The 72,089-nt window shown below is 40.5% G+C and overlaps 4 protein-coding genes across 4 annotated transcripts; all 4 read left to right on the top strand.

The window, feature by feature from the left end:
* The first annotated feature begins 4,153 nt into the window (after positions 1 to 4,153).
* On the top strand, positions 4,154 to 6,188 carry LOC127786131 (uncharacterized). The gene is made up of 2 exons (XM_052313458.1): positions 4,154 to 5,405; positions 6,163 to 6,188. The coding sequence occupies exons 1-2, from the start codon at positions 4,154 to 4,156 to the stop codon at positions 6,186 to 6,188; spliced, it is 1,278 nt and encodes a 425-aa protein (XP_052169418.1).
* An 11,904-nt stretch (positions 6,189 to 18,092) lies between these two features.
* LOC127752644 (uncharacterized) lies at positions 18,093 to 27,738 on the top strand. Its single transcript, XM_052278049.1, has 2 exons — positions 18,093 to 18,723; positions 27,605 to 27,738. The coding sequence occupies exons 1-2, from the start codon at positions 18,093 to 18,095 to the stop codon at positions 27,736 to 27,738; spliced, it is 765 nt and encodes a 254-aa protein (XP_052134009.1).
* Positions 27,739 to 56,879: 29,141 nt separating this feature from the next.
* LOC127752954 (acyl transferase 1-like) lies at positions 56,880 to 61,299 on the top strand. Its single transcript, XM_052278403.1, has 2 exons — positions 56,880 to 57,457; positions 59,738 to 61,299. The coding sequence occupies exons 1-2, from the start codon at positions 56,963 to 56,965 to the stop codon at positions 60,689 to 60,691; spliced, it is 1,449 nt and encodes a 482-aa protein (XP_052134363.1). The 5' UTR covers positions 56,880 to 56,962; the 3' UTR covers positions 60,692 to 61,299.
* Positions 61,300 to 66,810: 5,511 nt separating this feature from the next.
* LOC127786258 (acyl transferase 1-like) lies at positions 66,811 to 70,645 on the top strand. Its single transcript, XM_052313595.1, has 2 exons — positions 66,811 to 67,397; positions 69,397 to 70,645. The coding sequence occupies exons 1-2, from the start codon at positions 66,915 to 66,917 to the stop codon at positions 70,342 to 70,344; spliced, it is 1,431 nt and encodes a 476-aa protein (XP_052169555.1). The 5' UTR covers positions 66,811 to 66,914; the 3' UTR covers positions 70,345 to 70,645.
* Positions 70,646 to 72,089: the final 1,444 nt, after the last annotated feature.

Genomic DNA, 72,089 nt, shown 5'->3' with positions numbered 1-72,089 from the left:
CGTGGTCCCTCAACAGGGACGCCGCCGCGGCGTCCGTGGCGTCGAGCGCAGCCTGGAGGCGGTTCACCACGGCATCGAACGACCGTAGCAGCGCCTGGGCGAAGGAGGACGCGCAAAGGAGTTTGTGGGGAGGAGGGCGAAGGACGCTGGCAGCGTCGCTGAGGAGGAGGAGGAGGCGGCTTCGGTGCGGCTAGGGTTTTTGGAACGCAGAGCGCAATGGACGGCGGAAAACGCCCGACGGGTCTGATGAACGAGCAAGCGGTGAAACGGCGAACCTGCCAGCGCGCCGTCCCTTGGTTAGGCCCCACCTTGACAGCCCATTTAGAGATACCCAAGCCCGCAGCAGCTTCAGCACAAGCGCCGGAGGCGCTCCCCTAGCGCGGGAAACGGCAGGAACCGGGCCCACAGCCGCATCAGCCTCGCGCGCGCGGAGGGAGCAGGACGATGTGGATATCAGCAGAAGCGAGCACGTCGCCCCGAAAAGGTCCGGAGCGCTGTGGGGAGGCGAACTCGCCCTCATCTTTAATTTACACCGATAAATAGTACTCCACTATATTGTGTTCTCCAATCTCCAATTTCTTACTAGTTATTTCCAAACAGGTAAAACTACCCTCATAATTAATTATCAAAGTCATACAGAAAAACTCATTTAGTTTTATTTTTGTTTGGTGTATGTGCTCTTTATATGATACTTCAAATTTCACTTAATGCCATGCTTCAGACCAATATTAGAGGTCTGCAGATGCGTCAAATTAAGGTGAACAGACATAAGTTTGCATTTTGCAATACCATATCATGAAATTCATTTCTAAAATTCACATGTAATATCTCCCAAAGATCCTTCTTTTGTTCATTAACTTGAAACCGATCATGAGAGGAAAGAGGTTTTCCTGACTTAGTAATTGTTGCTATGAAATTGGTGAGTGCAACAGCTTTACTCCTGCAATCAGCTGAATTTTCCCATTGCATTCAACATGAATTCTTGGTTCATTAGACTTGCTCTTCCAACTATGAGTTCTTGGTTCATTAGACTTGCTCTTCCAACTATGAATTCTTGGTTAATGTTCCACTTCCAGATCTTGCTTCAAAATGTGGTCCCTTCATCTAATCCATTCATGTTGGCTCTACAACCACAATCTGTGTAATTCGATAATGTTAACAACCAATTTTAAGTGCCCATCACCAGAAATACAGTATTACTGAATTTATGTCAGTTGATCTGCATGCAATGTATATTGTCTAGATTATTATGCATCCATATGTATACTCACAATGTACATCTCATTGAATGACAGTGCTAATACGACTTGTCGAATCACCCTTCATCATCTCAGAATCGTCACCAGGAGATCCATTGTATGATCGTATCATTGTTTCTACGGGTGTGATCATATATAGTTGAGGGGATTCTTTACAGGCATTTAATGATGCTTACATCCTTACGCTAGCTGCGCCATATATAGTCTGCATTCAGATGCGTGTCATTAAGATAACTACAAAGTAGTATACAAAGAAAGTCATATATTCCTGACAATAAACTTTTTGAAGTTACTAATTTTCCAAAAGGATTTCATTTACGACCTATTTAGTTATTACATGAACTTTCGCATGTAATAGGGATTTGAAGGATATATAGTACTGTTCATGTCTTTGTAGGCAAGGGACTTGGCATGGTAAAGGAAAGAAACTTGCTGACATATGTTAAGACAGCAGTTCACAGGTACATAAGCAAATTGTCATATTTGAATATAGTGCAGTTGGAACTCTTGGACAAAATTTTAGCTTTCTCGATCAGAGTACAATCTGAATGGCTCGATTGCACTAGAAGTAGTAGCAGGATCTGCATTAGCGTCTGAATCTAGCTTCTTCTGCTATATGGACTACTGTTTGGACCATAAAACACTTTTCCAGTCATGCATCTTGATTGTTACAGGAACCGGAGAATCAATATGATACAGTAATTTGTTCAGGAATTGGTGTAATGTACTGAACCAACACCATCCTACCCCAATACAATCTCCTTAATCTGTTTCACAGGCCTGTATTCTTCTGGTCTTATCTCTTATTTTTTCCCCTTTTGTGCATTGCTTATTTTACTGCTAAAACCTATGTACTCACACATAATTCTGGATTACCTTTCAGATGGCATTTTTAGATGGATAACAGGGATATTAAAATTAGTATACAGGACACTTTTTTTTTTGGAAACAGTGATCATGTTTTTGGTTAATTTTGTGTTGTAGGCGTGCTGTAACTCCGCAACTAATTCGAATGTTTTAGTCTTTTGCAAAACACGCGCCCGTTGCACTGAACACTATGTTGATTCATATTGTCAATGATATTCAATCTGCAACCAGTTATTAGGAGGCATGGTGAACTCGATGCAGTGATTTAGCACCTTGTTAGCATCTATTTTTTGTTCAGAAGTCTGTAATTAACACTAATATTCCCAAAAAGAGTTTGTAATGATCACTTATGAAATTTTGTTAAGCCTGTACATCTTGCAATGCATAAAATTTGTTCCTTAACGTCTGTTTCATGGGAAGGGTAGTATACTCTAAAAGTTGATCTAATTAATTAATTAAACTCCGAATTGCCTCTTGATCAAGACAGTAACATACTATTAATTCTTACCTGCTTTCTGCCTTTGAATGCAGAAGCTCTGAACACATAATTTGTGCTGTTAATTTTATATTTGAAACGAATTCACATGAATTGCTGGTTTCTGTCTATTAGAGCATGTGTTGGACGACGCATTTGCGGGGACGTGAAGTGTGATGTTACGTATGTAGTGGTGTATGATATATATGTGTCTGCCTTGTGATAAAAAAAAAGAAATGCCCATGAATATATGAAGCTGCATGTACATATATATACATCCTACTAGAAAGAAAAAAAAATACCATAGTAAAAAAAATACCATAGTCTTTTCTTTGATATATATGAAAGCATTTACTTGTGTTTCTTGTTAATATTGTTCCCTCGCTACATTTACTTGTGTTTCTTGTTCAAGCTAGGAGAAAACCAAGCCATCAGTGCACGCATAAGTAATATATCGATCAGGCAGAGTCAGGAACATATATGCATATCTTCTTCGCTTAATTGCATCGAGACAAACATTGTCATACTTCTTGGGCTGTTGTAGTAGCAAGAACAGTGCTGTCGATCACCAGGATAGCTGCAGCTTCGCATGGCTGCTTTAAGCAAAAACAAAAGGTGCTTTTACCTGGCGTGTTTGGAGATTTGGCGCTAGCAAAAGATGCTCATGTTCTTCTTACATGCATATATCTTGGTCAATTTGTGTCTGCCATAGTCTTAAAAAAAGTTTATATTTTTCAGTGCACGCAATCAATTAATTAAGCAGGCATTTTCTAATGCAAAATAAAGGTTTGTGCTTTTTTTCTTCAACAGGAGGGCTCGGCTAATTAGGAAATTAAAACCGTCGATCCCTGTTTTTATAAGATGCCACATAGGTTAAACCGATCACATGACAATAAAATATATGAAGAGATAAAGGTTACAATAGGTTTTATACCGGTATACACACTTACCTATGTCTTGGACAAAATTAAAACTCACAATTTAGCAACACTATAGCTAGTATATGAAACCCAATGCTCTAGAGCGTACATTGTTTAATTCATCAACTCAAACCTCTACACTCTTTAAAACTATGGAATCAAACTCCCCATCAGAAACGACCTTATGTTCAACTCACCCCGAAATTATTAATAGGCTTATTTCGAAATGAGAGTATTACACTTTGAATTCCCAAAGCCATTAAAATTTTCAAGCTATGCAAAAGCTTTATAATAAGCCAAAAGAAATTTCAGAAAAAAAACATTTATTTCGCAAGCTGTCATTGTCATCATGCACTAGCTTGCACCATATGAGAGACCTACCAACAATCTTGGCCGTAAGTAACCGGGCTCTGATCACGAGAAGACAGCGTCTCCAGTGGCGTCACTCCATCTCCAGTGAGTCAGCAGCAGCCAGGGGCAAATCGGGAAACACACGTGCAGCCAGGGGCATTTTCGGAAACTCCCGAGCATTTTAAGGCAGCAAAGAGAGCATTGCATGCATAGTGTGAGCAGCAGCTTCATCACACCGAGCTCGCAAAAAACACAATCAATCGATCCCCAATTCGATCCCCATGGGCGCCGCGATCAGCTGCTGTGGCTGTCCTCCTCGCCGCCGTGCAGGCGCGGCCAACGACGCGGCGGCGGGACTCACCGACGACATCCTCGCCGAGATCTTCCTCCGGCTGCCGCCGCACCCGGCCTGCCTCCGCCGCGTCTCCCTCGTCAGCCGCCGGTTCCGCCGCGTGGTCACCAGCCGCCGCTTCCTCCGCCGGTTCAGCGACCTCCACGGCGGCGCGCCGGGGGCTCCCCTCGTCGGCTTCTTCAGCAACCACAACCATGGCCCCTGGGCGGACACCCGCTTCATCCCTGTCGGCGTCGACGGCACCGGGGACTGCCGTCGGAGCCGCTGCCGCAGCCGCCGCGCCACCGCGGCGCGTAATCCCGGCGGGGTGCTCGCCCTGGGCGACGACGCCGAGTGGCACGTCATCGGCTGCCGCGGCGGGCGCGTCCTCCTCCTCAGCCCCACGCGGCTCCGCCTCCTGGTGCTGGAGCCCATGCTCGGCCGCCGCCAGTACATCCCGGCGCCGCCGGCGCCGGAGTACAGGCCGGCATACTTCAGCAACGCCGCCGTGGTCTCCGCCGCGGGGGGCCACGACGAGCTCCGCCTCCGGCCGCACCTGTTCCGCGTGGTGTTCGTCTCGAGCAACGCCGCCACCAAGCGCTCCACCGCCTTCGTCTACAACTCGGCGACGTTCCGGTGGACCAAGGCGGCGGCGACCGAGATGTCGTCGGTGATCGACGGCCGGCCGAGCGTCCTGATCGGCCAGACCCTCTACTGGCACCTCATCTCGCACGGCCTCGTCGCGTTCAACCTGGAGACGCACGAGCTGCACGAGATCCTGGTGCCGGCCGACGCGTTCGACGACGTGCACGATGCCAACCTGAGCATCGTCGTCCCCAGGAGCGGCGGCGGCGTCGTCGGCCTCGCCGCGGTGTCCGGGTACATCCTCCAGCTCTGGACGCTGCGCGACTACACCCACGGCGCGTCCACCTGGGACCTGCGCAACATCGTGGTGCTGGACGCGTTGCTCCCCCTGCGCAACGCTCGGCTGCCGCCGCCGCCGCAGCTGCCGGCGTCGGCGAAGCCGATGCCTCTGGTGTGGTTGATGGCGCTGGACGAGGACGAGAACGTGGGGTACGTGTGGACCGCGGCTGGGGTGTTTGCTGTTCAGCTTGACACCATGAATTACCACAAGGTGCTTGGACCTGTTTGTAGGGGGATGCAATTTGTTTTCCCCTACAAAAGCTTCTTTCTCCCTCAAGGTACATAACATATTTACTCCTGATCATAGCTTTGCTTAATTTTGGGCACTAAATTTTGAAAAGTTCAAATGAACCTAAATTATGCTCTTGTTGATTGAAAATAATTGTTGTTTTGAACTTGGCTGATATATACCAAACTTTTAAAAATTTGACTATAAATCAGTCAAGGGTTTATTATATATGAGTTACGACACTCTGATAATTCACTCACTCAGTATATGGTTAATTGACTGGTCAGAATTAATGATCAACCCGTACTACGTATAAACAGGACATACATTGTAACAATTGTTTGTTTTTTAAAAAAATCTTCTCCTGTTGTAATTGTTAGTTACATATGTGCAAATCTTGGTCATATGTACTTAGTTGGAATTTGACATGAAAAATTCTGTCTGGTAAACTCAATGAACCTAAACTGTGTTCTTATTTGTACCTTATTAAATAGGGGATGGCGCTGCAAAGTATTCTTGCAAATGCTTATCGTTTTAATTGTTATTGGAAACGGTAACATTCAATATTAATTCTCACGCATGTGCTTACACTGTTTTGTTTTTAAGTTCTGTTTACAGACTATATATTGATGAAAAGTTTAATTAACTGTGTGTTTTGTGCTTTTTCACATTTACTTGTAGTCTATTATCACTTTCTTAACTCTAACTGCAAGTTTTTGTTTTGGTTTGTTATCATGGTTTTCCATTATTATAGGTCTAAATATAGATCTTGAAACATATTTCAGAGCATATCTGTTATTTTTCAGGTGGAAGTGCAGCCATGATTATGTAATCTACTCCTTCCTGGGAAAAGTAAGTTGATATATCCAACTGCATGAACATAAGAGATAACTAATTACTGTTTAAGAATATTTTGACAGAAAATGACTATATATATGCATTTGTACATCTTGCTTGAAAAATAAGTTTATAATATTCTAACTTAGTTTCTTTTTCAACTGCATTTAGAAAGAACAGTAGGATATAGCACAATATGCATTTCGCGAAATAGTATATGGTTGTCCATACTCCATGCATACATCATCTTTCTTTTTATGACTGAAGGCAGTAGCAAGTTTTCACCATGCTCTTTGGACAGATATAATTAATTCAAACAGATAAGTACAATATAATTGAAGGCTGTACGTTGAGTTTACATTTTACAAATTTCTGTAATCCATAGTGCCTCTGTTGGATTTATAAAAGGTGAATCACACCTGAATCCTGAAGCAATATGTTTTGCAAGTAGTAGGTTTTCATGGTTGAAAATCAGGCTCTTGATGCAGTCCTAAAATACAATTGTGTTTATGAAAACAAATGTAAGATCGACTTAAATGAAATATATATAGTTGTACTTTTAAATCTGTATCTATGCAAAATTGCGTTGGAAAATCTGCTATACCTAGCTAGTTTGTTACTATATGATATAAAAGTTATACTACTGCATACATATGATCGATATTTATGGTACTCCATACATTAACCCATTTATATACACGCCATTGTGTTTGATTATTTTTTTTCCTGTTTATGTTTTATTCTTGATGTCACTGTAATGGAGTTGTAAGCATATAGTAATGTGTTTATCGTAGCTATCCGTCCATGTAATCTAAAACAAATTAAGCTGTATTCTGAGTAACAGTAATGCAGGTGCTATATATGAAGTGGCCTTAAAAGTTTCATAACAACATTAATTCTTGTTGTTCTAAAGATCAACTGATATAGTTGTGTCCAAGTGATATACATACGGCTTATTTGAAATGCCATGTTTTATTCTTGGCGTTATGATATGATCCACAAACGTATGTCTTGCCATTTTGAATATCGTTAATATTATATATTTTTCACGTAGATGAGTAGAGTTTATTATATTGTCTTACGGATGTGACATATATATATAGTTGATCAATGCAAGACATTAGTTGTCCCCTCCATTAAATAAATTGCACTGGATGTTCGAGATCTTTTTCTTTCTCTGAATAATGATGAGTTAATAGTTTCATCTTTTCTTTCGCAACTCATGATTTCTATACTCCATTTACTCGATGATATATAAAGTATGTATATTCTTTAGCATATAATCAATCGGAAATGGCAACACAATAACCAAATCCTAGCTATTTCCTTCCTGCTGTGGATAAGTTTGTGACAATCATGTTGGAAGGAAGTAATTAGAATCACATATAGAAAAAATAATACTTCTCTAGTAAATATTGTCAGAAATATATCGCCTTTTGTTTTTCCTATAACATTTTGTTTTTGATCCTTAATTATGCATTGATGAAGCTTTTGGATCAGCTAATTATGATATTAATTACCACCACTCTTAAAACCTAAAAACCAGCAGTATACAGTTATAACTAGAACAACAAGGTGGTGACTTTTAGATATTTTTATTTTAGTCATTTTTTCTCAGTTGTGGTTATGCATTCGCACACATTTGGATTTGTATAAAGTGCGATAACTCTGTGAACTTACACATTTTAAATATTCTTCTTTCTATAATTTCTTAAATGTTATTGATTTTATTATTATACATACAACTTATGCATATTATTATTGTTTATTAGCTCTAATTGTTGGCTTAGCTATTATGTTGGTGGAATGATAGTTTTTATTATTTTCTCCAAATAATGAGTATGTTACTACTAAGGGTTGACATAACCTCATTGCATGTAGCAACATTGTTCGCTCTATACTATATCCTTATGATTTTGAAAATATGCATCCATGGCTTAATTATGATGAATTCTATGTAATAAGTGAACATAAGAGTCATATGTTACATGCATGCTTTCATGATCATAAATACTAATTAATCAAGCCCTTAATCTCTTCATGTCCTGTTAATGGCAGGTGGCAATGGTGGCAAGGTGATGACGTGAGAATAACCGAGATTTTGCTCATTAAGCTAATAATAGGCTGGCTGAAAACTCTCGGAATTAGATTTAAAGTAATATGTTGTTGTTGGATGAGACCTGAATTAATTACATAGTAAGATGCACTTTTCTGTAATTAATATGTGTGCTTCAGTATTTGCTTCTCCAATTATGTATTTTGTTCCACTTCATTGCTTCTTACATATTTCAACCATCAAATTATCCTCTTTTATATAATATCATGTGTGCATACTCTTGATCACACACACACACACACACACACCCACACACACACACCCCACACACACACACTCACACATACACACACACACACACACATATATGATTTGTTAACTCTATGAAAAACTATTTGAGTTGCATGCCCCTCTCTATTTCATACATCTTTTGACCTTGTATAAACTTTAGACAGAAAAGGGCACCTGACCCGGCTTGCATCAATTGAAAGCAACAGTCTTACAGAGGTAAGGAAATTATAAGCTCTTTTGAAATTCTTTTGTTTCTAGTATATATCTCAACATCAGGGATATGAAATATAGAAAAAAAATATTATCACCTATCTATGTAGTCATGACATCTTGATTAGATCATTTTTATCTTCGGTGCAATAATCGTCTCATTCTCATGTCATTACTGTTACATATGTTCCTTATGTAACTTATATCTAAGTTACTTAGGATATATATTTCTAAGAATTGCCTCTGTAGGGGTTGTTAAAATGCCTCTAGAAAATGCTTTTGCATATGATTCAAATTTTAAAGTTACGAAAGATGCCCGTACAATATAAAAGTCAACAAAAATATACTAAAAATATCTCTAAAGCGTCTAAAGAGTAAAAGTGTTCTACGCAATTTTAAAATGTCTCTACACTTTAGAATTACTGATTTTTAGAGGGGACCTCTATGTACATGAGGTTATTGTGTTAGTGATAAGCTAGTCTCAGTGTAAAATTATCACTTTAAGTTACTAGAAAAGCTGCAGACAATACTTAGCCTAAAGTTTCAGTTACTACCTTTTTGTTTATTCTGTATTTGGGGAGATTAACCAAGTTCTAGTTTAATAGTTTTGTTATATGTTAGAATTCATAGGTTCTTTAAGTATCAATGACGCATGCATCCACTGCTATGCCACACTGTACCATGCTGTCTTAATTAATGATTGTTCATCCACTCACCTCACCTGTTCGACACCTTGGCCTAGCTATATGTACAGTTTTAGGACTAATACCTTGGCCTCATGGCCACTATGGACGCTGTCATGGCCTTCGATTTTAGGCGTACACGATTGATGTCGAGACCAAACACGTCAAATAGTAGTTTGCTTGTGCTAACTACAACCATGATTTTTCCTACACTAGCTTATACACCACAGGTATACCATACACATAAGCTAGCGAACATGTTTTTTAGGGTTTGGAACCATACATTTTAAATATTCCTCTTTCTATAATATCTTAAATGTTGTTGATTTTGTTATTATAGATACAACTTATGCATATTATTATTGTTTATTAGCTCTAAATGTTGTCTCAGCTATTATGTTGGTGGAATAATAGTTTTTATCTTTTTCTCCAAATAATGAGTATGTTACTACTAAGGGTTGACATAACCTCATTGCATGTAGCAACATTGTTCGCTCTATACTATATCCTTATGATTTTGAAAATATACATCCATGGCTTAATTATGATGAATTCTATGTAATAAGTGAACATAAGAGTCATATGTTACATGCATGCTTTCATGATCATAAATACTAATTAATCAAGCCCTTAATCTCTTCATGTCCTGTTAATGGCAGGTGGCAATGGTGGCAAGGTGATGACGTGAGAATAACCGAGATTTTGCTCATTAAGCTAATAATAGGCTGGCTGAAAACTCTCGGAATTAGATGATTTAAAGTAATATGTTGTTGTTGGATGAGACCTGAATTAATTACATAGTAAGATGCACTTTTCTGTAATTGATATGTGTGCTTCAGTATTTGCTTCTCCAATTATGTGTTTTGTTCCACTTCATTGCTTCTTACATATTTCAACCATCAAATTATCCTCTTTTATATAATATCATGTGTGCATACTCTTGATCACACACACACACACACACACACACACACCCACACACACACACCCCACACACACACACTCACACATACACACACACATATATGATTTGTTAACTCTATGAAAAACTATTTGAGTTGCATGCCCCTCTCTATTTCATACATCTTTTGACCTTGTATAAACTTTAGATAGAAAAGGGCACCTGACCCTGCTTGCATCAATTGAAAGCAACAGTCTTACAGAGGTAAGGAAATTATAAGCTCTTTTGAAATTCTTTTGTTTCTAGTATATATCTCAACATCAGGGATATAAAATATAGAAAAAAAATATTATCACCTATCTATGTAGTCAAGACATCTTGATTAGATCATTTTTATCCTCGGTGCAATAATCATCTCATTATCATGTACATTACTGTTACATATGTTATTTATGTAACTTATATCTAAGTTACTTAGGATATATATTTCTAAGAATTGCCTCTATAGGGGTTAAAATGCCTCCATAAAATGCTTTTACATATGATTCAAATTTTAAAGTGATGAAAAGATGCCCCTACAATATAAAAGTAAACAAAATATACTAAAAAAATCTCTAAAGTGTCTATAGAGTAAATGTGTTCTAGGCAATTTTAAAATGTCCCTACTCTTTAGAATAACTGATTTCAGAGGGGACGTCTACGTACATGAGGTTTTTGTGTTAGTGATAAGCTAGTCTCAGTGTAAAATTATCACCTTAAGTTTCTAGAAAAGCTGCAGACAATACTTAGCCTAAAGTTTCAGTTAATATCTTTTTGTTTATTCTGTATTTGGGGAGATTAACCAAGTTCTAGTTTAATAGTTTTGTTGTATGCTACGCATGCATCCACTGCCATGCCACACTGTACCATGCCGTCTTAATGATTGTTCATCCACACACCTCACCTGTTCGACACCTTGGCCTATATGTACAGTTTTAGGACTAATACCTTGGCTTCATGGCCACTAAGGACGCTGTCATGGCCTTCGATTTCAAGCTAGGCGTGGTGCTTGACGATGTTGTCTTTTAGTTGGTTGAGAGTAGCACCAAAATCACAGAATTTGAGTGGGAGACAAATAGCTTGGCACTGATTAGAACCCTGCTGGTGGATCTCCTGGACTTTGTCGTCTTCCCCATGGTTGGCAGTTGGCTTGGCTATGCCTACATTCGCGTGGAGCAAGGGGGGGGGGGGTGGCATAGGGCAACTTCCAAAATATTTCAGAAATTAGCGAGGAAAAATCGATTCAAATTTGCCTTGACTCAGACCCCATTGGACATCTCAGAATTTATGCTATTCCCAGCCAAGGATGGGATACTAGGCTTCACCAGTGTACTGGGCTCGCACATCATCTTCTTCCACTTGGACATTGCAAGTGATGCCCTTGCCGCCATCAGGACATGGAAGATCTAGAACGTTACTCCGGTGGACCACTTCTTTCTATCCCACGTGAACATTCTTGGGACTCTGGTTCTTTAGCTTCTCCATGGGTGGTGGAGTATTATGTCTCCGACTCTGATGAAGGAGGAGAAGAAGAACAAGGTGATGATGATGATAATGATTATGATGAGCTTAGGGCAATGCTGCCAACATTGCAATGAGGTAAGTGGTAGTCATTTGCCACAGTGGAGTGAGTCATGGTCTGATGAAGATTTTGACCAAGAGAAGGATGCATTGATCCTAGTAATCAGCACAAACTTAAATGTTATTGCGTTCATCACTGAAGCAAATGCAGTTTTACTGCATGTAGCTGGTGACGTCGAGACCAAACACGTCAAATAGTAGTTTGCTTGTGCCAACTACAACCATGTTTTTTCCTACACTATAGCTTATACACCGCAGGTATACCATACACATAAGCTAGCGAACATGTTTTTTAGGGTTTGGAACCATACATAACTTTTCTTATTTTTTTTAGCTAGGAAGCAAAATATTTTTACTCTTAGTAATTAAAAAAAAGCACACAGTACTTAGCCTATCCTCAAGTTATAGTTTCTATCATATTTGTTTTTTCTTTTTACATGGGGAGATTTACCAGGGGCCATATGTTGTGCATACAACATTTCTTTGTATGTAAACCAACTAATAAATATCACTGAAAATTCTAGAACAACTGTACATATTCTTCCAATAATATTACATATATTTCTAAAGCCCTCACCTCAAATTCATTATATTTTAGCCCTAAAGAAATATAATAGTTTAAAGAGTATAAAATTGTCGGAATTTTTTCTTTCTTGCTCCCTATGTACGATGAATTTGAACATGAGATTTTCACATAGATGGGCGTAATCGTCAGGGTTTTGGTCATCGAATACATCTATGAAGATGGTTACAACGCAAGGACACAAGTTATAATCCTCCACCTTGACGCTATGCGCACATATGATTCCTATCACCAAGTTCCTGATTGGGACATGGACTCCGACTCAGGTCATGAGATGAAGGCTGTTTTTTTTCCTGGAGTGCAAGTCTTGTGTGGAGAAGAAGGATAAGACTGATAACGATCAGTATAAACATGTCGTGGTTAGACCACAAGTGACTGGGTTTGTAGAGCATCCTAACTCAATTTTGCTTCAAGCCGAGCTGGGTGTTTTCATAATAAACACAAAATCGAAAGAATACAAGCAGCTATCTTAGAGGACCAACTTCACCACTATATATCCCTACACGAGCTTCTATTTGCTTCCCTAAGCTAACGAGCTAGTTAAGTATTTATTTGTTTTTGTGTGTGCGCTCTGTGGTGTGTGCCGTATAGCCGAGAAAACAAAAAAAAGTGTGTTCCGCCACCGTAAAAGATAAAATGGGTGTTCTAAAATTTCCCCAAAAAGTAAATCAAACAAAACAAACCTTTTTTAGTTCATTCCATAATTTTCCACATAATATATTATTACGATGAAATTTTTGTATTTAGTGAACATAACAGTGATATATGTATGCATGTTTGCATGATGATAGATACTAATTAGCACTACTAAAAAAAGGAATTTTCCAACTGGCCAAAACAAATTTTTGCATATGGGCCTTTGGCCCGTTTGTACCCAGGCATATGCGAATATCGCCATTTTTCCATGCGGGTAGCGCAACTGCATGCGAAAATAGGATTCTCGCATGCTGTCACCTAAGCCAACCGCATGCAAAAATAGTTTCGGAAAAAAATAAAAATCTAAAAAAGAAAACAGCCCGAAACCCTAGACGTCCCCACCACGCACCGGCCGCATCTACGTCTGATTATGGAGCTTGGAGACTAAGGAGTAAAGCAAGGTATACTCTATGAGAGGCAGCCGCAACTTCGATTTCATGCCGCGAGTGCCACCGGGCCAGCGCTGTGCCCTGGCTAGCGGGGGACACTAGACAAATATACATTGATTTGTTATATAAGGTACTTCACCATCTTCTGAATTTTTTTTCAGTTTTCACCACTTTCACACAATGCCGAAAAGATTCCTCTACGAGAAAGAATTTTAAAAAATATGCTAAAAATGTCTCAAAAGTTTCTTTAGAGTAAAAGTGTTCTAGGCATTTTTAAAATGTCTCTAAAATGTGTCTCTACTTTTCAAAACTCTTGATTTTAGAGGGACCTCTACAAAAGTGCCTCTACATGAGTTTCTTTTGGAAGTGATAAGCTTGGGAGTATGTTCTTTACTACTAATAAGGAACCATATTAGTTTTTCTGTAGAAAATTATCACTTTGCGTTATTATCACCTTGATGGTTGGGCCCATCATGCGTTTGTAAAGATCGTCATCCGGAGTACGGGCCATCATACTTCAGCAACACCGCTGTGGTCTCCGCCGCGGGGGGCCACGACGAGCTCCACCCACACCTGTTCCGCGTGGTGTTCGTCTCGAGCAACGCCACCACCAAGCGCTCCACCGCCTTCATCTACAACTCAGCGACGTTCCAGAGGATCAAGGTGGCAACGACCGAGATGTCATCGGTGATCGACGGCCGGCAGAACGTCCTCATTGGCCAAATCCTCTACTGGCACCTCATCTCGCACGGCATCGTCGCGTTCAACCTGGACACGCACGAGCTGCACGAGATCCTGGTGCCGGCCGACGCGCTCGACAACGTGCACGAGGCCAACCTGAGCATCGTCGTCCCCAAAAACGGCGGCGCCAGCCTCATTGCGGTGTCCGGGTACATTCTCCAGCTCTGGACGCTGCACAACTACACCCTTGGCGCTTCCACCTAGGACCCGCGCAAGATGATGATGCTCGACCTATGTGTTGTATAGCGGGGAAAAGAAAAAATGTGTGTTCCTCCACTATAAAAGATAAAATGGGGGTTGTCTAAATTTTCCTAAGAATGTAAATCACACAAAACAAAACCTTTTTCAATGGATTCCATAGTTTTCTACAGGAATAATTATTATGATGAATTTTGAGTTTTAAGTGAACATAAAGGTGATATGTATCTATGCTTGCAAGTTGAAATAAACTAATCGGGCTATTATCCTCTACATGTACTGCTAGGTGGCAATGGTTGTGTGTGCTTTTGCATTTTGCATATTATGCACTTTACAGAGTAAGAAGCTCTATGTGCTAGGCGATTCATGGAAGCTTGTCCTTATTATTCAAAGGGTTTCAGACTTAGAAGAAGACCTATCCGATTATATTAGTTCTCTCTTATATAATACTATATATACATACTCTTGATTTTATATATGGTCTGATAACAGCATCAAATATAATTTGAGCTATATACCATGTCTACTTCACACATGTCACCTCGTGACCTCAAGCAACCCGCTGTGCTCGACTACGCCATCTACTGGCTGGTAGAGGGGAGGACCCAAATCATTGAATTTGAATCAGATACCAACACCCTAGCGCTATTAGAACACCGATGGACCTCCCGGACTTCCTCGTGTTCCCCATGGAAGACGGGTGGCTTGGCTACGCATGCAAGATGGGCCCAATCATCAGGGTTTTCGCCATCGAAGATATCTACGAAGACGGTGATGCCACCTGGACAAAGTTACTGCTCTCCATCTCGATGCTATGCCGCCAAATCAATCATATCACCAAGTTCTTGATTCGGATCAGACTTCGACTCTGATGATGAGATGGAGGTTGTATTAATGCTGGCACAGAAGTTTGGTCCCAAGGAGAAGAAGGATAGCAACATCATTCCCTCGCACCCAGCAGCGATTAAAAGTGATAATGATGAGTATAACCATATCGTGATTAGGCCAAGAGTTATCGGGTTCATAGACTATCCCAACTCAATCTTAGTTCGAACTGAGCTAGGTGTATTCATGGTTGACATTGAATCGAATGAATACGAACAATTGAATCAGAGGATCAACTTCGCCACTGTATATCCCTACGTGAGCTTCTACACCACATGTATAAATCTGAGATATCTTTTTTCTTTTTCTTTTTTGCAGCAAGCTGTAGTTAACGGGGCCTTGATGCATTAAGTGTATTGTGTTTTGTTGAATAAATTTGCCTGTTCTAATTATTTGAGGTGTGAGGCAGCATATGATATATTATTTTCTGTTATATAATATTATATGTACGTACTCTTGTGTTCATATATGATTTGTTAACTCCATGGAAAACTAGTTGAGCTGCATGCCATGTCTATTTCACATGTGTCCCCTCACCCACCCTTGCACCAACACAATACAAGTTAGTACCATATCATAGTTACGTTCGCAACATACCTTGCTTCTACTTGGACGAGTGCAACTTATACCGCATCAGCATGTGAGTCTGGAGCTCGGTGATGAAGGAGTGGTGGGAGATAAAGTACATGAAATGCAGCTGCGACTTTGGTTTCATGCTGAGCACCATCGTCGCTTGAGCCGTCCACTGAGTGGGTGGTAGGGAAGAGGACACAAATGGTTTCAGCATCAAGACACAAATTAATATGCATTGATTTGACATATATGTGACTTCAGCTTCTTCTGTAAAAGAAATCTCAAGTTTTCACTTAATGTGTAAAGGCATTTTATTGACCTGTCGATGCAAACCATTAATTGGTTGGGAAGGGAGGACTCTCTCACCCAGCACCACGACGTGAACCCCATACCTAGATGCTACTTCACCAATGACGATAGCTGCGGCACCGCCATGATCTGCAGCTGCAATAGATCAGAACATGCCGGTTTTAGTGATTGTGACTGTCAATCAACAACGTACCACATCACTGTTGTGTTCACGACTTACCCTACTTCTATCTGGATGACTGCAACATAGACCACATCTGCGTGCGAGTCTAGAGCTCGTAGAAGAAAGCAAGGTATACTCCATTAGAGGGCACAATTGCGACTTCAATTTCATACCGAGTGCCACCGTTGCCGGCGCCATCCATTGCCTGGTGGGGGACACTAGTGGTTTCGACATGAAGGGACAAATATACATTGTCTTGAGATATACGGTACTTCATCATCTTCAAAAAAAAATTCTCTAGTTTTCACCATTTTCACATTATGCCAGAAATATGCCTCTATGATAAAGAATTAACAAAGTTAGCTAAAAATGTCTCTAAAGTGTCTCTGGAGTAAAAATGTTCAATGCAATTTTTAAAATGCCTCTAAAATGTGTCTCTACACTTTGAAACTCCTCATTTTAGAGGGCACCTCTACAAAAGTGCCTCTACATGAGTTTTTTTGGAAGTGATAAGCTTGGGAGTTTGTTCTTTACTACTAATAAGGAACCATATTAGTTTTTCAGCAGAAAATTATCACTTTGCGTTATTAGAGAAAGTGCACACACTACTTACCCTAAAAGTTCCCGTTAGTGTCATATTTTATCATTTTTGTTTATTCTGTATTTGGGGAGATTCACCATGTTAATAAGAAAACTGCTCACAGTACTTAGCTTAAATCCTCTACTGGCACCTCATCTCCCATGGCATCATCACCTTCAACGTCAAGACACACGAGCTGCACGAGATCTTGGTGCCCGCTGACGCCTTTGACAACGTTCACGAGCAACCTGAGCATCGTCGTCCCCAAGAACGGCAGCGTCAGCCTCACCGCCGTGTCCGGGTACACCCTCCAGCTCTGGACGCTGCGGAACTACACCCATGGCGCTTCCACCTGGGACCTGCGCAAGATCGTGATGCTCGACCTGCGTGTAGTATAGCGGGGAAAAGAAACAATGTGTGTTCCTCCACTATAAAAGATAAAATGGGTGCTGTCTAAATTTTCCTACGAAAATGTAAATCACACAAAACAAACCTTTTTCAATGGATTCCATAAGTTTCTACAGGAATAATGATTATGATGAATTTTGAGTTTTAAGTGAACATAAAGGTGATATATATCTATGTATGCAAGTTGAAATAACCTAATCGGGCTATTTATCCTCTACATGTTCTGCTAGGTGGCAATGGTTGCAGAGGTGTGATGAAGCGAATAACCGAGATTTGGCTAAGCAAATAAGCTGGCTGGCTTTAAAAATTCCTTGAACTGGATGAGTTATCTGATGTTGTTGATGGATGCTACCTGAATTACAAAGTAAGAAGCACTTTACTCTAATTAATATGTGTGCTTTTGCACTTTACAAATTAAGCACTTTTACAAAGTAAGAAGCTCTAAGTGCTAGGCGATTCATGGAAGCTGGCCGGTCCTTATTATGCAAGGGGTTTCAGACTATGAAGAATGCCTATCCGATTATATCAGTATATATATGTCCTCTTGATTTTAGATACGATCTGTTAACACCATCAAATATAATTTGAGCTATATACCGTGTCTACTTCACATATGTCACCTCATGACCTCAAGCAATCCACTGTGCTCAACTATGCCATCTACTGGCTGGTAGAGGGGAGGACCCAAATCATTGAATTTGAGTTGGATACCAACACCCTAGCGCTACTTAGAACACCGATGGATCTCCCAGACTTCCTCATCTTCCCCATGGAAGACGGGCGGCTTGGCTACGCAGGCATGATGGGCCCAATCATCAAGGTATTCTCCATCAAAGACATTTATGAAGATGGTTATGCCACCTGGATAAAAGTTACTGCTCTCCATCACGATGCTATGCAGCCAAATCAATCATTTCACCAAGTTCTTGATTCGGATTCAGACTCCGACTCCGATGATGAGATGGCGGTTGTATTAATGCTGGCACGAAAGTTTGGTCCCAAGGAGAAGAAGGATAGCAACATCATTCCCTCGCTCCCACCAGCGATTAAAAGTGATAACGATGCGTATAACCATGTCATGATTAGGCTAAGAGTTATCGGGTTCATAGACGACCCCAACTCAATCTTAGTTCAAACTGAGCTGGGTGTATTCATGTTTGACATTGAATCGAATGAATACGAACAATTGTCTCAGAGGATGAACTTTGCCACTGTCTATCCCTACGTGAGCTTCTACACCACATGTATAAATCTGAGATATCTTTTTTTTTTGCAGCAAGTACAAACACTATATGTTTTTCACATGGATAATAGTTAACGGGCCCAGATGCATTAAGTGTATTGTGCTCTATTGATTTTATTTTGTTGAATAAATTTGCTTGTTCTAATTATTTGAGGTGTGAGGCAGTATATGATATATTATTCTCTGTTATATAATATTATATGTACGTACTCTTGTGTTCATATATGATCTGTTAACACCATGGAAAACTAGTTGAGCTGCATGCCATGTCTATTTCACACGTGTCCCCTCACCCGCCCTTGCACCAACACAGTACAAGTTAGTACCATATCGTAGTTACGTTCACAACTTACCTTGGTTCTATCCGGACGAGTGCAACTTATACCGCATCAGCACGTGAGTCTGTAGCTCGGAGATGAAGCAGTGGTGGGAGATAAAGTACATGAAATGCAGCTGCGACTTTGGTTTCACGCCGAGCACCATCGTCGCTAGAGCCGTCCACTGGGTGTGGGTGGTATGGAAGGGGACACAAATGGTTTCAGCATCAAGACACAAATTAATATGCATTGATTTGACATATATGTGACTTCAGTTTTTTCTGTAAAAGAAATGGTTTTTCCATGCATTAGCAACACAACATCATTTCACTATGTCATATTTTTTTAAACAAAATATTTACATCAAGTAGATGGAAAAAATATTTTCTGGAACAACAGTAAATGTGTGGACTGACTTTAGGATTAATTTTTATAATTGATAACTGATGATAGTTATTTATATCTTATTACACAGGAATCAAGATTGGGCCTACATTCAAGATTTCTCCGCATGGCTAGCTATTAACCAGGCTATTGCACATTCAGTAGTTAAACTGTCAGAAATGTTGTAAACTCGTTTAATTAATAAACCTATATTGTCATGTGTTTTTTACCTGCATTAACTTTCATATGTGTACTTTGACATGCAATCAGCCTATGGTATACTAGCAGCATTTCAATATCTCATATTTTTTAAAAAAATATTTACATCAAAGTAGATGGAGAAATTATTTTGTGCCACAAACAGTAAATGTGTGAACTTTGGGATCAATTGTTATAACTGATATACATGATGTTAGTTATATATCTTATTTCACAGGCATCAAGATTGAGCGTGGCTGTCTTCTCATCAGGCCATCTAATTGAAGCAAAATAAATTGATCGATTTTCCTTAGCAGTGTGATCGAGTTACGCATCTGTCCAGCGCGCGTGTACGTCGGGCATATATCTAGCCAGTGTGATTGTTCGGGAGTCTGATGATGTTTACCTGCATTTAATTATGTATATATACAATGAGATGTGATCAGCTTATGGCATACTGGCAACTGTGTTTACCTCTGCAGTAACTACGATAATGCTGGACTGTTTATATCTTCAGCTAGTAAAACAGCCGTATAGATCATAAAATGCATTTTTGTGGAGTATATTGTATATATATATAGAGATCTTGTCCTTTATATACGGCTGGTACAAGATAACGTACACAGTTTTATATCTTGCGACCACTTAGCTTATCACCTAACAATACTAATAAGCATCAAAACATATATCCTTTTCCAGCTGTCCGTCGTTCAATTACTCGATCTCATACCGTTATTATATAGCAAATGTTATTACAGGATATAATTTGCTGGTGGGTATCGAAAAAGGTGCCACGGCTGCAGGATATCTTCAGAAAACTGTTACTTTTATTGGAGGATATCGTAACCATTATTTTATTATTCCTGAACCATCTAAAGAGAGAAACTACGTTGAAAAGATGAATTTGCCCTCGAGGAAGCACAGGTTACTCAGCTTGGTTTGTTTGAATATACCATGCCATCTCTACTCGATCCGATCCCGTCCAAAACCTTAGGTTGGCGGCCACGAGTATATTTCGTAACTTTTTCAAATTTTCACAAAAAAATTAAAATGTTTATTTTGCAACTCTCAATCTGCCTTAAACCAAGTACATTACTACCATATACTGTATTTCTTCTTTACTCAGTCCTAGGTTACAAACCTGTGGCCGGAGAGGCATTCTTGTTTTTTTTAAAAAAATATCTCTCCAATTGGACTAGAAATAATAAAATAATGGTTGTAGTATCTTCCAACAAATTACAAGTATTTGCGATGTACACTAGCAAATTACAAAAAATTCGAGTGTCCTATAGAAAATTTTGCCTAATTATGCCCATACAAAATGGCAGGATATTACCACTGTATATATCTAGCTGAAACTAAAATCACCTCGGGCACGTAGATTAGCAGAAACTAAAATTTTCTAGAACATTCTTCTACCGGTTGATAGAACCACGCACATCTCCGTATCTCCAATTCTCCATATACAGCCAAGTCAGTCACATGTACTGTAAGAACACTTTAGCAGTTGAGAAAAGGATTGAAAAAAAGTGAAATAGATAGATAAACGCAGCATTGCTGCGTCATCACATGGCATGGCGCTAGCAGCCTTGCCGTCGTCGTCATCCTCGGCCAGGACGAATGCTAGTGCTTTCGGCGTCAGACTGAGCTCCCACCGCGTGTGTCTTTGTGCACGCATGCGTCTCGCGTCTCTCTCGCCATGGCGTCACGGCACCCCTCACTCCCATCCTCTCTATATCCATCTCTCTGCTCTTCACTTCACCCCTCACCAAAATCGATCGCTTTCCAGCAAACTATCACTCATCGGATCGAGTTCGTTCTCATCTGAGCTAGCCCCTGATCACCATGGCCGAGATCAGTGTTGTCCCTGTCGATGTTGTCGACGGCGAGCAGCAGCAGCAACAGAAGGAGCTGCAGCTGGCTGACCTGCCCGACTACGCCTTGCGGAGCATCCTGCTCTGACTCCTGTCAGAAAAAAATGTCTCTAAAGTTTCTCTAGAGGAAAGGTGTTCTAGGCATTTTTAAAATATCTCTAAAATGTGTCTGTACACTTTGAAAATCCTGATTTTAGAGGGGACCTCTACAAAAGTGCCTCCACATGAGTTTCTTTTGGAAATAATAATCTTGGGAGTATGTTCTTTACTACTAATAAGGATCCATATTAGTTTTTCAGCCAAAAATTATCACTTTGCATTTAAAAAAAAAAAAACTGCACACGGTACTTACCCTAAAAATTCCCGTTAGTGTCAAATTTTATCATATTTGTTTTTTCTGTATTTGGGGAAGTTCACCCATGTTAATAAGAAAAACAGCCCACAGTACTTAGCTTAAATCCTCTATTAGCAACTCATCTCCCACAGCATCATTGCCTTCAAACTCAAGACACATGAGCTGCACTAGATCCTGGTGCCCGCTCACGCCTTCGACGACGTTCACGAGCAACCTGAGCATCGTCGTCCCCAAGAACAGCGGCATCGGCCTTACCGCCGTGTCCGAGTACATCCTCCAGCTCTGGACGCTACGCAACTACACCCATAGCGCATCCATTTGGGACCTGCGCAAGATCGTGATGCTTGACCTGTGTGTTGTATAGCGGGGAAAAGAAAAAAATGTGTGTTCCTCCACTGTAAAAGATAACATGGGTGATGTCTAAATTTTCCTAAGAAAATGTAAATCACACAAGATAACCTTTTTCAATGGATTCCATAATTTTCTACACGAATAATTATTATGATGAATTTTGAGTATTAAGTGAACATAAAGGTCATATGCATCTATGCTTGCAAGATGAAATAACCTAATCGGGCTCTTAATCCTCTATATGTTCTGCTAGGTGGCAATTGTTGTACAGGTGATGAAGCGAATAACCGTGATTTGGCTAAGCAAATAAGCAGTTTGGCTTTAAAAAATCTTTGAACTGGATGATTTAAAGTTCTGTTGTTGTTGATGGATGCTACCTTAATTACAAAGTAAGAAGCACTTTACTCTAATTACTATGTGTGCTTTTGCATTTTACATATTATGCACTTTACAAAGTAAGAAGCACTATGTGCTAGGCGATTCATGGAAGCTGGTCCTCGTTATGCAAAGAGTTTCAGACTTTAAAGAAGGCCTATCCGATTATATCAGTTCTCTCTTATATAATACTATATATACATACTCTTGATTTTATATATGATATGTTAACACCCTCAAATATAAATTGAGCTACATACCGTCTCTACTTCACACATGTCACCTCGTGACCTCAAGCAATCCGTTGTGCTCGACTACGACATCTACTAGCGAGTAGAGGGGAGGACCCAAATCGTTGAATTTGAGTTGGATACCAACACCCTAGCGCTACTTAGAACACCGGTGGATTTCCCCGACTTCCTTGCCTTGCCCATGGAAGACGGGCGGCTTGGCTACGCATGCATGATGGGCCCAATCATCAAGGTTTTCACGAAGAAGGATATGCCACCTGGACAGAAGTTACTGCTCTCCATCTCGATGCTATGTGGCCAAATCAATCATATCACCAAGTTCTTGATTCTGACTCCGATGATGAGATGGAGGTTGTATTAATGCTGGCACGGATGTTTGGTCCCAAGGAGAAGAAGGATAGCAACATCATTCCCTCACACCCATGAGCGATTAAAAGTGATAACGGCGAGTATAACCATGTCGTGATTAGGCCAAGAGTTATTGGGTTCATAGATGATCCTGACTCAATCTTAGTTTGAACAGAGCTCGGTGTATTCATGGTTGACATTGAATCGAATGAGTATGAACAATTGTCTCGGAGGATCAACTTCGCCACTGTCTATCCCTACGTGAGCTTCTACAACACAGGTATAAATCTCAGATACCTATTTTCTTTTGTTTTTCAGCAAGTACAAACACTATATGTTTTTCACCTGCACATAGTTAACGGGGCTTGATGAATTAAGTGTATTGTGCTCTGCTGATTTCGTTTTGTTGAATAAATTTGCTTGTTCTAATTATTTGAGGTGTGAGGCAGCATATATATTATTCTCTCTTATATAATATTATATGTACATGCATACTCTTGAGTTTATATATGATTTGTTAACTCCATGAAAAACTAGTTGAGCTGCATGCCATGTCTATTTCACACGTGTCCCCTCACCCGCCGTTGCACCAACACAGTACAAGTTAGTACCATATCATAGTTACGTTCGCAACTTAACATGCTTCTACCCGGACAAGTGCAACTTATACCGCATCAGCACGTGATTCTGGAGCTCGGAGATGATGGAGTACTGGTGGGAGATAAAGTACATGAAATGCGGCTGCGACTTTTGTTTCATGCCGAGCACCATAGTTGCTAGAGCCGTCCACTGGGTGGGTGGTAGGGAAGGGGACACAAATGGTTTCAGCATCAAGACACAAATTAATTTGCATTAATTTGACGTAAATGGGACTTCAGCTTCTTCTGAAAATAAAATCTCAAGTTTTCACTTAATGTGTAAAGGCATTTTATGGACCTATCGATGCAAACCATTAATTGGTTGGGAGGGGAGGACTCTCTCACCCACAACCATGACATGAACCCCATGCCTAGATGCTACTTCACCAATGACGACAGCTGCGGCACCACCAGGATCTGCAGCTGCAATAGATCAGAACATGCCTGTGCTAGTGATTGTGACTGTCAATCAACGACGCACCACATCACTACCGTGTTCACGACTTACCCTACTTCTGTCTGGATGACTGCAACATAGACCACATATGCGTGTGAGTCTAGAGCTCGTAAACGAAAGAAAGGTATATTCCATTAGAGGCCACAGTTGCAACTTCAATTTCATGCCGAGTGCCACCGTTGAAGGCGCCATCCACTTCCTGGTGGGGGACACCAGTGGTTTCAACATCAAGGGACAAATATACATTGTTTTGACATATATGGTACTTCACCATCTTCCAAAAAAGAATCTCTAGTTTTCACCATTTTCACATTATGCCAAAAAATATGCCTCTACGATAAAGAATTAACAAAGTTTGCTAAAAATGTCTCTAAAGTGTCTCTGGAGTAAAAATGTTCAATGCAATTTTTAAAATGCCTCTAAAAAGTGTCTCTACACTTTAAAACTCTTGATTTTAGAGGGGACCTCTACAAAAGTGCCTCTGCATGAGTTTTTTTTGGAGGTGATAAGCTTGGGAGTATGTTCTTTACTACTAATAAGGAGCCATATTAGTTTTTCCGCAGAAAATTGTCACTTTGTGTTATTAGAAAAACTGCACACAATACTTACCCTAAAAGTTCCCGTTAGTGTCTTATTTTATCATATTTGTTTATACTGTATTTGGGGGGATTCACCTTGTTAATAAGAAAACTGTTCATAGTACTTAGCTTAAATCCTCTAATGGCACCTCATCTTGCACGTCATCATCACCTTCAACGTCAAGACAAACGAGCTGCACGAGATCCTGGTGCCCGCTGACGTCTTCGACAACGTTCACGAGCAACCTGAGCATCATCGTCCCAAAGAGCAGCGGCGTTGGCAACACACCGCCGTGTCCAGGTACATCCTCCAGCTCTGGATGCTGCGCAACTACACCCATGGCGCATCCACCAGGGACCTGTGCAAGATTGTGATGCTCGACCTGTGTTTTGTATAGCGGGGAATAGAAAAAATGTGTGTTCCTCCACCATAAAAGATAAAATGGGTGTTGTCTAAATTTTCCTAAGAAAATGTAAATCACACAAAACAAAACCTTTTTCAATGGATTCCATAATTTTCTACAGGAGTAATTATTATGATGAATTTTTTGCATTAATGAACATAAAGGTGATATGCATCAATGCTTGCCAGTTGAAATAAGCTAATCGGGCTATTAATCCTCTACATGTTCTTCTAGGTGGCAATGGTTGCTGAGGTGATGAAGCAAATAACCGAGATTAATTTGGCTAAGCAAATAAGCAGGATGGCTTTAAAAGTTTTTTGAACTGGATGATTTAAAGTTATCTGTTGTTTTTGTTGGATGCTACCTGAATTACAGAGTAAGAAGCACTTTACTCTAATTAATATGTGTGCTTTTGCATTTTACATATTATGCACTTTACAAAGTAAGAAGCACTATGTGCTAGGCAATTCATGGAAGCTGGTCCTTATTAAGCAAAGGGTTTCAGACTTTGAAGATGGCCTATCCGATTATATCAGGTCTCTCTTATATAATACTATATATACATACTCTTGATTTTATATATGATTTGTTAACACCATCAAATATAATTTGAGCTACATACCGTGTCTACTTCACACATGGCACCTCGTGACCTCGAGCAACCCGCTATGCTCGACTACGCCATCTACTGGCTGGTAGAGGGGAGGACCCAAATCATTGAATTTGAGTTGGATACCAACATCCTAGCGCTACTTAGAACACCGGTGGATCTCCCGGAGATTTCCTCGTCTTACCCATGGAAGATGGGTGGCTTGGCTTCGTAGGCATGATGGGCCCAATCACCAAGCTTTTCTCCATCGAAGACATTTGCGAAGATGGTTATGCCACCTAGAGATAGAAGTTACTGCTCTCCATCTCGATGCTATGCGGCCAAATCAATCATATCACCAAGTTCTTGATTCGGACTCCGATGATGAGATATGGAGGCTGTATTAATGCTAGCCCGGAAGTTTGGTCCCAAGGAGAAGAAGGATAGCAACATCATTCCCTGACACCCGCTATTGATTAAAATTGATAATGACGAGTATAACCATGTCGTGATTAGGCCAAGAGTCGTCGGGTTCATAGACGATCCCAACTCAATCTTAGTTCGAACTGAGCTGGGTGTATTTATGGTTGACATTTTATCGAACGAATACGAACAGTTGTCTCATAGGATCAACTTCACAACTGTCTATCCCTACGTGAGCTTCTACACCATAGGTATAGATCTGACATGTCTATTTTCTTTTTACAAAACAAAAATCTTTTTGTTGCCTACCGAGTAATTAAATTACTAATCAACATCTTTGGGAAAAAATTCCTTCTTATTATAAAAATCAGCTCTAAAGTTAAATTTCTCTATATTTCCCATTGGGATATTTTGAATTAGTGTATAGTACAGTGTAAGGACAATTTTATCTTCCTGTAATTTCATAATATATACTATGTCATGCATGAAACAAGCATATACAGAGCAATGCAAGTGTACCTACAGAAAGGTTATTATTAAATATTTATTTTACACACTGAGACTCCTCTAAATCCAAAGATTAAGTAGGCTAAAGTAAATGCGGAATTTTTCTGATCAGTGTCCACCAAATTTTGCATAATCTTTCTGCATATACAGTTGCTACAGTAGGACTTCACAAACTGCATATGTGTTTCAATGCAAAGGTACATTAGGTTTTCCTAAATATAATATACACATACTTATTTGAACTATTTGTTAGCTAGTCCTCAATTCCATTTTCCTCTGTGCATTTTATGGTTGGCCACAGCTGATTATACATACAATTAAGTTCATCAAATAATATAATGTATATTTCTATTACAACGTCTTGAACTGAGCTAATAGCAAGACCTGTGCATGCATGGGGGACATAGTTAATACAACAAGAATATACCTTCCAACAGAACTGCCAAGTGCATCTTGAAAATTATTCAAACCGAAATTTTGTTTATTCAATAGCTTTGTTACTCAAGTGATAACTAGAATAGAATTCGTGCTTTAATAGTACTCTGAATTCAACAAGCTGCAGATAATTAATCTGAGTTAATTATTATTCAATTCTAGAATAGTATATATTACAATTGTACGAGTAATTTTGTAAAGATTGTCCATATATATGTAGTGGGAACTTGCAATATGCCTAACAAAATTTCTACCCTATACCTTATGTGCAAATAGCTTTTGCATCTAATGACCGGCTTTTCCCTAAAAAGTAGTTGCATTTTTCACCAGCTCAACATATATATATATATTCCTTGTGAATTGCAAAGACCTTATACATTTGATGTTGTTACAAACAGTTGGCAAAACTAATTTCAATGAACCGATGCTGATTGATAATGGAAACAACGGTGAAGACGGTTTACAACTTGAACCTCTCATTGATGCAATGCTTCTAGATCAGGAGAACAATAGTACACAATTTGCCACTTAAATCCTTTGCAATTTATAATTAAACACACTACTGGAGAATCTTTGCTAGGTTGACCCGAAACCACAATAGTCCCGGTTTAAAAAAGAACCGGGACTAAAAATGATCTTTAGCCCTGGTTAAAAACCCCACAGCCATTCTACGATCTTTTATCCCGGTTTGTAACACCAACAGGGATTAAAGATTCTCGACACACTGACAGGCCTCCCGGTTCATCCCCTATCAGTGGGTCGAGGATCTTTAGTCCTGGTTGGGGACTAAAAATCACCACTTTAGTCCTGGTTGGTATAATCCATGTCACTTATCATCTCCTCCACAATCGTAACCACACTTCCTCACAGATCCCCTTCCTCCTCCCCTCCCCTCCCCTCTTCTCCCTTCCCATTCCTCCCCTCCCCTCCCTGGCCCTCTCCTCCCCCTCCTCCCTTCCCATTCCTCCTCCCCTCCCCCATCCGGCGGGCAGGCGGCCGGCGGCCGGTGGCGGGCGGGGCTGTGCCCGGCAGGGCCGCGCACATGGCGAACGGCGGCAAGTGGCCGGCGGGGCCGCACATGGGGCGAGTGGCGAGCGGCGGCTTGGTGGCAGCCGGGCGCCCTATCCTCTGCCGGCATTTCTCTCTCTCTCTTTTTGATAATTTGTGATTCACTGAGATGTATAATTTTGTGATTCATTGCAGGATCTGAGATGTATAATCTGTGATGTATTTAATTTGTGTGTAATTTTTTTAAGATTTGTGATGTATTTGATTTATGTGTATTAGTAACTTTATTTGTGATCTGAATGTTTTGGGATGTTACTTTGATTTGGGGATATGCATGGCACTCGATTTGGGAGAAAATACAGGGATTAACTCTGGCCAAAGAAACAATGAAAAAAAAGAGAAAAGGGGACCAACTGGGACTGCCGCTACCCTCTCTTTAGTCCCGGTTGGTAACACCAACCAGGACTAAAAATACCCCTTTTTAGTCGCGGTTGGTAACACCAACCAGGACTAAAGATGGATAGTCCCGGTTATTTCAACCGGGACTAAATATGCCCATCTTTAGTCCTAGATTCCTAGTCCCGGTTGAAAACCCGGTACAAAAGGGGTTACCAACTGGAAGTAAAAAGGGTTTCTCCAGCAGTGACAGTAAAATATATGTGTTAAACAACCGGGAGTAAGAATGGTTTCTCCAGAAGTGAAAGTAAAATATATGGGTTAAACAGCAAACTTTTGCCTGTTCTTGTTTTCTCATAGGTGGAGAGATTAGTGCTGCAGGTGATCGAATAATGCAGAAGAGCAGACAAATGTTTCTGTCACCTCATCGGTTCAAGTGGTATGAATAATGTTTTTTCTCAACGGCTATAGTCATAACTTTCTGTTGATCCAAAATTTGCATTTATATATAGCTCTCACATTAAAAAGAAACTGTATATATGTTCATATATATGTAGTTCCTGAAACTTTGCAATGTCATTCGTATATCTACACATTTGTCGTTTGCAGTTGTGCTGGAATGAAACTCCATTTTCTGTGACTGGTCGCCGGAGAGAGTAGTAGAAAAATCTGGATGCAAACATATAATAGTTAACCCTAAGTTCAAATGTAAGAAATCTTCACAAGAGATGGTAGATATAGACGTGAATTTGGTCTGACGATGCATTTTTTATGTTGACCTGTGCCTTGATATATTCTTCAGTTCTTTTAATTTAGTTACCAGCTCCCTATAATTAAAGATAGATATACTTAAGAAGTTTCTGGCAAAGAAATGCTTTTTCCATTAGCAACACAACATCATTCCACTATCTCTTTTTTTTACACTAGGAAAAAGCCCGTGTGTTGCAACGGGTGAAAACTATTTTAATCTTATTATTGTTATATGGTTTAGTTAAAATCAAATTCACTGTAGAAATTTACTTGGATATATATATTTTTAGAAAATCATGAGCTGCAGTTAGCTAGGAGTTTGTTTGTAAAGTTAGCATGCGAGTATTCTTTAAAAACGTGCCATGGCTTGAAGGATACCTTTAAAAAACTGTTAATTTTACTAGAGGACGCCGTAGCCATTATTCTATTATTCCCGATCCTATTATTCCCGATCCTACCAAACATAGGAACTACATTGAAAACTGATTTACCCTTAAGCTAGCACATGTTACTCAGCTTGGTTTGTTTGAATTACCATGCCATCTCTACCCCGATCCCCTCGAAAATCCTAGGTCGGCAGCCACAAGTATATTTCGTAACTTTTTCAAGTTTTCAAAAAAAATCAAAATGTTTATTTTCTCTATCTGCCGTAAATCTTTATTTCTTCTTTACTCTGTCCTAGGTTAGAAACTTGTGGCTGGAGAGGAATTCTTGTTTTTTTTAAAAAATATCTCTCTAACTGGACTAATAATAATAAAATAATGGTTGTAGTATCTTCCGACAAATTACAAGTGTTTGCGATGACCGCTAGCAAATTACATAAAATTCGAGTATCCTATAGAAAATTTTGCCTAATTGTGCCATACAAAATGGCAGGATATTAGCACTGTATCTAGCTGAAACTAAAATCACCTCGGGCACGTATTAGCAAAAACTAAAAATTTCTAGAGCGTTCTTCTACCGGTTGATAGAACCATGCACATCTCCGTATCTCCAATTCTCCATATATGGCCAAGTCAGTCACATGTAATGTAGGAACGCTTGAGTAGTTGAGAAAAGGATCGAAAAAAGTAAGATAGATAACCGCAGCATTGCTACGTCATCGCATGGCATGGCGCTAGCAGCCTTGCCGTCATCGTCATCCTCGGCCAGGACGACTGCTAGTGCTTTCGGCGTCAGACCTAGCTCCCACCGCATGTGTCTTTGCGCACGCATGCGCCTCGCGTCTCTCTCTTGCCATGGCCGGTGTCACGGCACCCCTCACTCTCGTCCTCTTTATATCCATCTCAGTGCTCTTCACTTCACCCTCACCAAACTCGATCGCTTTCCAGCAACCAGCACTCGTTGGATCGAGTTCGTTCTCACCTGAGCTAGCCCCTGATCACTATGCCGGAGATCAGTGTTGTCCCTGTCGATGTTGTCGATAGCGAGCAGCAGCAGCAGCAGCAGAAGGAGCTGCAGCTGGCTGACCTGCCCGACTACGCATTGCGGAGCATCCTGCTTCCGCCTCCCGTTGGAAAAATGTCTCTAAAGTTTCTCTAGAGTAAAAGTGCTCTAGGCAGTTTTAAAATGTCTTTAAAATGTATCTCTACACTTTGAAACTCCTGATTTTAGAGGGGACCTCTACAAAAGTGCGTCCACATGAGTTTCTTTTGGAAATAATAAGCTTAGGAGTATGTTCTTTACTACAAATAAGGATCCATATTAGTTTTTCAGTAGAAAATTATCATTTTGCGTTATTAAAAAAAATGCACATGGCACTTACCCAAAAAATTCCCGTTAGTGTCAAATTTTATCATATTTGTTTTTTCTGTATTTGGAGAGATTCAGCATGTTAATAAGAAAAACAGCTCACGGTACTTAGCTTAAATCCACTATTGGCACCTCATCTCCCACAGCATCATCTCCTTCAAACTCAAGACACATGAGCTGCACTAGATCCTGGTGCCCGCTCACGCCTTCGACGACGTTCACGAGCAACCTGAGCATCGTCGTCCCCAAGAACGGCAGCCTCAGCCTTACCGCCGTGTCCGGGTACATCCTCCAGCTCTGGATGCTGCGCAACTACACCCATGGCGCATTCATCTGGGACCTGCGCAAGATCGTGATGCTCGACCTGTGTGTTGTACAGTGGGGAAATGAAAAGAATGTGTGCTCCTCCACTGTAAAAGATAACATGGGTGCTGTCTAAATTTTCCTGAGAAAATGTCTGTTGTTTTATATCTAGCTACCGATATGTAATTTGATATGGAGTGATTACCTTCTTTGTTCAAGCAGTTCATAATTACATGCTTCTACCTCTCTCATATCTCTGATTAAATTGCAATGCGAAAAATAGCTAGTAACTGCACATGAGTACTTTTATGTTGAAAAAAGGGTGTCTTCAAGCCTTGAAGTTTATTTGTTCTTAATTTGGCAATATCTTTTTTTTAGAAAAAATGGATATACCTGTGTGAGCTAATGGTTTAATTCTGACAAATGCTTTATTCAATATAATGTTGACAAACGCAGGTGCTAAAGCAGTTTTCAGACCTGCAACACTGATCTCTGATCAGGAGAACAGCACCACACCAGCAGGTTTGCAGCTCTTCATTGCCATTAATTAATAATTATAATAATGAACCTGTCGATTTTGTGAAGGCATCTCATTCTTAATATAGATTCTAGATGCATGCAAGTTCATTTGCTTGAGGGTATTATTAAATTCATGCCATCTTGATTCAAACAGATTAACTGTTAGTGCTAGCTAGCTTTTGACAAACAATTCTAAAATGGCATATTCTCTGAAAAAGAGAGTTGGGGTTGTGATGGTAAGCCAAAATCAATTGTGGCTACAAATATTAGGCATATAATTTGTAGTGATTCTACTGAAAAATATTTCAGTTTTTGGTCGCTCAACTATGTTATGTATAATAATGTAATTTTGTTTTGGATATAGAATTTTATGTATAATTATTTATTTATAGAATTTTATATTCCATACTTATAATATATTTAGTTGGGATGCATAGTATAGACACACAAAATGGTAGTATTGGTACGATGTTAATGAATCTCCTTATAATTTCGTTGTTTTTCCAGATCTTGTTATTTCTCCTAGGTGCCGGAAGTGATGCTGTATTTCGTGAAGAAAAGCTTCAAACAAAAGGTAAGTAGTGACTTTCTTAGGTTTAGCCATTATGCTGAAGACATTTTATTTTTATACAGTTTATCCTAATCAATTAATACCTAAGAAATATTAATATTTAGCTTAAAAAACTGTTATGTTAATTTATACTCGTAATTATACTACCATTCCAAGACATAATTAGAGAGAGCTCCTACCATTTTCCAATCATCCTACAGATTGAGTGGTGAGGAGTGAAAATTTTATAACTGATATTCTTCAGTATATAGCTAGCATACCCAATATACATTATAGCATTCAGAAAATATATTTTTTGCAACCAAAACTGTTATTACTTTTTCAATATTTTTCAGTATTACAAAATATTGATGTTTATGTGTGTGTGTACATACATATACACATGCACAAACTTCAATATTTTGTAATACTGGTTCTTATTATCTTTAGACAGCACATAATTCCAACAGTCTTTTATCCTACAGATACCGAGAGTCGTTAGTCTGCTGGAAGGGAAGATTGAGCTTCAATATTCTGCTTGTCTGGCAGAATTTGGTTCAGAACGGAACATTATCTGTATATTTTAGCTACCTATGAATGTAATGTGATGTCTTTCGACCCGCCTGTGTGTTTAGTGTCAGATACCAAGCATTGTAACTGACTGGCCAGTCCTGGAGCTGGTGATTAATGGAAGCTTCCGTTCAAAATATATATATAAAAAGAACTGCTATATCCTAGAAAACAATCTGCCTCTTCCCCAAGCTTTTGTCTGTGATTCCTTCCTCCTCTTGATTCATGTCACTCTTCTTCCCTGAATTTACTGTTCTTTTTCCAATTTATTACTGTAATATACCAGCTCTGTAAATATTTGCAAAAATATATCCAAATCGGCGTGGCAGAGTAACACTATGTGGTGTGGCTGAACGGCCAAGCAACACCGCAACCCCTGGATGCTCTCGCCATGCTGCTACATGATAACGCATCCATTCAGCTCCCGCCTTGTCACGAAAATATCAAAATGGCACAAAAACCTAGTGTGCTTAAAATTTTAATTTCTTCACTGCCACTGAGTGGAATGCAACAGGTTGATTTAAGAGCAGTTGACCCTGGACCACTTGGAGAAAACCCACTAACAATTGCGAGCACTAGCCAAGACATGGGAAATAGAGCAACAGCTGACAGGTTTGGTGGTGATGAATGGTGATGACTGGACAAAAATCCAAGCTCAGAATTCAGCGATTCAGGCATCCATGCATAGGCTCCCTGGAGAAAATTCAGTTGGTCACTGAATTGGTTGGATGGAAACTACTAGCCATGAAGAAGTTGGTTACGGATCGATCTGCATGAGGAAGTGGGGGAGCTAGGGCTTCAAGTTAGCCAACTCGCTCTTGATTCCTGTGCTCTCTCTCAAACTGTCTGATCTGCCTCCCCATATGCCTTCACTTTTAGTACTAACAAAGGAACCACATTAATTTTTCAGTGGAAAATTATCACATTGTGTTACTAGAAAATCTGCACACAGTACTTATGCTAAAAGTTCCAGTTAGTATCATATTTTATAATATTTGTTTATTCTGTATTTGGGGAGATTTACCGATTTAATAGAAAAAATTGCACACGTACTTAGCCTAAAGATCGACTAGCTACGTGAGGCCGCCTTCGTGCAAGTATTGTATAACAATGCCTCCCTGCTACTCCGTCACCGATGGCTACAGCAGAGCGGTGATCCGCTAAGCTAACCACGATGCCATCAATGACTGCCACATTGTGATGTACCACACCGTCTTCACGTATGGCGAATCAAATTCACTGCATGGCCTGCGTGTACAGCTCCAGGACCAACACTTGATTATCCATGGCCACCATCGATGTTGTCATGGCCTTCGATTTCAAGCCACCTCTGTGCTCGTCAATGTCATATACTGGCTGGTCGATGGGAACACCCAAATCCTTGAATTTGAGATGCATACCAACAGCTTGCTGAAGATCAGAACCCTGTTGGACATCCCTAACTTCATCATCTTCCTCATGAGAGACGGCCAGCTTGGCTATGCAGGCATGATGGGACCAATTGTTACGGTTTTCAACATCGAAGACGTCTACGAAGATGGTTATGACACATAGACAGAAGTTACAGCTCTTCACCTTGATGCTATGTGGACATATCATTCCTATCACCAAGTTCCCGATTCAGATTTCAGACTTCGACTGCCGTCATGAAATGGAGACTGTTTTGATGCGAGCAGGAAAGTTTGGTGCCAATGTGAGAAACGATAGCAGGCACATTTCCATGCATCAGCCGGCGATTAAGACCGATAACAACAAGTATAACTATGTCATGATCAGACCACAAGTTATTGGGTTTGTACAGGACCCTAACTCAATTTTAGTTCTTACCAAGCTTGGAATCTTCTTTTTTTTTTTGCGGGGAAAACCAGGGAGATTTATTACTCAGGCATAGAGTCCACATCTAAAAGATGTGAAATAAAGTTACAACTATTGTCAGGCCAGAAGGAGGTTAAGTCCTCACATCGGCCTTTATTAGCAAGCAAATGACTCACACCATTACACTCACGCTTAACTTTCATAACTTTGATCTCCCTGTTTCCAGACACAAGGTCACGCACCTCCTTTGCCAAGAAGGCCAGCTCGGAGAAGCATCTCGTCTTTGACTGAATCAGATTCAAGGCTTCAGAACAATCAGTTTCCAGCATCAGGGGTAGGAGCGTCCATTGAAGAGCCATCACCAGACCTTCCCTACATGCGAGTAACTCTGCCTCCAGGGCACTGTTACATCTGGCTAGCGAGCCACAAGCGGCAAAAATTACATTTCCTTGGCTGTCTCTCAGGATCACACCAATGCCACCCTTCCGGTCAGACGACTGAAACGAGCCGTCCACATTAAGCTTCATCCACCCTGCAAATGGCTTCCTCCACCTAGTAATGGCTTTAGTCACTTTGGGAACAGGGTAGGGGTTTCTCCTTCCGGCCGGCAAAAGCACATGTTTTCCTTTAGTAAAATCCACTGAAGGGTTCTGTTTGATGATTGTCAGAGAGGAGACATAGCTAACAATGAATCTCCTTGAAACCGAGACAGGAGGAGCAGCTTTGCCGTGTATAATCTCATTCCTAACATGCCATATGCGCCAAATTAGCATAAGGAATAGTGGTCCTTCATCTTCAGATAACAAGTCTAATTGATTGAGGATCCACGCCGAGCCTGACCAAGAGCTTTTCACATCAAACGATATATCATTTCCTTGATACATAGCCGACCAGAGAGCCCTTGCCTGCGGACATCGACTGAGAGCATGGGCTACGTCCTCTTCCTCTACTCCACAAATACAGCAGGTACCTACAGCCTCCATCTTCCTCTTGTGTGTATTCTGCAATGTAGCAAGGCTATTTGTTGCCGCCTTCCAAGCGAAAATCCTCACTTTCTGTGGGACATTGCATGTCCAGACTTTCTTCCACGATTTATTCAGACTGACAGCCGACGAGCGGTGAGTGAAACCTAGCCTGTGCATTGCCTGCTCCAAAAATTTCCAGTCCACCCTGTCATAGGCCTTGGAAAGATCCAGCTTGTAAGCACATGCTGCATTATTCGTATTCCTATTCTTCTGAATGAAATGAAAGCATTCAAACGCCACTAGCGCGTTGTCTGTTATCAGCCTCCCGGGAACAAAAGCACTCTGATTAGGTGATACTAACTCATCCAAAATCGGCCTCAGTCTATTAACCAAGCATTTGTTCAACACCTTATAAATAACGTTGCACAGACTAATGGGCCGAAATTCCTTCAGCTGAGTGGGGTGGTCGATCTTAGGTATAAGAACAATAGCAGTGTCATTGATTCCCTCTGACATCTCCCCGTTAATGAAGAAACTTTGGACAGCCCTGACAACGTCACATTTGATTGTATCCCAGTTCTGCTGATAAAACCTCGCCGGAAACCCATCAGGCCCCGGCGCCTTCAGTGGTCCGATCTGAAATAGTGCATTGGATATCTCCTCTTCAGTGAACTCACGGGACAGATCAGCATTCATTGATGCTGTGACTTTTTCCTGGAAAAGGCTAGACACTCTAGAGTGATCAAGGCCAGGATCAGCTGCATACACATTCTTGAAGTAATCGGTGGCCATTCGTTCCAATGTCGATGTCTGATGGTGCACAGTGCCATCAGCTGCTTTCAACGAAAGGATCTTGTTTTTCTTTGCTCTCCACACTGCCTTACCATGAAAGAACCTCGTATTACGGTCCCCCTCCTTCAACCAACTCACTCGGGATCTCTGCAGCCACAACATCTCTTCACGGTATAACAGCTCATTCATACTATCAGTAGCTTGGCAGATAGCTGAGTGGTCCGCATTTGATTCCATCAGGAAGGCTAGATTTTTCCTCGCTTTCTCTAGCTGACGGCCAATATTCTTGAATTTGGTCTTACTCCACGTTTGCAGGGAACACATAACTTTGCGTAAAGCCATGCCTATATCTCTCAAATCTGATTTGGCCCCAGCCTCCACCCATGTCTCCTGTATAACTTCCGACAAACCTGGTTCCCGTTCCCAGCATATTTCATAATGAAGAACCTTCTTCCTAGCCGGCGTGTGAGTCTCCTGGAGAAGCTGTAACACAGTGGGGCAATGGTCTGAACGGAGAGAAATCATATGCGACAGGACTGGATTGGGAAATAAATCATGCCACGCATTGTCAGCCAGAGCACGGTCTAGCCGGACTCTGACGTTGCTTCTCCCTTGCCTTTTGTTATCATACATAAACGGAACACCTCTGAACCCCAAATCAAACAAACCACAAGACTGTAACAGGTTCCGGAAGGCCAACATCTGTGGTTCTCCTCTTGGGTGAGAAGAAAAATGTTCAAACTGCCAAAGAGCTTCATTAAAATCACCAATGAGAAGCCAGGGTAGATTAGAGGAGATCCTAAGCTGATATAGTAGAGACCACATGTTATGTCTGTTCTCAACTCTCGGTTCGCCATAAACAAAAGTAGCATGCCACATTGGTTCATTCGGGGACATCCTAATATAAGCATCAATATATCTTTCACACATAGATTTTATTTCCACATAAACCGACTCATGCCAATACAAAGCCAAACCACCGCTCATACCATCACTGTCAACTCCTGCAAAACTCCTAAGTCCCAATCTATTATGCAGCCGACGTATCCTATCCACCTTCTGTCTAGTCTCACTAAGGAAAACAATCTGGGAATTAGCCTCTTTAACAAGGCCCACTACAACAAACCATCTCTAATAAGACGTTTGGATTAAGCCGTTTTATTACTCGTCTCTATTTTCAGAATCCCAATTAGAATTAAGACGTGGTTTGAGACGCTTTGAAATTAAATCCTGTTGAAGTTTATGTTGAGACGATTTAGAACAAACAGAGACGTCTTATGGATGTCTTATTTCTATGGAAGAATATAATATATTTTTTTCATATGTTGAGACGATTTAGAACAAACTGAGACGACTTATGGATGTCTTATTTCTATGGAAGAATATAATATATTTTTTAAAAAAATAAAAGCAACGTGGTATAATAGGAGGAATTATAAGATATTTTATAGATGGGGTAAAAGAGAAAAAATAACAATGCAAAAATCAGGACTCGAGCTCACAACCTAACGCACACTTAATTACCAGCTTAACCAAGTGATCTAGAAGAGGAACTTGTTCGAAAGTTAAGTTACTCAATATATTAGCGAACAATTATCGCAGGTGTGTCGATTTTTTTCCTCCTTTTAGAGCAGGGATCTCCGATCCAGATCCGATTAAGAGGCGTAGGTCCTGTTGGTGGCGGGCAAATACCGCGACGGCGACGGAGGCCCTGCCCCTCAGCCGCCGCCGCCGCCGTGCGCCAACACGCGTCCGTGGCCATTGGCGGCGTCTCTCTCTGTCGCCCGTGATCTCTGATACTTGGCAGCCTCTGCACTTACGCATCTGGCCATCGCCGCCGGCTCGATTCAGCGTCTCCGGCCCCCCGCATCTCTACTTTGGCTCGACCCTCTCGTCGCGAGACACCAAAGCCCCTACCACTCTTCCAGTCTCAGGCCACAGGACAAGGCAAGAATTACTTGTGAATGCCTCAAACTATTTTCCATTATTTTATTTTTCGCGAACGCCATCTTTTCCATTATTTTAATTAGATGATAATTTGATCCCTATTAGGGTTAGTTTTAGAGTCTTTCTTCAATTAATTAATTATCTGAAGAATATCTAAGAAATTGGTTTGAGAAGGCACCATATCGGAAGTCAATTTTCTTGGGAACATACCTTGGAGGATTTGGCTAGTTTTCCTTATCTCTGACGGTGCTTTCTTTAATTTGGTGCATAAGTGGATCTAGGAACTTGGTCTAGTGTTATTGGATAGGTGATGTGAACTGAACCTCGATAGGTAGTGGAGTCAAATTGAGTTAGATCCTGAGCTTGTACTTTCATGTACACAAACATAAGCATTTTTTTTTGTTAGTTTGCACTTATCTTTCCCAGGTGTATATGCTTGTATATATTACTTGTCTTTGATTTATTGTGCTGATCGGTTAGCCCAAATCTATATTGGAGTTGATCTATTTTTACTTTTTGAGAGTAGTCTAAACTAAGAGTTGTGATTAGGCCGGCAGAAACACAGATACATTTGGGTTTTGTTGGGACAGAAATCCAGGAGAGGGAATTAATGTTGTGTTTGTAAATTGTAGAAAATAATGTTGATTTGAAAGTTAATGTTTTTTTTATTATTTCTACAGCATACCATTTAACTTCCAATGGATCGAGGTTGGATGAGTGAACCCAGATCAACTGCTTCTTATAAAGACGGTGTCGAACATTTCCTTTGTGTTGCATTTCGTGATGTTCCAGATGGTGGCAAGGTCCTTTGTCCATGTGTGAACTGCAGAAATAGAATAACCCAGGATTATGATGGAGTTAAAACACATTTTAGATGTTTTGGAATTCTTCAAAGTTATACTAAATGGGTTCACCATGGCGAGAAGTATGATGCACCAGACTTAGTATTTGCACCTGTGTCAAGTAACTCTAGGAATATTCCTACTTCTACTGCTCATAGGAGTAATGTGGTAGCAGATGGACCAGGAAGAATGCATGACATGGATGGACTCCTAAAAGCTGTATTTGCCAAGGAAGATAGTTTTGAGTCTCTGTCTACTGCTTCCATTGAGGATGAAGATATTCATTTTGACAATGAATCTGCCGAAACTAATATGGCAGTGGATGACAACAATACATTTGGAGATAATCATACCGAGGGGGAACAAAATATGTTTGCAACCTTCTTGAAGGAAGCAAACACAAAACTATATCATGGATGTGATAAATTTTCGAAGTTGTCATTCATAGTCAGTTTGTATCACCAGAAATGCATACATGGATGGACACAAGAATCTTTTACAGCACTACTTGGCTTGTTATCTGATGCACTTCCTCAGGAGGCAGAGTTACCAAAGAATTGTTATGAAGCAAAAAAAATCATCCGCGGTTTAGGACTTGACTATAAAAAAATACATGCTTGTCCAAAAGACTGCATGCTATTTCGAGGTGACAGAGCTAGCCAAGAGTCTTGTCATATATGTGGTACTTCCCGTTGGAAAATAGATAAGAATGGATCTCCGGTTGAATCGAAAGGAAAGAAGAAGGCAGCTAAAGTGTTGCGCTATTTCCCATTAATACCAAGACTACAGAGACTATTTTCCACTAACCAAACATCAGGTGATATGCGCTGGCATGAGGAGGGACGTACAAAGGATGGAATGTTGAGACATCCTGCTGATGGTGAAGCTTGGAAGGATTTTGATACTCGCAATCGTACATTTTGTGCTGATGCCCGAAATGTTCGCCTTGGTCTTGCAAGTGATGGGTTTAACCCTTTCAGGAACATGAGTTCAAAGCACAGTACTTGGCCTGTGATGCTTATTCCATACAACTTGCCACCTTGGATTTGCATGAAGCAAACATCTTTAATTTTATCAATGATCATTCCTGGACCGGATTCACCTGGTAATGATATTGATATATATTTGGAGCCACTTGTTGATGAGCTCCTCCAACTGTGGGATGGTGTGAAAACATATGATGCTTCTTCACAGGAGAAATTTTCTCTTCGAGCTGCGCTATTATGGACGTTGAATGATTTTCCCGCATTAGCTTACCTATATGGTTGGAGCACTGGAGGGAAATATGCGTGCCCATCTTGTGCTGTAAATACAAGATCATTTCGTCTAAAAAAGGGTGGAAAATTTTGTTATATGGGTCATCGCCGATGGTTGCCACTTAACCACAAATATCGAAGTTGGACGGATCAGTTTGATGGCACCCAAGAGAATGAACCTGCACCTAATACATTGAATGGAACTGCTGTTTTGAAAATGTTGGAGGGCAAAGTATTTGCATTAGGTAAAAGGGTAAGTGTAGCAAAGAAGGTTAAAAGAAAGAAAGTAGGCAAAAGCAATAGCAAGGATGAAGGGAGCAACCAGGAACTCAAACGTAAAAGGGTGACACGGAAGGAGAAAAGAAGTGATTGCACAAGTAAGTGTGGAAAGAAACCTGAGGATTGGTTGAAAAAGAGGTCAATATTCTTTACACTACCATATTGGAAGGAAAATAAATTAAGACATAACCTAGATGTAATGCATATTGAAAAAAATGTTTGTGATAATTTAATTGGGACATTGTTGGATATCGATTCAAAAACAAAGGATAATCTTAATGCACGACTTGACTTGGTGGAAATTGGCATTCGACCAGAACTTCACCCTACAGTAGATGATAAAGGGAAGAAAATATTACCACCTGCATCCTTTACTATGTCAAGAGAGAAAAAGGAGATTCTTTGTTCATCAATTCAGAAAATTAAGACCCCTGATGGTTATGCATCAAATATTTCTAGGTGTGTCAACATGAAAGAATGTACACTAAGTGGTATGAAAAGTCATGATTGTCATGTTTTACTGGAAGATATTCTTCCCATAGCACTTCGATCCTGTTACCCTAGCAAAGATGTCATGAAAATAGTTATTGAATTGGCTAGGTTCTTCAAGAAGTTGTGCTCTAAGGTTATAGATGTATGTGAGCTTAAACAACTTCAAGACAGTATTGTGATGACACTGTGTGATATGGAAAGATTTTTTCTTCCATCATTTTTTACTATCATGGTGCATTTGCTGGTACACTTGGTTGAGGAAGTTAAACTCGGTGGTCCAGTGCACTACCGCTGGATGTATCCTTTAGAGAGGTGTGCAATCTTATTTTCAATCAAAGATGCAATTATTTTTGCTCCCTTATATTTATTAATCATTGGGAAACATATTTTTGTAATTATATACAGATCATTTGTTCGCATAAAGGCACTAATGTGAAATAAAGCTTACCAGAAGGTTCAATTGCTGAAGGTTATCTTGCTGAAGAGTGCCTAACATTTTGTTCAAGATTTTTGGATGGAACAACACGCTTTACAAGACCACCTAGAAATCCTGACCCTCCAGATAGTATAAAGGACATGTATATGTTTGGTAGTGCTGGTGAACCACTTGGAAAGGCCATTACCAGCCGATTGGATAATCAGCTTCTTGTTCAGGCACATAGATATGTCTTGCGACACTGCGATGAACTTGATGATTTTCGCAAGTATGTCAAAGCACATCGTACATTGATTATTTATTTTTTATAGATACATAAATGCAAATTATTTAGTTTATTCAATTATTGCAGAGAGTTTATCGATGAAGAGAAAAGGAGGCTACCTCAATCAACTAACTTGACACATTCTGAAGTTGACATATTGATCAATAGAAGCTTTGCTGATTGGTTGGAGCAGAAGGTACTTTTTTTAGGTGTTCATATTTCTGGTATTGGAAATAATGTGGACAACTGAGAGTAACAATACTGTATGCAGGTTTTACAAAATGGTGGAGCATACATAGATGAAAAGATAAGAGCATTGGCTGCAAAACCAAACAAATATGCTGTGTGCTACAGTGGATACATTATTAATGGTTTCAGATTCCACACTATGAGCAGGGAGGCTGGTCGCTCCACTCAAAATAGTGGTGTAGTGAACATCGCCGAGGACGGTGTTAATTATTATGGCAGATTGTCAGATGTTGTAGAATTGTCATATGGAAATTATAAGGTAGTGCTCTTCAGATGTGATTGGTATGATGTCCATCATAAAGCTGGTTTGAAGACGGATGAGTTTGAATTCACCCTTGTGAACTTCACTCGGAAAATACACACCGGAGAGAAACTAGATCATGATCCATTTGTCTTTTCATCCCAAGTGGAGCAGGTGTTTTATTGTGAAGATGAAAAAAATGAAGGGTGGCATGTGGTTACACGATTTAAGCCAAGGGATATTTTTGATATGGGTGTGGAACAACCATCAGATGAAAATGAGTAAATCTAGCAGGAATTGCTTTTCTCTTGGACCACGTATTACTGTATGGTTCATTATGTCTACTGTGTAAGGGATTGATTTAGTTTTTTTTGAAAGGAAAGGGACTGATTTAGTGTTTATACATGTTTCTGAAGATCTCTATTTTGATTAAATGGAAATTTCATTTGCTTTTAACCATGGTTCGTTAAGTGTTTGATGATATTATGATTGTATAAGTAAACAGATACGCTCGTGACTCAATTATGAGCAGGGGTGAAGCTCAGTGGAGGTCATCCAGAAACGAATAAATATATAACATCTATACTTACATCACGAAGTTGGTTGTGGTTCTATGGTTGTTACTTGCTTTGCTCGCAAGACAGATGTTGTGTTCGATTCCTGTTAAACACTTAATTTTTTAGCTAATTCTATTATTTTCTTTATCCAATAATCCTACTATTTTCTTTAATTTAGTAATCATAATCATATTCTATTTCTTCGATAATTCTTTTATTTTCTTTAATCCAATAATCGTATTTCTTTAATTTAATCTCTATCTTTATCTCTACTACTTAAAAAGTAAAAAAGATTTATGTCGTCCGTACCCCAAAAAATCACGCTTAAAAAGAAGTGCGAAAAAAGATTATGTCCGATTCCAAAAAAAACCCGACCGTGCAGAAAAAGGTTCTGTCTTCCTAAAAAAAGGAAAAAAAATTAGTGCGGAAAAAAGTTTCTGTCCGAGTAAAAATGTTTCTGTCCGAGTCTAAAAAAAATCTATATAAACCGAAAAATAGCCCGAAAAAAGTTTCTCGATTAAAAAAACAGTCGTGCAGAAAAAGGGTTTCCATCTTCCGTAAAAAAAAGAAGACAAAAATAGTAGAAAAAACGGTTTCTGTCCGATTAAAAAAGTATAAACCAGCCCTAAAAAAAAAGGGTTAGTGGAAGGAAAAGTTCCCGCGCAATTACTAAAAGCTAATTCAAAGTAGATTTGGAAATTTAAAAGCTAATTCAATTTTACCCTTTCGAATTATTTTTTTATTCATCAATTATCATATATCAAAATACACCTAAAGATGTCAAAGTTTATATAAACCGCGTGAGAAAAGAAAACCCTTATAAAAAATGCTGCGAAGAAATTGCTAAAATAAAACGCCACTCATAAAAAAAAGATTAAAAAAACCCATCCGACTCAATGCAAGAAAAAAATCGTTGCATTGGTAGGAGTAAAAGAGTATTTTAGATTATATCCATGCTGCCACATGAATAATCCAATTCTTTTGGGTAAGACAAAGCACAGATAAGATTGCCATCGTCGAGATTGGGACATTAATTTAAGATGTTCCAATATTTTTATGATATGTCTTAGCTCCAACGATCAATATAAACTTTATCATTGACATGGTTGTTCCTGACAGATAAACAATTATTGGAATTTTTCACCCGTTGCAACGCACGGATATTTTTATACTAATTAGGAACTTTAAGGAAATTAATAGAATAATAAATATAAGAGTACATTATGAATCGTATTGATGATTCTAATTTTTGAATTATGAAGTCACAATAGACTAAAATCAATACTGCTATTTTTTCTGAAATTTTTAAATGCTATAACAATTATAGTTGATACAAAACGCACGGGCATTTTTTAATACTAATTAGGAACTTTAAGGAAATTAATAGAATAATAAACATAAGAGTATAAGATGAATCGTATTGATGATTATAATTTTTGAATTATGAAATCACAATAGATTAAAATCGATACTGCTATTTTTTGTGAAATTTTTAAATGCTATAACAATTATAGTTGATACAAAAGCAAAGCTGTGCAAATTGAAATTTTTAAATGCTATAACAATTATAGTTGATACAAAAGCAAACCTTTGCAAATCGATACTGCTATTTTTTTTGAAATTTTTAAATGCTATAACAACTATAGTTGATACAAAAGCAAAGCTTTGCAAATCCTAAAAACAAAAAGGAATATTTTTGATGATAACATGATTCGAAACCTGTACCTGCTGTACAGAGCATTACGCCCGTAACCAGCTGAGAAGCAGAAGTGTTTTGATTGAGGAACGCTCAATTTATTAAAGAACTCTACCGGTTGCTTAATCTATTTCGTTCTACCGCCTAAGCAAATTTTTTCCCGCTTTTATATCCGCCCAAGCAGAGTTTCTTTCGCGCTTTTATTTCCGAAAAGCTCCTAATATATATACCCTCCCCAATACCCATTCCTTCGATCTCGTAACCTAACTGAATTCGATCTGGCGACGGCCAGGCCGACGGCCAATCTTCCGTGTGAAGGTTGTCTCCCTTTGGCGGCCAGGTGCACGGCAGCGGGTGGTGGACTCGCGCAGCTGTGCTAGCGGCTGCGGCGCGGGCGGCTGCCGGAGCCAAGGGAAGTGCCTACGCGACAGCGAGCTGGAGGCTGGAGACGAGGAATTGAGTAAGTAAAACTCTGGTTCTTGATATCTGATTGCTGCAAGATTGCTATAAAGATGAGTAGGCACATTGCGAATTTACTATTTCAATTATTCTGGTTGGGGCAAAATCAATAGGATGGTTGTGATATATTGTGTCAGCGATGTAGCGGCCGCAGGCACGGTACTCACCGCTGATTTTTATCATAGATTTTCCCCTAAATTTAATCTATGCTCTAATAGCAGGAGGGCTTTCAGCCTCTCATGTCTTATTGTGTTTATACAGTGTGGATGTGAATAGATAGTGCGGTACATAGCAGATCCTATACTTAAAGCAGTACTGCTTATAAAAGTCTGCATCAACTTCATTTCAAAAAAGTTTGCATCAACTGTGCAACTGATGCATTCCTAATTTCCTATCCACTTAATTAACTTTCCTCAAATGGATGATTGACTTAAGTTTTTTGTGTTGCTTTAGTTTGCAACAATGGTGAGAGTACCAAGAAGGCTACGGGGGTTGAACCTGGATGCACAGGGTGCAGGAGATGTGCAAGTCGAGGAAGAACATTTGCCCTTGAACGTTAACAATCAAGATGAAGTAGACGGCGTGCATCCCAACAACGATAACTTAAATTTTAATCTTCAAGATCATGATGTAAGTTATTTACAACTTGAGGAAGATGATGATGATCCAGAAGACCATACAGAGAGCGAAGACTTGTTAGTAGAGTTGACTCATGCAGATAGAACCCCAATTAATATAATTTGTAAGTTTCCCATAATTTTGCATTGTTCTAAATGTGTCTGTGCATATGATTTTCGCTCATGCTAATAGTTGAAATGATCCTAATTATAGGGCCAAATGGAGAAGTACGGCAGATTCTAGGAGAATTCAAGGTAAAAAACGTGGAGGACCTAAAAGAAGGAAAAGTAATTGTGGAGACAGATGGATACGGTGAACCGAATGATAGATCAGGTTCCATTCTAGGCTCATATATTGGTATGCTTGCAAAGAGTCCAACATTTGCACCGTTGGACATTCCGAAATGGGACAATGATTTATTTTTGCAGCGAAAGAAGAACATTATCACAAATGTGGAGGTGAATTGTTATTTAATAGTAGCATATATCACCATGCTTATGCTTAAAACTAACGTTTATTTGTAACTGTCAGACGAAATTTGTCTACCCTTCTGAGACGAAGCATCTTACAAGAGATTGGATCCTAAAGAAAGCTTCCAAAGCATGGAGATCTTATAAACATCGTTTGAAGGCAACATATTTTAATCGTGATGAGAGGACACTAGATGAAATATCAAAAGATGTTCCGAAAGGTGTTAATCAATATCAATGGTCTTCTCTCATTGCAATATGGTGTCAAGAGAAACACAAGGTGACATATCTATTTTTGAAGCTAAACTCATGGTCCAAATTTGTTTCCCATCATCTGTACTAACTAGAGCTTTAATGATTACAGAATCTATGTGAGAAGAACTCTGAATGTGCAAAACAACTGAGGAATCCACATACAACTGGAAGAAAAAGTCATGCTCGGCTTTCAAAAGAGATGGTGCTTGTTTTAAACTCAAATGTTGTTCTTGTTACAGATCCTATATAACTGCAAATATGATATATTTTCTGATTTACTATGTTGCATAGGAAGCAAAAAACAAAGGAAAGGTTCACCCTATCGATGTATGGGATGAAGCACATAAGAAAAAGGATCCTCATATGAAGGCAACAGTGGTACATTTATTTTCTTGGTAGCTGCACTCAGAATTCAGAAATGCAATTTGATTCATTTATGATGAACTACATATGTTTTTATTTACATAGGAAATGGCTTATAGTGAATTAGCTAAAAGGAAAGCTAATAAATGTGGAAAGCTTTCACCCAAAGATTATGATGAGGTTTTTCGAAGTATAGTTGGAAAAAAGACAAAACTTCAAGGGTACTATGATAACAGTAATAATTGGAGCCAAGTAAAGGTTTCACAGGGAGTAGATCTTACTGGGCAATCTGAGGAACATCAAATGCTTATGTCAGCAATAAATACAATGGGGAAACAAATAGAAAGCATGAGTGGTGAGATGAGTCTCATGCGTGCCTTTATAAAAGAAAAATACCCTGGAGAGGATTGGCGAAACATGGTGACAATAGGAGAAAATAATGATGTAAGCATTCATGCACCATCTTTCTTTCCTTTTGAAAAGATTAATTAGCGACTACAATATGTGCCAACAGTGTGAATTATGTTTTTTGCAGGACAATATTTTTGAACAAGGTGGTAACAAAACATCATATGAATTTGTTGATGACCTTGAGGAATCATATGAAAATGTCCATTCTAGACCAGATATTGTGCAGGTGGTGTAGATTTAACTTGATAAATTTTATTGGATGTGTTATCAAAGTATTTATGTTGTTATTTTTCAAATGCTGTAGCAATTGCATTCTATCGGTTATACTAAAGCTGCAGGCCATGCCAAGCCATATGTATCGCATGAACACTTGATTAGCAAGGTAACTTATGCAAATCTCACCATGCTACTGAACCACGTGCAATTTTTAGAATATATATAAAATTTAATTTACTGTCAACTGTAGCAAGCAAACATTGCAAGTTCTCCCAAAAGATCAAAACGTAGTCACAACGGATACACGGAATCAACTATGGTGCATGAGGATGGAACTAATAAGGTAAACGCTAACAGGTACCTTGATGCTTTCTAGGCATTGAAACATACTCTCCTTCTCTTCCTTGCTTAGGGTGTAGCTCGCCGGACTTAAGTAATGGCTTCCTTTCTCGTTCGGTTCCGGATGATGGCCCTCGTGTTGTTCCATATGCTTGAGATCATTGCGTGTCTCTAGTGTATCTTTGGACTTCCCATATACACCTAAGAAGCCCAGCAGGTTTACCAAAGGTTCTTAGTGAGGTGCATCACATCGATTGCGTGGTGAATGTCCAAGACCTCCCAATAGGGTAGCTCCCAAAAAATAGAGTTTTTCTTCCACATCGCCGCGTGACCATCTTCGCTCTCTATAGGTTGGCTGCCAGGCCCCTTTCCAAATACTACTTTCAGATCCTTCACCATTTCGAACACTACTTTCCCGTTGCAATGTTTAGGCTTAGTACGATGGTCTGCCTTCTGTTCGAAGTGCTTGCCTTGTTTCCGTACAGGGTGGTTTGCAGCAAGGAATCAACGATGGCCCATGTACACAACCTTCTTGCAATGCTTCAGATAAGTACTTTCAGTTTCATCCAAACAGTGAGTGCAAGCGTTGTACCCCTTGTTTGATTGTCCGGATAGGTTACTAAGTGCAGGCCAATCGTTAATTGTAACGAATAGCAAGGCTCGTAGGTTAAATTGCTCTTGCTTGTCCTCATCCCACATGGGGACGCCCTCTTTCCTCCACAGCACTTTCAGATCTTCAACCAATGGTCTTATGTACACATCAATGTCGTTACCAGGTTGCTTCGGGCTTTGAATAATAATCGGCATTATGATGTACTTCCGCTTCATGCATAGCCAAGGGGGAACATTGTAGATGCACATGGTGACTGGCTAGGTGCTATGGCCACTGCTCATCTCTCCAAATGGATTCATTCCATCCGTGCTTAAACCGAACCTCACATTTTGTGCATCCTCGCTGAAGTCTTTAAATGTTCTGTCGATATTTCGCCACTGCGACCCGTCAGCGGGGTGTCTCAGCATCCCATCCTGTTTACGTTCTTCTGCATGCCAACGCATCATTCTAGCATGTGATTTGTTCCTAAAAAACCGCTTCAGCCTTGGTATTATAGGGAAATACCACATCACCTTAGCAGGAATTCTCTTCTTCAAAGGCTGTCCGTCAACTTGTATCGTAGTGCTTTGCAAACAGGGCATGCTTCCAGGTTTTCGTACTCACCACGATACAGGATACAGTCATTCGGACACGCGTGAATCTTTTGTACTTCCAGACCTAGAGGGCGGACTGTCTTCTTAGCTTCGTACGTACTTTCGGGCAATTCGTTCCCCTCCGGAAGAATGTTCTTTACGAGTTTCAATAACTCGCCGAATGCCTTGTCACTCACACCATTTTTAGCCTTCCATTGCAAGAATTCTAGGATGATACTCAACTTTTTGTAGCCCTTCTCGCAATCTGGGTACAACGCTGTTCTGTGGTCCGCTAACATGCGCTCCAGTTTCTGCACCTCCTTTTCACTTTCGCAGTCCTCCTGTAAGTCCCGCAATATTTGACCAAGTTCATCAGCACCGTCATTCCCTTCAACATCCAGCTCCGCCTCGCCCATTGTGTTTTCTTCAAATCCGCCATACTGAGCCCAGTCCGGAATGTTCTCATCTTCTACTTCATCTTCTTCCATTGCAACCCCAACCTCTCCGTGCGAGGTCCAACAATTGTAGCTACGCATGAACCCCCACTGAAACAGGTGGGCATGAATAATTCGTGTGGTGGAATACTCCTTCTGGTTTTTGCACTTGTCGCATGGACAGCTTATAAAACCGTTACACTTGTTATCATTGGCCACACCCAAAAAATAATGCACGTCCTCAATAAGCTCTTTCGACCGCCGATCCGCGTACATCCATTGCCGATCCATCTATATGAAATACATATAAATCGTAATTATACAAAATCCAAGATTTACAAGGTAATTACATAATAATACAATAATTGAATATAATTATTCATACAATTAATCATTATTATTAAATTCATTGTACATATTTTTCATGTTTTAATTACATTATAAACAAATATTTAATATGTTTTTCTTATTTTAATATTAAATTAGCTTAGTTTTATAATTTCATACAAAATTATATGTAATTATTCAAACAAGTATTTATAATCTTCTTTATTCCCTACACACTTTCTCTCTCATCATCTTCCATCACATTTTCTAGAGGGAAAAATATGTAAAAAAATAGCTCCAAATGTAGATGCTAAGCAAAACAGAGAGTAGGATGAAGTTACTAACCTTTTGAAGACCTCAAATTTGTATATTACCACCAAAAAAATTTGCTTAAAATTTTGACAGCACCTCTCTCCCTCAAAGCTTAATTTTGAAGCAATGGCTCGGGCTGGAGGAGGAAGAAGGGGTATATAAAGCTATGCAACTTTATTCCCGGTTGGTAACACCATCCGGGACTAAAGATCTCAAATCACTTTAGTCCCGGTTTGTATTACCAACCGGGACTAAAGATATGCATGAACCGGGACTAAAGATCCCAAGCCCTCCAACAGAGGTCTGACATGCCCTGTCAGGAGGCGAACCGGGACTAAAGATGATCTTTAGTAATAAACCGGGACTAATAAGCCACTTTAGTCCTGGTTTGTTTTGGAACCGGGACTATTGTGGAAATTGGCCGACCCTCCAAAGGCCATTTCTCTAGTAGTGGACTAATTTCATGTTAATACACTGTCAAGAACATCGGTTCTAAAAAAACTAGTCCTATTTCTAACACAACAATTTGAAGAACAACCAGAAGCTCCTAGCGTACTGCTTCTTCTGCCTACGACCATCTTCTCCGCATGACACCGCGGCGACATACGTACGGTCGTTGGATCACTAAGCTAATGAACCAACAACTTATTATTAGTAGGATCGCTTCCCATCTTAAGATCTTGACAAAGAAAAGAAAGGAAGATGTCACAGTACTCGACCTGCAAAACAAATTGGTACCCGTCAGAATATAAGAATAATTTGAAATAAATTACACACGAACCACGCTGGTGACTGCTGGTGACGGCAGCGGTGAACCTCATGACGATAGGTGGCGGCGACGACGAACCTCATGGACGACCGGTGGTGGCGACGACATACCTCACAGCAACCAACAGCGTGTGTAACGGCAGGCGACGGCGACGAAACCTCACAGACAACCGGTGTAGCAACCGCGGCGACCAACCTCGCGGACAACCGGCGGCGTCACGGCATGGCGACCAAGCTCGCAGTAGCACGAGGGCAGAGCGTAGTACGTACTCCCGGCCTGGCAGAGTGTATGCAGCAAAATTGTAAAATTCCGAGTACGTTGGATGGTATATATACTTAAGAAAAATGAAAAGCCTAAATCAATTCAGCGTTGTCAACGGGCCTGATTTTCTGTACGAGACATAGAAACATAATGACATTCAAATCAGTACGTCTTTTGAAAATACATGCATGCAAATAAAAATGGAATGATGCCGAATGCTAACCTTTTTTATCGGATTGAATGGGTAAACCCGCTAATTCGTTTAGTACTCTTTGGATTGCACGAATTCTAAAGCAAAATGGATGGTGGATGATGTTGGAGCCTGGGCACCATGGTGCACCAGTTATTTTTTCTATAAATATATACATATACATATATATATATACACATACACACATATATATATATATATATATATATATATATATATATATATATATATATATATATATATATATATTACTAAAGCTGGCTGGTCCTCCAACCAGATTATTGGACGACGTGGCACATTTACATTTGGAGATAAATAGATGGATTAGCACCGTAAAAAAAATAAAAAAGAGAGAACTGACAAGTTTCTTAGCAATTGATTGGTGGCTGTGGTGCACAACGAAATACTGACACGTGTTACTTCTCCCCCTCTCTCCCTATCAGTTTGGGTAGTGGATCTCCTATGATAAGTGATGCAAGGAAAAATAATAATGATAAATTAAATCTATATATTTCAATGAACTCAACATCTAGAGAATTCTGGCCTGGTTGATCTTATGACAGGAGATGGTAGATAAAAAGATTTAAGACATTGGCAGTAGCATGGAGTGTTCTCTTTTATAAATAAAACTAGATGATGCCCTATACTTTCTTGCGGGATATATGTTAGATATTGCATAAATGATTAAATGATTTGGATTGAAATATTGTGAAAATAATTTGAGAATGATGATTTAGCATGTGTATGTTTAGTTTTAGAATGAAATAAAATGTAGATATAATTATGATATGCTTGCACGTTGAGCTTTGTGTGTTTAGTGGATTGATGTGGCATGTTTGCATGCTAGGTTCTAGGAGTGCTAATAGATATTATGCTTTCATTTGAGTTTTAGGTGTTTAGTGAGCATTAACTTAATAAAAAGAAGTTAACTTAATAGAAAGAAGGGACATTGTACCTCTTTTTAAAATAAATGTTTTTAATTAAAGTAACTTACATACAGCAACATATCGAGAGAGGGAAGCGTACCTATGAGGCAAACAGACTTGAAATGGATCCCAAAATTCCTTTAAATAAGCGCACTACCTGTTGGTTCGCATTCTAAGGAAGGAGAGAGATTACCGCCGAAAAATCCTGAGGCCCGTTCAGGGCGGTTGTTCAGACTTCAATTTAAATTCATGCTCAAACCATTGGACTTCCTATAGCGTTGTCAATAGCTTCTTGTCTCTACGGTTTTACACCGAGATCGACCAAGCAAGTACGACAAGCCGCTGGCAGGAGAAGTCACGGGCGACAACAAGAATTCATTTAAGTTGAAGTTGGGAGCTACTGTTAGGGTCACGGATAAAGCATACCTTCTATCCTACGACTCATGAAATATGCCGATAAGGTATATCTTCCCGTACATGGATTGTTTCCATATATACCGTTAGGAATCTGTCCCAAATTATGGAAAATATATATCCCTACAGGTCAAGCGATTTCCAAATGTCCTACTCAGAAGGGATAGAATTTCTGTTATACTGTATCGGATCAGATGTCCTCAGGTCTTTCTTGGGGTCAAGATGATCTACGTTATAAAAAGGACCCAGGGAGGGGTACAGGGCATCGAATTTCATCGCCAACACACCCACCATAGTTTACGAAGCCGGAGTACACGGAGCCAAGTCGCCGGGAGATCTCGTCGAACTCATCGACTACGATCTTGTCGGTATCATCTGTTTCGTCTACTCTCTTTGTAATCTGTTCTCATCATCATCAATCCCATATAAACTGGAGTAGGACTATTACCTGATAAGGGGCCTAAACTGGTTTAATCCTTGTCTTTTGTCTGCTTGATGTCGTACTACGTAGACCTTCGTTCCAACGTACCCCAATACTCAACTTATCCGGTCCACGAGTATCACTTGTCGACATATAAATAAATAAATAAATAAATAATATATATATATATAAGAAAAAATGGATAAAAGGATTACAGGTCGGAACTAAAGCGGGTATGCAACCAGGACTAAAGATGGTTTGCCCAACAGTGACTCACTTCAATTCACGTGTTACGGCTGTTTAGTAATAAGGACATTTCAGCTGTAACGATCCAAGGACTGCATAGTACCATCCTTTGGTATTCAGAGGACTACATAATAGTTTGCCTAACAGTGACTCATTTCAATTCACGTGTTACGACTGTTCAGTAATAAGGACATTTCAGCTGTAACGATCGAAAGGACTGCATATTACCATCGTTTGGTATTCAGGAGGACCACATAGTACCATCGTTTGGTACATATTTGCTCAGTTTCAAAACTAAGTGTGCATTCAGCAGTACCGATCAAAGGACGGCATAGTACAATCCTAGGTATACAGGAGCGTATATAGTACCATCCTAGGTATACATATAGTACCATCGTTTGGTATATATTCGCTCAGTTTTGGTATATATTCACTCAGTTTCAAAAATAAGTGCTTCCTCCAGCCTAAATGTTTGTAATTGTAATTAAGGTGGGCATGAGCATTAAGAAAGTAAGTGAAAACAATTGGAGAAAAGTTGTTATTGGTTGAGAAGAAAAAGCATATCATGAAATTAAATGGATAACGATTGTGGTTGGTTGAGAGAAAATGATATGTATATAAATAACTTTATTTTGGGACAAGTTATTGTTCTAAACATAGTTATATTTTGGTCTGGATATAGTAACTGGTATGTTTATTCTTCATACTTCGTAATATCTTGATATGTCTAATCAGGTACAAACTTGCTACATTTTAAAATAGAGATGATATAACCGATACATATCTTTTTCCTAACGAATCAGTACATCATGAGTAACAATGTCATGTGCAAATAACGCAGTTCTGTCAATTACTGATATGGTCAATCTATGCCTAATGTTGCTGTGTCAAAGACTTTTGAGCAGTAACGTACGACAGGAGGACCACATAGTATAGTACATCCTTTGGTATACAGAGCATCTACCTGCCTAGAATGTGATGTTAGACATCTTCCTTGTCCCCTTCTGTTTCTTATTTTTCATGTACTGAATTATATGGAACATATGAAAAATATCTTCCTTTAATACTAAATAGTTGCACATATCATAACGTAGAACTTACCTATATATATCTGAATCTACCAATACCTTGCAATGTTTATATATATATCATAAGGGCTCAATTTAGTGGTTAAGAATTTCATATTCTTTGAACCATATGCAAGAAACATTTTCGTTGAGTTGGAAATCCCATTTCCAATAAAACTGGACACTACTAAAAAACGATTTGTCATGGCGTCACTCTATAATTTTCGCTGGCGGTCATACGCGAAAAACATAAGGAGGGGTGGGGGCATATGGACCTCCAGTAAAAACCGATTTTTGCTGGCGGCCACGCTAATAGGTTAGCCATAAAAAAACTCTATTTTTCAAGGCGGACCTCTTAAGTGTCCGCGTTTTCATTGGCCGTAGGTCACTTTTTCGTTGGCAGCAGATGAAAAGGACCGCTGCCAGAAAAAATTGAGGTGAATAAAATCCACCGTGCACCCCCACCTCCCACCAAACTCGCCCTCTCTTCCTTCTCCCTCGGTCTTTCCGCCTCTCCCTTCTTCCCCGCATCTCTCCTTCTCCCTCCCTTCTCCAGCCTCCCTTCTCCACCGCCACCGGCTGCCCTCGCCACCCCACCATCGTCGACTGCCCTCGCCTCCACCGCCATCACATCAGCCTCGAGAAGGCAGATATGTCGTCGCCATGCCTTGGGAGCGGCGTGGGGAAGGGGGCAGCGGCGAAGGCGGCTCTCAGCATCAACGGCGCGGGGAAGGGGGCGGTAGGGAGCAGATCCGGTGCCTCCTCCTCCCTCCCCATTGGCGGCGGTGCTTGGGAGAGGCGGATCCGGCGCCGGCGGGTCTCGAGAGTGCGGACTAAGTGTCGGTGTGCCTCTATAGGGTGGATCCACCGCCACCAGACCTCGGAATTGGTGTGAGGAAGAGGGGTGGCGGCGACGACTATCGACGTCGGCAACGCTAGCTCTCAGCATCATTGGTGTGGGGGAGGGGGCGGAGAGAGCGGATCCGGCACCTCCTCCTCCCTCCCTACCGGCGGTGGTGGCAAAGAGGAGGGATGGCGACAGTGAGGTGGCTCACGCAGGTGGTGGCAGTGCTCGGGAGGGCGGGGGTGCTCGGGAGTGTTGGGTCCTGCGCCAGTGGTGCTCGAGTCCGATGATGATGACCTTGGGTTCACAGCAACCATGATGACCTCGAGTCCACCGCGACCACAATGGCAACCACGGGTGCAACGACACCGGCGGCGGGTTCACTTGGGCCAATGGCGACCGGCGGATATTTTTGATGATTAAGTGTTGTTAATCTGTTCTGCTGATGATGCCAATGTTGATATTTATGATGCTCTGTATTAGTATTGATGCTTGAATGATGTTCATGTCTATTTTCAAATTGTTTTTGGCAGCTTCCTGGATGAGATGGTAGAAAGGGATTTAGGGGGATTTATTTTTTTTCCTAAAAAATCATTTTCACTGGCAGTTGCCGGTTGGCATAATATTACCGTCTACAGAAGTCTATTTTCGCTGACGGTCCACTTAACCTTGCCGCCAGCAAAAATCTATTTAATTAGCATCGGAATCTTCTTCCGTTCTTCTATTTAATTAGCATTCTGTCAAAAAAAATTCTGTTAAACCTCCTTAATTTACTTTTACATTTTTTTACGAGAAAACTTTCGAAACTGTCAAGGTGAACGATGAATCTGGATATTTCAGTGCGACTAGTAATGTACTGGTACATGCAGTGTCGAAGCCAAAAAAATCTTAGGCTGAGCTAATAAGAGCTTAAATACTTTCATAAATTACATAGCATTTTGTAAATTATATGGGAATTATGGTGTTAGGCATGGGAATCAAGCCATAGCTACCCTATGTCTATTTCCGCCCTGGCCAGATCCAATCGTGGGATGGGATGGGCTGGGCAGGGTATGCAATGCGACAAGACGTGGACGATTAGATGGACGTGGGGAGAAGGAAATCGTTATATCAAAAGTTAAGCTTTTAGGACTTCCCTCCGTTTCAGGTTATAAAATTTATTTACTTTGGTTATAAAACTATTTTAAGTTTTACTAAATTTATAAAAATAATATAACATTTTCAACCCAAGACAAATTTATTATGAATACATATTCAATTATTAATTTAATGAAACTAATTTAATATTATAAATATTAATATATTTGTCTATAAACATAGTAAACTTAAAACAGTTTGATTTTAACCAAAGCCAAAAACATCTTATAACCTTAAACGTTATAAACGGACGGAGCACACATGACAACAAATTTTTCGAGCAATAAATAACACACCAATGGTGTGCTCATCTATCAGGACACGGGACGTAGCTTCTTCTCGTTTGGGCACCCAACAAGCAAGGATACCATCGATCATCAATTAAGCTATAATGGCCATCTTCACGGCGCACCGGCGAAAGGCGGAGCTCGTGCCACCGGCGAGGCCAACCCCACACGAGCACAAGCCCCTCTCCGACATTGACACCCAGCGTGGACTGCAGTTCTACACCGCCGGAGTCGAGTTCTTCCGTCGCGGCCATCACACTGCGGCCGTCTTCTCCGGTGGTGACGACGACAATAGCGGTGACCCGGTGGGTATCATCAGAGCAGCGCTGGCGGAGGCGCTGGTGAGCTTCTACCCACTGGCCGGCCGCCTCCGGGAGTTCCCCGTCGTCGCAGTTGGAGGAAGAGGAGGGGGTAAGCTGGTGGTGGAGTGCACGGCGGAAGGGGTGGTGTTCGTGGAGGCCGACGCCGACGTGCGGTTGCAGGAGCTCGTCCACGGCCAGCCGCTGGGCCCTCCGTACCCGTGCGTGGAGGAGCTCCTGTGCAGCAACCTCGTCGGCGAACCTGACGTCGTCCTTGGCAAGCCACTGCTCTTCCTGCAGGTAGATATATATATTCAACGTAACCACGTTTTACTATAATGCTGCGTTTACTGACTACTTATTTTTTTTTACACTAGAAAAAATGTCCGTGCGTTGTAATTGGTGAAGTCTATATATTTTAACTTTATTATTGTTATACTGTTTAGTTAAGATGAAATTCACTGTGGGGGTTCGCTTGGATATTTATATATTTTTAGAAAATCATGAGCTTCAGTTAGGAGTCCGATCGTCTCAAGTTAGCATGCGAGTTTTTTTTAAACAGATTTCTTATATGATTCATTCTGTATTACCAAAAGTGAACGATCTTAAAAACGACTCAAATACAGATATATATTTCAAAAAGCAAACAAACTTAAAATCCGACTCATATACGAATGACGTACCAAAATACCGACAAAAACATCTTTAATTTTTATAATAGCAGAGATAGAGAAGAGATATGGATTAAAACCAAAACGTAAAATTAAAACCGACTCAAACACGGATGACGAACCGTGGAAACATCTTCAATTTTTATAACCGACTCACACACGGATGATGGACCGCAGAAACATCTTTAATTCTTATAATTTTTGTTTACATATAGCGTTTTAGCTCTATTAAAAAATTATATAAATATTATTTATTTTATTGTGACATGTTCTACCATTAAAGAAACTTAACTGAGGTATAGCTTGTATTTTAGCATAATTACTCTAACTAATTTTTTAACCACACCAATGGTTAGACATTATTAGAACATTTAATGGTGAATGGAGGTTGTATAATCTTGATTTTCTCCATGGACGGACTTACATTGCAAAATGACAACTGCACGCATGCAGACGCAGTTAAGTAGATATCTTATGAACTCCAATATTTATAAAACTTCAAAACCTCCCAACTTCCCGTCAAGCTAATTTCTACTCCCTCTGGACTTATAATACTTATTGTTTTAGATAAGGGTGATGTCAAATTTTAGAATCTTTGATTATGAATAATTTTTAAAATATTTTTCTTTCAAATATGGTGACTATGTATAGGCCTTTTTTAGATAAAAAAATTTTAGTCAAAAACGTCACATCAAATATTTGTACACATGCATGAGGTATTAAATATGGGAAAAAAGACCAATTTCACAGTTTGCGTGTAAATTGTGAGACGAATCTTTTGAGCCTAATTACGCCATGATTTGACAATGTGATGCTACAGTCAACATTTGCTAATGACAAATTAATTAGGCTTAATAAATTCGTCTCGCAGTTTTATAGGCGGAATCTGTAATTTGTTTTGTTATTAATCTACGTTTAATACTTCAAATGTTTGTCCATATAATTGAAAAACTTTACACCCAAAGAACTAAACACACCCATAGATTAGTTTCAAAAAGTACTTTAATAAAATTATATATTTGTTAACACCTTTATACATATTACAATGGAAAATAATCGTCAAAGATTTTTTTTAGACTATGCTCTTGTCCAAAACGGCAAGTATTATCAAATCGAAGGGAGTAATTGATGATACGAGCAATCAAAAAGAAATGTTTAACATGTATTAATTACAGCGTGATATTATTAATACAATTTAAAGTTGTTTGATGCACCAATTTTGGAAATACCTAATTTGCTATTAAAAAATTCAGAGAAGAATTGCCTTAAGAGAAAGTATCTGTCAGGGTGAGGAAACAAAATTTACACAAAATTAGCAGTATATAAAATGATGCACGTTTGATTTCTTAACTACGGATTTGGTCTGATTTTAACCATTCAAGTACAAAACGAGCTACTGTTTGTATCTTGGCTATATCAAAACCGTCTATAGTAGTAAACGGTATCATATTCGAGCGATAAAAATTGGGTAAAAATCAAATGTGAACCTTTTCAAAAATATATATAACTCTAGTATCTCCTTGTGGGACTAAAAAAAACTCATGGCAAACATGTTTTTGTTTACTAAATAATATATATAACTCTAGTATGACACAAATTTCGCTAAATTTAACCATTTTCTTGATAAATTTTAAAAAAAATCAGCTCATAGAACAAACTACCAGGAGTCAGAAATAATGCTAAACTTAACATATATGTAAGTCGGATGCAACAAAGGCTTTAAATATTGGGCTATAGCTGTTTGAGAAGAGTCTAGTAGCCACCATTAGTATCTACTCACTAAGCCTGATTTAATCTGCTATTAGCTGTTTGTCCTTACATGTTTTAGCCAGCTATTTAAAACACTATGTACAACACCAATATATAAATCCCTTTGCTCACCATTACGATTGCATGTACACATACACAGGTGACACGACTCAGAAACAACGAAGGGTTCTGTATTGGCTACCACTACTGCCACACCATCACCGACGCATTCGGCATGGCCCAGCTGCTCGACACCATCTACCGCCTCGCGCGCGGCGACGGCGATCCCCTCACCAATCCACCGGTCTGGGAGAGGGAGCGCCTTGTCGTCGCGCCGTCTGCCTCGCCACGCATCACCCACTATGCGCACCCGGCGTATGAGCCGCTGCCCATCTCATCCCCCGCCGCGGCGTCCCAGGACGACGTCGTGCGGATGACGCCGCGCGAGCAGATGGTTAGCCGCTACTTCTACCTCGGCCCAACGGAGATGGCAGCCATGCGAGGTCATGTTCCGTTGTCAGCCACCGTCTTCGAGCTCGTCACCGCCGCGCTGTGGCGGTGCCGCACGGCGGCGCTGGGGTACGCGGCCAAGCAGCGCGTGCGCGTCCTGGTCATGTCGAGCGCGCGCTGGAGCTGGAAGCGCGACCCGCCGCTACCACGCGGCTTCTACGGCAACATGCTCGTGCCGCAGATCGCCGAGGCCACCGTCGGCGAGCTGTGCGGCTTGTCACTCGCCCACGCGGTGGAGCTCGTGAGGAGGAGGAAGTTCGCCGTGACGGACGAGTACATGCGGTCCATGCTCGACATGCTGGCGCGGCGTAGTAGGCCGTTCTTCAACCTAGACTGGACGTTCGTGGTGGCTGACGCCGGTGGCCTTGGCCGTAGCATGGGCGAAGCGGCCACTGCCACGGTCGGCAGGTGGGAGCGTGTTGGCGGCGGCATCACGGCGGCCGGACAGGTGATTGCGGCGAGCCTATATAGCTACTATGAGAGGTGCAGGCGGGGAGCAGGAGAGGAAGCCGCCGTGGTGTCCATGTGCTTGCCAGCGCCGGCAATGGAGAGGTTCGCGCGGGAGATCACGGTGTGCTCCAGCTCAGCAATGAGCGCCATCTAGTTAGTACATCCATACCAACTGGTGGCAAGTTGATCGGGCTTCGTCGTGTTACTATGCATGGCGATGGGGCATGGACCAGGATCCTCTGCAGTTGAAGTCACATGATTTTATTAGTGATATGTAGACCCGATGACTTTGTCCCTAGGTCCACATATCAGTGACAAAGGCACTGTGCATTAGCAAGATACAGTGCTGCTCATACCAAACGCCATTGGACTGGAGTTAAAAATGTCTTTCGATATCCTAATGGCACAAGAGATCTTGGACTTTTCTTTAAAAAGAACCAGGATTCGACTTTAATTGGGTATACTGATGCTGGCTATCTATCTGATCCCCACAACACCAGATCACAAACAGGATTCGTATTTTTACAAGGTGGGATTGCTATTTCATGGAAGTCTTCTAAACAGACTCTGGTAGCCACTTCCACAAATCATTCTGAAATAATTGCATTATATGAGGCATCACGTGAATGTGTATGACTTCGCAGAATAACCACATATTAACATCTTGTGGTATTGGTTCATTCGAATCACCTAGCATTATCTATGAAGATAATGCCACTTGTATTGTTCAGATAGAAACTTGTTATATTAAGAGCAACATCACTAAGCATATTTCTCCTAAATTATTTTATCCTCATGAGCTTTAGTAACATGGAGAGATAAACATCTTGCAAACTAAGTCATGTGATAATCTTGATGATTTATTCACAAAATCTCTGCCATACTCCACATTCTTTAAATGTGTAGAAGGAATTGGTATGAGACGACTTAAAATTTTGCATGATTCAGGGGGAGTACCTCCCTCTGGAAAATAACCTATTTTCGTCATATTATACCCTTTATCCTTTGTATGAGTTTTACCCTTTAGGTTTTCTCATCCAAATTTTTAACGAGGTAATATCAACATAAGTTATATTTCTTATCATTTTGGTTTTCCCCACTGGGGTTTTTACTAAATGATAATTGTAGATATTATACTATTTTTGGATCATACAATGAGCTTTACTCATAACGATCTAAAAATAGTCAATTATATATCACGGTTCTCTCCTTATTTTTCCCACTGGGTTTTCGAGGAGTTTTACGTGATGTATTTAATATACTAACTATAATTATTTCTAAGATTATCTTTACAGATATCTGGAACACTAAATGAGCAATGATCAAAGCTAGATTCGATCAAGGGGGAGTGTTATGAAATATTTGGGTGATCTCATCCATCTATATGGATAGAGCAGTAACCAATTCAGGGACACGACGGTTGTGTGGTGCCCCACATCTTCTCGCCCTCACGGCGATTCTAGCAACGGACGCGATGGTTCCCAAATGATCGCATCTTCGGTTGCCGCCTCTCTCCCCCTATATATTGTAACTACTGTTATCAATAAAGGATCCACTCATTCATTCCCTTTACATTCCCTCTCGCTCAATCTCTCTCGCTCCAAACAATTCTATTCACAATAGAAGTCACACTACCTTAGTTTTGGCCTTGAATGATTAATCTATATTATCTCTCTTATTTTTTCTATTCTCATTGAGCCACTTCATTCTATTTTTCATTTTAATGATTAATCTATATATAATTTAAATTGTTATAAATCACATCATATCAATTGTTTGTAAATTTTTTTTCAATACTCGATCAAATATGAATATGTAAGGTATATAAATTTACATTGTCTAGCTATATTACATGTTATTTCAACTGTTATCATACAAAACTCTGGTACCAACACTTGAAGTTTCATCAAGTTAGTTGTATGATTAGTGATCATCGGGATTAGGGGTGGGCGTTTGGTTTATTCGGGTTCTCCGGTTCGGTTTGTACGGTTTTGTGGATGTTAGGTTTTTGAGAAATACCAACCATTGTTATTAGAAGAAATGAAAATACCGAGCCAAGATAAACCGAACAACTTTGGTTCGGTGTCGGTTTCTATCGAACAAGCCGACTAAGCGCTATGCCTCTACCCACAGAGATACAATCGCACTACTGGGCTGATTGGGTAAATTTTTATCATTTGCTCAGACCCAACATGGACTTTTTGTGCGCAATGGGGCTCTGATGGGCTGTGCGTCCTCTAAACGGGCCAACATCATCAATAACTCGCAATGGGATGGGATACAGTGCGCGCTCCAGCCGCTGAGAATGACTTCTTCGGTTTTATCGGGACTTTGGTTCATGCATAATAAAAACCAATCTCTAAACCAAGCACCGAAGAAAGGCATAATAAATTCCACGTCGTCTCCCGAAAACCCAAAAACCGCTAGTTTGGTTCGGTTCGGTTCTCGGTATACGGTTTATTTGTGCCCACCCCTTATCGGGATGGCATTCATTCATTCATAATTTTCAATTGCCACATACTGCATCTTATCACATAGCAATTATTAGAACTAAAGTTTAACATCTAAGTATATCACATTATTACCGACTAACAATTATTATTATGAGGAGCATCTTAAATCTCATACATGACACAACATTTAAAATATAATATTATAAAGCTCAACATATAAGTATGTCAAATAATCTTACTCACTTCATTTTTACAGTATTTTAACATTCATCATTTATTGTATAATAGTAATTCATCCATACATGTAGCAAACATGTGTATATCATAGTTCTTTTCCCTACTGTAACTCTTCAGCTCACAACTTCATTATATATGTTCTAGATATTTGTACATGAGTCATTGGTTCTGTACAAGCACAAGAGCGAATTCAGCGTTAAGTTGCAAGAAGTGGTCGTGCTATATTTCTGCAATTATTGGCATCTCCATGGTATATTTTCCGCAAAAATATTACGGAAGAACAAAAGGCTATTTAAATAGGAAGAATCCATCTGAGGGAGGAACACCTCCGAAAATGGTACTAATGAATATGCATCTTCCTAGCTCACTAGTACTCCTCATCACCACTGTTTAGCAACAGCAGTTAAGATGTTTTTTTCTTAATTACATCATGAATATAATCCATCAGCAAATAGTGCAGTTCTGTCAGTTATCAATTATATATTAAGATGGAATGTCTCTGTCTATTGCTGCTGTGCCAACAAATTTGTTGTCTGTTGGTTGTCTTTTTTTTCATCACTGAAGTATACCGACTCCCCATCCTCTGAAAAAGATGCAACACTATGAAATACTTCCTCTCTACTATCACTGGATCTAGCCATACCTTGCAAGTTGCAATATTTATATATCACCAGTTCGTGCCATAAACAACCAACTAAAAAAAACTAAAATCGAGGTTAGCACCTCACAAAGTTGACAAATAAGGATGTGCTCTTCTTATCCGTTCGTTAGCTTAACAGCCACAACTAAAATTTGAATTTGAAAATTTAACTTTGGATCGGAGTTAGTTTTTTTTTTTGGGGGGGAGGGGGGTGGTTCTATTATAATTTATTTCTGAGCATTGCCTTTTAAACTGCTAATAACAAATGTAAAAGTTTTAACCATAAATTATATTTGGTTGTTTTGTTTATTTTTATGCCTTATCAACTGTAGCTCAAGGCTTTGGGTCTGTCCATGCTTCATCGATCTTTTCATCTTGCAATACATAAAACTAGTCTTAAGGAGTCATTTATTGGTTAAAGTCATTTTTTTAACATATTGGAGATGCCCAAGGGTCTCTCATATTTATAGCAAAGTTAAAATGTATAAATCAACTTATATTTGGAATTAGTTGGAGTAAATAAAAATGTTACATGATGATCTTCAGTCTATCCTTCGATCACACACTTGCTACATAGCAGAGAAGTTACTCCGTTTTTTAATATATGACGCCATTGACATTTTGAGATGCGTTTGACCATTCATCTTATTTAAAAAAATATGTAATTATTATTTATTTTATTGTGACTTGATTTATTGTCAAATATTATTATTTAAGCATGACTTAATTTTTTTTATATTTACACAAAAAATTTGAATAAGACTAATGGTCAAGCGTTTGTTAAAAAGTCAATGATATTATATATTAAAAAACGGAGGTAGTATAAAAGTGGAATCGTAGGAAAATAGCTACATAGCAAAGTATAAAAGTGGAATCTAAATAGTAGGAAAACATTAAGTATCTTACAGGTATATGCAACTGGAAAGACAAAATTATACTGGAGTAAATCACAATATCTAAATTGTCCGAAAGTTGCAGTAGGACTCAACAATACACCATATATATAACCTCGCAGACAATTTGTGAGTAGCCCTAGCTAATTCATGTACATATATGTTATATCACATTGAACATAGTATAGTTTAGCGGGACGTACTGCGTAAAAGATCCAACCCAGGTAGGGCAAAAGTGGCCACGTGCTTAATTACAAAGTTATATTTTTATAGTTAGATTTGTTTCTATTCGTTTTCATTTATGCCAGTAATGAAACAGTGGCTCGCTGCCAAGTGCTTCAAGGGACCAGCAACAACGTACGACGACTGGTGACAGTGACGAGCGTCGATGGCGATGGGCTGGATATATATCTATAACGGTGGGCTGGGGCTAATTTTTCCTCTGGTTTTCCTATTAGTGACAACTCCTCTTTTCAAGCCATTACAGATGTCTTACATCTGTAACGAGTGGAGAGCCATTAGAGATGATTGGCCATATCAGTGAATAGCTCTATGTAATGCTGGCCAAGCTGTTAAACATGGAAGTTTAATTTGGAGCCGTTATAGTTAACTCGGTTTGTGCTACACTACCATAGAAAACATCATTGGTGCCAGTTAACAACCCCACATAGGTGTTACATTTTCCAACCTATACCGCTGAAGCGGCACTAGTGTGGTGCTATCATAGGTGCCGGTCCTAAACTGGCACCTTTGAGATTCTACGAATAAAAAAAAGAGAAAAAGTTGGCTCGATGTATTAGCTTGGATTGAACCGATGGTTTGAGCGGCCCCAATCGCCCCCTAGATGCATCAACATCAACACATAAACCATAGCAGAATTAAACAAGAGATGCATCTTAACACACAAACAATGATAGAGTCGAACAAAATTGACATACAAGAACAAATAAAGAACAAAGATGAAGAACATGGAGAGGACGCATAAGAAGAGAAGCCCACCGCCACCCTTTCCTCCGTGTTGTCGGTGATGTCCGCCGTTGAACCGAGCGCATCATCTAGATAAGGCCGAACCCAAGATTGTGGTAGCCAGATCCAACGGCCACTGAGCACCAGCCGACCGGATCTATCGGTCAATGACCTCCAGACGGCTAACACCGCCGCCAGCCCAACAAGTCGTTGGTTCTATATGCGGCCAAATTCATCGGCCTCCCAAACACCTGCTGCCTGTCCACAGAGAGGAAGAGAAAAGGGAGAGAGCCGAGAGAGGAGGAGGTGTTGCTGGCTAGGAGGGGAACTGGGGACGGCGCATGGCGGCTTCGCTCCAAGACTACAGGCGATGGTGGAGCGAAGGCAGCGGGCAAAAGCAGTGTTGTGGGGCGAGGAGGATGTTGGCAGCGGTGTGACACTGTGGGACGAGGAGGAGGCACGGTTGCAATGGATAGAAGAGGCGCTACGGGTGAGGAGCGAAGTATGGAGAGAAAGCGGCGAGATAGACGGAGTGAGCGAGAGGGCGAGAAGATAAGGACGGGAGGGAGGGAAGGAGCCAGAGGATCAGGGTGAGGCTAAGAAAGGCTTAAAAAATGGAGAGAGAGGAGCTACTGCTTGGCTCCATCCTAAAAGTGCCTTTTTTTATATATAAGTGTCAGTTTTAAGTGTTAGTTTTAAGTAGGAATCAGAACCTATTTGCATTCATAGGTGCCAGTTATTATTAAAAACTGGCACCTATATCGTCACATGGTTGTCGGTTCTCCCAAAAAATGTCATGTGAGTGCACTTTCGGACTGAAAAAGCACTATATAGGTGTCATTTCTATAATTTCTGTCATCGTCCTAATTTTGTGTTTTTATAGGAGTGCTAGTATAGTATTTTTCTCCTAAAATTCTGTTAATTTTCCCTTACTTTTTTTAATGGAGAAAACATTTAATGCTAAAGGTGAACATGGATCTTTTTATATTAGTGGTATATATCAAAAGTTGTGAGCTTTCAGTACAACATAACCAATTAATTAATTTTCCAGGCAAATAAATATATAGTTGGCCAATGGCGTGTGTTCATCAATCGGGATCAGGACACGACACATTAGGAGACGCACTAGCTATCTAGCTCCTTTTCGTTTGCCCACCGGAGACGCGCGAAGTCGAGCTAAGCCATATAATGGTCATCTTCTTCACGGCGCGCCGGCAGAAGGCGGAGCTCGTGGCACCGGCGAGGCCAACGCCGCACGAACACAAGCCCCTCTCCGACATCGACAGCCAGCGCGGGCTGGAGCTGTACGCCGCCGCCGTCGAGTTCTTCCATCACCGTCACGCCGCAACGACGGCGCCGCCCGTCTTCTCCGGTGGTGATGACCCGGTGGGTATCATCAGAGCGGCGCTGGCGGAGGCGCTGGTGAGCTTCTACCCGCTGGCTGGCCGCATCCGGGAGCTCCCCGCCGCCGGAGGAGGTGGTAAGCTGGTGGTGGAGTGCACGGCGGAAGGGGTGGTGTTCGTGGAGGCCGACGCCGACGTGCGGCTGCAGGAGCTCGGCCACGGCCAGCCGCTGGGCCCTCCGTACCCGTGCGTGGAGGAGCTCCTGTGCAGCAACGACCTCGTCGGCGAACCTGACGTCGTCGTTGGCAAGCCGCTGATCTTCATGCAGGTCTATATATATATATTCAACTTAACCCTGTTTTACAAAATAACTAGGAGGGAAGAAAGCACGCGTGGATACGCGGGCATCTCTGTATTTCTAGATGTTAAAATTATCTATGATGGCTAAATTCTTTATATCTATATGCAAAGTTTCTTTTTGTAAAATGTTCATATATGCTTAGTCATTCACATATATCATGTAGTTGGTCTTGAACCTTCAAAGCTTGATTGCACGTGAAGAATTTGAGACCTTAATTACACACATTAACTTTGATGAATACAACGAAAAACAAAATGTTCGAAAAATAGAGAACTAATTATTCTTTGAATTTTGATACTCTATTTGATTTCTCTTTCGAGTTGCTCAAAGATCTTTTCTTAATGACTTGACCATGATTTATAGTGATGCCAGTCACTTTATTGCAATTTTGATAAATTTAGCTAATTGTGTTGGCATTAATTAATCTGAAGTTTAGATGTTTATGGCTACGATAGATATCCATAGTTTGGGTGACCTTCAACCCATGACTCCCTAACCTGTTTGGTGCCTATAGAAACAGTGGCCCGCTTGAGTTCTTATTATATTATTATTTCTAAGGTTGTGTTAATTGAATGTTGTAAGCTGTAGCCTTCTAGATATATCATGTTAGCAAATTATACACGTTTCAAGCCGACGCGACTTAAATAATATTAAATAGATACTTGAGAGAAGGTTTAGTCATAAAATTAAATTATTTGCGCTGGTGTTCCCTTGTTGCCTTCTCTTGGTGGTGGCTCTAATCTCTACTATATATGCCTTCTCATGGTGGTGGCTCTAATCTCTACTATATAAAAGAATCTAGTGAATGTGGTGGTGGATCCATAGTTATTAGAACCGGACCGGACCATCGGTCCGACTAGAGAAAACCGGTACCAGGCGTTGGCCGGTCCGGTCCAGCTAAAAGATCAGCAAGCAAACGGACTAGCGAAAACCGATTGAACCGGCCGGTTTTCTGCAGAACCGGAGAAAAAATGGAGGTGGTTCGACCGGTCACGTGAAGGAGCAGAAGGTGTAGCGTCTACAACCTGGTTGTTCCCAAGGAGAGTTTTAACCACCAGGCTATGCCACATGTGGCTAGTGTTGTAACACATATCTATTTGAACCGTATTAAACCGGTGGTTTAACTGGTTGAACCAATAAATCAATGAACCGAGTACCCTAACGGTTCAATCACCGGTCCGGTCTTAATAACTATGGGAGGATCTGCCACCCCTCGAGTTGGTGGGATCTTCTAAGGGTAGATAAATGGAGTATATTTGTGCATGTGGCTTGGCCTTTTTGTTTGGATATTTGCTTGCAAATTTTATATTCTAATAAGTACTCCGTCCATTCCATAATATAAGGCATAACCATTTTTCTTAGATGTTCCATAATATAAGACATACATGCAAGTATACAATTAACTATGACATCTTCTCCATTAAATTATTACTTTTTTAAATCCTCCACTCTCATGTTATCTAATCCTATTGGATGCGTGCACTATATTTATTAGGATGATACAAACTACAAGATGATAATAATTATTTCTTGGTCTTTGGGTTAAGGGTGGTTGTACCTTATATTTGGAATGGAGGGAATATATATTTTCAAGTTAAGAATTTACGATATATATTTTGAAATCCATTGCATTGGGCTAATTTGTTAGTCACCAAAAAAAAAAATATCTCCTATATATGGGCTCTTTAACTGATGCATTGGATGGCTCGCAACCTCGTACAACTCGATGCTTACTATAACCCCGTGAACATTGTAACATGTCACTACAACCTCACTACGCTATTTGCTCAATTTTTTGTTTGAGGAGATCTAGTTATTTGCTCATCTTAGCCACTATTATAGCGTTATTTATCAGCTATTAGCTGTTTGAAAAGACCGATCGCCAAACGTACTAATTAAAACACTACGTCCACACACCAATATATCCCTTTGTTCACCAGGACGATCTGCTTGTACACATACTCAGGTGACACGATTCAGAAACAACGAAGGGTTCTGTATCGGCTACCACTACTGCCACTCCATCACCGACGCATTCGGCATGGCCCAGCTGCTCCACACCGTCTGCCGCCTCGCGCGCGGCGATGACGACGGCGAGTCCCTCAACGATCCGCCGGTCTGGGAGAGGGACCTCCTCGCCGTCGCGCCACGACGCGCCTCGCCACGCATCAGGCACGTCGTCGAGCATCCCGCCTACGACCCGCTGCCCGTCTCATCCGCCGCGGCGAAGGACGTCGTGTGGACGACACCGCGCGAGCAGATGGTGACCCGCTACTTCCACCTCGGCCCAACGGAGATGGCAGCCATGCGAGCCCATGTTCCGTCGTCCGCCACCGTCTTCGAGCTCGTCACCGCCGCGCTGTGGCGGTGCCGGGCGGCGGCGCTGGGGTACGCTGCGGCGCAGCGCGTGCGCGTCCTGGTCATGTCGAGCGCGCGCTGGAGCTGGAAGCGCCACCCGCCGCTGCCGCGCGGCTTCTACGGCAACTTGCTCGTCCCGCAGGTCGCCGAAGCCACCGCCGGCGAGCTGTGCAGCTGGCCACTCGCCCACGCAGTGGAGCTCGTGCGGAGGAGGAAGTTCGCTGTGACGGACGAGTACATGCGGTCCATGCTCGACATGCTGGCGCGGCGCGGCCGGCCGTTCTTCAACCTGGACTGGACGTTCGTGGTGGCTGACGCCGGTGGCCTCGGCCGTAGCCTGGGCGTCGTCGGAAGGTGGGAGCGCGCCGGCGGCGGCCTCACGCCGGTTGGACAGGCGACTGCGGCGAGCATGTACAGCTACTACGAGAGGTGCAAGATTGGAGCAGGAGAGGAAGCCGCGGTGGTGTCCATGTGCTTGCCGGCGCCGGCGATGGAGAGGTTCGTGCGGGAGATCACCGGATGCTCCAACACCAGATCAGCGAAGAGCGCCATGTAGAGGCAAGTCGGGCTTTGTTGGGCCATGATTGTGTTAATGTGTATGGGCTATTGGGCTATATCGTGTTTTGGCGGGCTCTATAAAGCATGGCCATTATCAATTGATAGGACAAGTTTTATAAAGGTTGGATGGTCATGACGGGTTGTCGAAAGAAACTCGGCAATCAGGGTGGCTTCTCCATATACCAGGAGGACATAGTTAGGGGGTATTGGCTGCATAATTGTATAATAGTAAGTGTAGACTAAAATGATTATATAAGAACATAAATATTCTCTTCTTATTCATTCTCTAGTTAGCTTAAAATAAGAGCATTCTGATTAATTCCTTATGTGTGTCAACCTACCCTACTCTTGAATTGATTAACCCCTGAATTAGACTTTGATCTATACATGTGATACAAATTATTAGCATAGTAGTCTCTTGTCATATCTTACCTTGGGATTAAATAAATACGATACCTTGGAATATTTCTAGCTGAAATGCTACAGCAGTATATCCGTGCGCTTGCGAATTATATCTGTAACCGTAAAGAATATTGAGAAGTATTTCGGGCATCATTACTGGGAATAATGTTCCTAGTAATGTCGTTAAGAAATATCAACAAGCAATTCAAAGTTGGGCGGTCAGAGCGGAGCTACTCTACCGGTCAGACCGGACTTCACCGAACGATTAGACCGGCACACCTACTCCGGTTAGACCGATCGTCATCGAAACTGAGGGTAACTTTTAATTCTGCTAAAAGTTTCGGTGTTTGGGTACTAGAACCATTCACCCTCTCTGGTTGGCTTAGTTCTTGTTGTGTCAATCCTACAAGTGGTATCAAAGTTACGACACATGACATGAATGACTCCATGTATGATGCTAAGCTCTTGAACATTATTGATCATAATTCCTATGCTTAATGAAATCATTGTCAAAAGGGGAGAAGTGATACAAGTGCATGTTTTACAAGTCAAGGGAAATTTCTTTCTTTTCAAAAGTGAGAAAAGTTTTTTTAAAAATATTTTGAGCACTCCAATGCTTTTTTACCACTTTGGTTTTTATTTTCTTAAACGCCAAAACATTTTAGATGGGTTTGCCAATGTGTTTATCAAGGGGGAGATTGTAAAATCAAAGTGTGTTTGATTGTTATTTTGTGATGAAAAATTGGCATATGAGATTATTGGTTTTGATAGTTGGAGATTATCAGCGAAGTGGTTTTGGAGATACATGTGATGAATAGGAACTGCTGACAATTTGTGACCGGTCGGACCGAGCTTTGGTAGCCTATCAGACCGGAGCTATGTGAGCGGCTAGACCAGCCAGCCCGTGGTTTGACCGGCTGAGTTTGTGTTAGATTCGGTTTAGTGTTGATTATTTGGATAGCCGTGGATAATTCATGTTTATAACTTCTAGATGGATACTATGCATATGTAATACTGTTGTTTGCTGACAATAAGCCAAGTTGGTGATAACTTGAGCTCGGATATGGTTTCTTAGTTCGTACATATGTAGGTGGTCTTGATGCCTCGGGAGAGTGTTCCCGGTGATGGATCCGAAGTCAACTTGGGAGAAGATGACGTCCGGACGATCCGGATATCATGCGGGATGCTTAGGCTAAAGATCAATACACGTGCTTGGTGAAGATTTCGCATGCCATACGATGGAGATATTGTGTGCTATGGGATGCGTTGTCAAATTTGGTACAATTGGAGTTTGTAAAGTTTGTTTCTTGTACAGGAAGGTTTCTCTCAGTATCGTTTTTG

This window comes from Oryza glaberrima, chromosome 10 (assembly GCF_000147395.1).
Source record: "Oryza glaberrima chromosome 10, OglaRS2, whole genome shotgun sequence".
Classification (NCBI taxonomy): Eukaryota; Viridiplantae; Streptophyta; class Magnoliopsida; order Poales; family Poaceae; genus Oryza; species Oryza glaberrima.
Note: the sequence above shows the minus strand (reverse complement) of the source record. Positions and strands in the feature narration are given on the sequence as shown.

Excerpts from the sequence above, each read along its gene's own strand:
- LOC127786131 (XM_052313458.1), top strand. The coding sequence starts at position 4,154 with ATGGGCGCCGCGATCAGCTGCTGTGGCTGTCCTCCTCGCCGCCGTGCA. Across the intron at positions 5,406-6,162 it reads AAGCTTCTTTCTCCCTCAAG|GTGGAAGTGCAGCCATGATT; the intron begins GTACATAACATA and ends GTTATTTTTCAG.
- LOC127752644 (XM_052278049.1), top strand. The coding sequence starts at position 18,093 with ATGTCACCTCATGACCTCAAGCAATCCACTGTGCTCAACTATGCCATC. Across the intron at positions 18,724-27,604 it reads CGTGAGCTTCTACACCACAT|TTGGCAAAACTAATTTCAAT; the intron begins GTATAAATCTGA and ends TGTTACAAACAG.
- LOC127752954 (XM_052278403.1), top strand. The coding sequence starts at position 56,963 with ATGGCCATCTTCACGGCGCACCGGCGAAAGGCGGAGCTCGTGCCACCG. Across the intron at positions 57,458-59,737 it reads AGCCACTGCTCTTCCTGCAG|GTGACACGACTCAGAAACAA; the intron begins GTAGATATATAT and ends ACACATACACAG.
- LOC127786258 (XM_052313595.1), top strand. The coding sequence starts at position 66,915 with ATGGTCATCTTCTTCACGGCGCGCCGGCAGAAGGCGGAGCTCGTGGCA. Across the intron at positions 67,398-69,396 it reads AGCCGCTGATCTTCATGCAG|GTGACACGATTCAGAAACAA; the intron begins GTCTATATATAT and ends ACACATACTCAG.